Source organism: Triturus cristatus, chromosome 7 (genome assembly GCF_964204655.1).
Source record: "Triturus cristatus chromosome 7, aTriCri1.1, whole genome shotgun sequence".
In the NCBI taxonomy this organism is placed as follows: Eukaryota; Metazoa; Chordata; class Amphibia; order Caudata; family Salamandridae; genus Triturus; species Triturus cristatus.
The window spans coordinates 1,091,125,561-1,091,197,649 of NC_140590.1; the positions used below are offsets into that span (position 1 = coordinate 1,091,125,561).

The window sequence follows — 72,089 nt, forward strand, 5'->3', positions numbered from 1 at the left end:
CACCATTCCTGAGAGTATACTGAGTCGCTTGTTCTGGGTTGTCTTTTCATTGGGACCACCGAGCTAAATCTCGGATAACGAATGGGACACTTATGCTAGCCGGATACTGGGTTCTGGGTTCTGAGGTGAGTTTCTGGTACACCACAATTCACTGAGGTCCCGGGGTTCTACGCATAGTTCTGTGTATAAGCAGAATCCCTGCAACAGGACATTCTGTCATTCGGCTATATTTGGGCTACATCTGGGTGATATTTATGCTACATTTGGGCTCTTTTGTCTCTGGTGGCCATCTTGGGAGACTTATTTGTTATGAAGTTTCCTAATTTCCTCATTTACTACAGTCTCCTCAGTAGGAATACTTTCAGTTTTTTACTTTGATTCCATCAAGAAGGCATTCACATGTGTCACACATTTGCAATAAATTCAGAATGTTAGCACTCTAGTTGCTCATTAGATCACTGCAGTAAAGGTACTGCTCACCAGGGAAGTCTGCTGCTGATATTGAAAGTGCATGTTTCAGTCTGCATGTCAGAATTGTTTAATGAAATAGAAGAGGATTTGAGAAGTCACTCAAAATGTGCCCTAATTTTTCTTTAGGCAGCACTAATCATACTGTCTATGGCAAAATGAACCCCCTCATTTTGTTCCTTTTCAAATTAAATGTTTTCGGAGTTACCACTTTATTCCAATCAAGATGGCTTCAGGTGTGCCACACGTTTATCGTAAGTAGGACTGTTAGCTCTCTAGTTGTTCTTTGGAACACTCTGGGAAGCGGCAGTAGAACACAAAGGAATCAACTGACAGTCTCTGCCCTTGTTGGATGTACATGTTTTACTGAGAATTTCAGACTTCATTCTCACATGACTGAGAAAGATAATATGAATTTACAGAAAATATGCTCTCAGTTTAGCTTATAGATCACCTTGCAAACCTCTGTGGGAAAAGCATGAAAAAATAGGTTTCTCTCAAACATGATTCAGGATTTCCCAGCAGAAGGGTTTTTTCACATGGTAAAATCACCTTAGAACATACCACAATTCCTAAAATGAGTATGGTACCATCAACAAATGATCTATAATGTAACTAAAGTCTTAAAACCTTCTATTAACTGCAATGCTTTTTAATGAGGTGCTATCATGTATATTGGTCCCAAGATGGCTGCCAACACTTCTTGGATGAAGTGCTGACAGCCAATCAGATCTCACGATGAGATGTGTGGTTAGGCTCCACCCAGATATATATGTGATTTTACTTTTAATTTTCTCAGGAACTAATGAACGGATTTACACCATTTAAGCAAAAGGCATGACTCTGAACCAAGGTCTACCTTTATGCCAAATTTTGTTTAATTCCGTTCAGCAGTTCGGGCTGTAGCTGCGGTTATAGGTCCTATGGGAAATTGCATGGGGAAAACACGTTTTGGGAGCCCCCTTTTTTCTCAGCCTCTACTACACGAATCATCCCGAGACTTTTAGGATAGGAGGGGACCGGACCTGGCATAAAGTTTTGAAATTTTCGCGAAGATTCGTCAACGGGCGCCAAAGTTATTCCAAATAGAATGTTGTGAATTTCCTATGGATAATAGGTCCTAACTATAACTACCTACTGGCAACCGCCAGTAGGTAATAGATATATATATATATAAATATATATATTACCTACTGGCGGTCTCCAGTAGGTAGTTATAGTTAGGACCTATTTTCTATAGGAAATCCGCAACATTCTATTCCCAATAAGTCTGGAGCCTGTTGACGAATCTTCGCGAAGTTTTCAAAACTTTTGGCCAGCTCCGGTCCGCTCCTATCCTGAAAGTTTCGTGGTGATTCGTCAAGTGGGAACCGAGAAAAAAGGGGGTCCCAAAACACATTTTCCCCATGCAATTTCCCATAGGACCTGTTAACGCTGCTACAGCCCGAACTGCTGAACGGAATTACACCAAATTTGGCAAGGAGTTACTCCTCAGTTCAGACTCATGCCTTTTGCATAAATGGTGTAAATCTGTTTAGTAGTTCCTAAGAAAATTAGACTAAAAAAGATAGATATATCTATGGCCTCGGAGGATCCGCGCACCCTAAGCGCACCCTAAGCGCACCTTCCCCTAAACCGAGCGCGCACCCTCCCGATCACGCGCTGAATGTTAATTGGCTGTCATGTGTCTGTCTACATTCGAAACCAGGAACTGTTGGCAGCCATTTTGTTCCTCGGTAGAAGCGAGGCTGAAGAAGTAAGGGGAATAAGCGTTTAAAACATATAAAGGGGGCAGGGTAGAAATACTCTGACCCTCTAGTGTTGTTTAGGGGGTCCCAGAAGGACCCCCTTTTTAAAAAAAAATAAAAAAGCGAAATGCGCGTAGGGTGCGTGGATCTGGGCGGAAAAAAATAAAACACGAAGCGCGGGCGTCCGCGCTTCGTTAATAATTTTGAAAGAGAGAGCAGGTAAACCTGCTCTCTCTTTCAAAATCCAAACGATATTGCTTTTCCACATGGGGAGCTGCATGTCAGCAGCTCCCCATGTGGAAAAGCAATGCCGGTTCCCGAAGGACGCGGGGAGCCGGCTGGGACCGTGGGGGCGTTGGGGCTCCCCCCACGGTCTACAACATTTTTTTATAAGCCCCAGGGGATGGGGTCCCCGGGGATAATAAAAATTAGTTATAGGGGCTATTTTTTTTTTACGGTAAAATTAGGAGACGCGCATCCTAACGCGTTGGGTGCGCGGTTCCTAGCATGTTGGGTGGGCGGATCCAAGGAAAAAAAAACTGACATTTTTGGGAGATAAACATGAAGCTTAAGTGTTTTGTTCTTGAGTGGCTCTAAAAAGAGCCGTTGTGTTCATTGAGAGTTTTTGGTACTTATAAGTAAGTACCTATGCAGAGTCTAAAGTTGTTGAGGAAGACTCTGTTTCCTTCATCAGTAAAGTGTACTCCATCTCTCCTATACATCTCTTGCATATGAAAGCGCAGATTGTTATTGTAAATGGACCCCATTCTGTAGTCTCGGAGAAAAGCAGAAACAGATTTATTCACATGTTTCCTAGCTTTCTCAATTTGTGGACAAAAATAATTGGACCTGTTCCATTTCTGCCTTTGGCATATGTTGGAATACACAAAGGGAGTTTTGGCAAAAAGTGAAAACAATTCTGCAAAGGTGTCCTTCATAAGCATTTCCAGACCTACCCCAGTCAAAGTGCCTAGGTCATTGCCACCTCAGTGCACTATTATGAGGTCAGGGTGTTGGATATGCATAAAGGTTTTTACCAACGGCATCAATTGGTGCCACTTTAACTAGGGTTGGGCGGAATTTGCAAAATTCACTTTTGCAAATTATCGCGAAAATGTTAAAAATCTCCGCAAACACGTGGAAATATCACAAAGATGCGGAAGTTTTTTTCCTGCCCGTTCGCGGTATTTTCTGCATGGTCCCGGCTTGCCAACTTACCCATGCGGTTACTCACGGGCGCGGCCATCTTGATTTCACTTGTCTTGCGGTGCATGATCGCGAGAAGAAAGACGTGATCGCGCGACGAATGACATTACTGCGGGCGTGAACTGTCGCGAGACAGCGCAAATGGCTACCAACAATCCAACATCTCGTGGAGAACGCGACCGGAAAAACTTGTCGGCGAACGCGGGGATTCAGGTAAGGCGATCGCGCGCACGCGAGAATGTAATATTTTACAGCGCCACCAAGCTAAAAATTTCCGGTAAAATGATGATTGCGGAAATTTTGACATTTTCGCGCTCTCCGCGGAACGCGAAAATGTCAAATTATCGCAATTTCCGCGAGCGGAATGGAATTTTAGCCCAGGCCTAACTTTAACCCTCTCTGTCCAATCCATTTAATGTCTACATTTGGCAAACCTAGGACTTTGTGAATGCCTTTGTTTTCTGCATACCTTTGGTTCCAGAAAATATAGCTGTGTCCCACAATCCACACTCTAAGCATCTTGAAGGGAGGTCTGGATGCACTCATATGGTCTCTGTAAATGAAATGGCAGTTACCATCTACACTGAACGGTAGGGTGTATGTTTCTGTTTTATAAACGCATGACTCTTATTGGTTAACAAAAAGTGCGTGAAAGGAACATTATATATGATAAGCTGATATGTTGAAAACTCATGCACACTTGCTGTTTTGATTAGCAACATTGTGTGCTGAACCTGTGACCTGTGTGCTCAGTTCAGTGTTCCATGATCTGTTCCTATGGTAACAGGCAGAAGGCAGATTGGGGGTAGGGTTCAAATTTATGTCATTTGGAAAGGGTTGAAATGTTTAACCAATAGAAATTCTTTTGAATTTATGTGGGAAGGAATGTGATTTGATGTTTACATGTATATGTGTGGAAAATAACCATTCTTTGGTTTTGCTGACAGGTGCACAGTGCAGAGATTCTGTGTAAGAAAATCTGGTGTGTGACTGATATACTTCTTAATCTACAAATCATCTTGAAAGGTGAGTTATTTAATTGTGAGGGGATGCATGTGGTCTATTTTGATTTTAATCAGATTAATGTATTTCTCCTGCTAAAGTGCAGGGAGTACTTTTTTTGTCTACAATCTTATTGACAGTGTGTGTGCATGTAGAAACCATTCTGTGATAAGCATTTGTGTTTTTCATGTGTTTGCAGACAGATGACTGTGCTGTTTTTATATTTTGGTAGAATTAGAGACCAGTCATTGTTTATGAATTTGCAAAAATGAGTCATGTTTCTACACTAAAATGTAGTACTCGTAGATTAAGAAATGTGTTTTGGTAAACTCCTAGGGACAGTGTTGTTTGTCTAGAATCACACTGTGAGTCTGTGTGCATTTGGGTAACCATTGTGAGAGAAGCATTTGGTAATATCATGTATTTGCTGACAGATGACTGTTTTAAAACCTGTCATGTTGTCATGTTTTAGTAGCATTAGAAGCCAGTCTTTGCTTATGCATTGATAAAATGAGTCAGGCATTGACAGTAAAGTGCAGTACTGAAATATGTAGATTGTGTGCAGTACCCTTATCCCTTCCAGAGTAGTGAATGAGTTTTGGTAAACTCCTAGGGATAGTGTTGCTTGTCAAGAATCACACTGTGAGTCAGTGTGCATTTGGGAACCACTGTGAGAGAAGCATTTGGTAACATTATGTATTTGCTGACAGATAAGTGTTTTAAAACCTGTCATGTTGTCAAGTTTTAGTAGCCTTAGAAGTCAGTCTTTGCTAATGCATTGATAAAATGAGTCAGGCTTTGACACTGTGAGGTGGATTACGACCAGAGGGGAAAGTATTCGAATACCGATCTGCATAATTGGAAGCCGATACTACGATCCACATCATAACAGATGCCTTTTCCCCGCCCCACAGTACGACAGACTTGACCCGAAAGTCGTTTCTACCGGAAGCGAAAGAACACAACAGCCTAACCAATCAGGAAGCGGTCAAAGAGGTCAGGAGCAGCAGAAAAAGGCGGAAGGAGAAACAACCAGCACGCCTGCTGGAAGGAAGTCGATAACGACGGAAGAAGATGCCGATAAAGCCGAGGACGCCGCTATCTTCCGAGGGACCGCCGAGGACTCCGCAAGCGAAGATCTGAAGGATTCCGACGTCGGCGCTGAAGACTGGTGGATCCCGGGGAATACGCACGAGCTGCCACAACACAGGAGAGTTGTGGAAGACAGTGGTAAGTAACGGGTACCGCGGGAAGAGTGCGGGAGTGGGGAGGGACAATCTAGAAAGTGCGTTTATTATTTGTTTTCTTTGCCTTCAAATTGCCCTGTAACCCCCCACCCTTTTGTTCTGCATAGTCAACGCTCATAAAAGACGACACCCCAAAGGCTCGTACTTGTCAAGAATCTGGGGAGCAGTGCTATTTATTTCCCTCTTGCAGTAAGCCCCCCTCTTCCGCATATTTTAGAATTAATAAAAGAAGAGACTCCCAAATAACCAATAGATAATAAAAGAAAGGAGACCCGCACCTGCCAGCAGCGTAGAAGCATCCACCCTGGTTAAATCAGTGACCCTCCCTCATGCTCTTGTCTCAAACTTCACACGTGGTGTGGTGATGGACTATTTAATAATAAGCGCAGGATAAGGTCAGTGACCGTTGTTTCTTTTGTTTTCTTTGAGTGATTCCACTACCCCGGGGGACACCGTACCAAAGATGCATTATGGTAAATGTTCACGATTTCAAAATCATCATATGTCCAAATGGACATCCAAGAGGCACATATCTGATGTCATTAAAAAACCCAGTCCATATTATTAAACCCTTCAATGGGTGCTCTTTGGTCATGTTTCATTAATTACAAGCCATGCAGTCCCATATCTCGCCCAAATCACAAGCAAATCATAGGTCCTTTACGCAGAAATCTGTGGCAACACGGGCCATCCGTGAATGTCCTGGCGGCACCGTGCTGACATTGACAAGGTGGTGCAGTCCTGTACCAGCATCGGGCTATACCGTCAAATATAAATCCAATTCCCCCAATGCCCATGAAGAAAGAAGGCTGCACTCAGCTGCAGGCATATTTCATCAAATTTATTCGGCTAGAGCATGACAACATGTGGTTCAGTGCACATCGTGAGCGAGGCAAGCCATGACCCATAGCGTTTCTATTGCTCCGTAGTGAGTGAGGGGGAGACGCAATGCCCAGCAGCAGCAGCAGAGGCACAAGCCCAGCCCAGATGGAAGAGTCTGGTCGTAGGCTTCTTAGCGTGAGCTTCCGCGGTTAGTGGAAAGCGTGGCCGCCATTAGTAGGTGGCCGCAGTGAGAGTGAGCCCTTGGCGGTATTGCAGGGGCGGCCCGATTAGATCGGACGCAGCCTGTGATCCCACCCTGTGTGCACTGCTAGCCTTTGCCTCTCCTTTCGCCTGCTCCCACGCTGGTGCTCTGGCCTTTAATTCCTGCACACTTCGTATCCTCAGCACCCTCTGCCTAATGTAAAGTAAAGTAAAGATCATTCAGGGTGCCTGGAGGAGCTCAAAGCCTAAAACCAGGAGCGCCTAAAGGACACCAACGCAAATACCCCAAGACCACCTCACCCTCTCAGGACACGGAGGTGCAAGGCAGCAGGGAGTAAGCAAACATACAACCGCTAGGACAATCATGCCTAATCAAGTCGTAGTGCTCTAACTATAACGTCCCTGATACGTATGGTTTTTTCAGTAAATTTCTAAGGTTTTTTTAAATGCTAATTCCTAACTATAACGTCCCTGAGATCTATGGTTTTTTCAGTGAAAATATATATATAAATCCAATTCCTCCAATGCCCATGGTGATAGAAGGCTCCACTCAGCTGCAGGCATATTTTATCAAATGTATTCGGCCAGAACGTGACAACAAGGAGTGCCACCTCCGACGCATTTCGGCAAATCCTTACTCATGGGGTATGGCCAGCAAACCGTTAATCACATGACTGTTTCCTTTTAATTATGCGGAAGGCACTTTTGATGGGCCAACCACTCGGACTAAAACATGATGCATTATGGTAAATGTTCACGATTTCAAAATCATCATATGTCCAAATTGACATCCAAGAGGCACATATCTGATGTCATTAAAAAACCCAGTCCATATTATTAAACCCTTCAATGGGTGCTCTTTGGTCATGTTTCATTAATTACAAGCCATGCAGTCCCATATCTCGCCCAAATCACAAGCAAATCATAGGTCCTTTACGCAGAAATCTGTGGCAACACGGGCCATCCGTGAATGTCCTGGCGGCACCGTGCTGACATTGACAAGGTGGTGCAGTCCTGTACCAGCATCGGGCTATACCGTCAAATATAAATCCAATTCCCCCAATGCCCATGAAGAAAGAAGGCTGCACTCAGCTGCAGGCATATTTCATCAAATTTATTCGGCTAGAACATGACAACATGTGGTTCAGTGCACATCGTGAGCGAGGCAAGCCATGACCCGTAGCGTTTCTATTGCTCCGTAGTGAGTGAGGGGGAGACGCAACGCCCAGCAGCAGCAGCAGAGGCACAAGCCCAGCCCAGATGGAAGAGTCTGGTCGTAGGCTTCTTAGCGGGAGCTTCCGCGGTAAGTGGAAAGCGTGGCCGCCATTAGTAGGTGGCCCCAGTGAGAGTGAGCCCTTGGCGGTATTGCAGGGGCGGCCCGATTAGATCGGACGCAGCCTGTGATCCCGCCCTCTTTGCACTGCTAGCCTTTGCCTCTCCTTTCGCCTGCTCCCACGCTGGTGCTCTGGCCTTTAATTCCTGCACACTTCGTATCCTCAGCACCCTCTGCCTAATGTAAAGTAAAGTAAAGATCATTCAGGGTGCCTGGAGGAGCTCAAAGCCTAAAACCAGGAGCGCCTAAAGGACACCAACGCAAATACCCCAAGACCACCTCACCCTCTCAGGACACGGAGGTGCAAGGCGGCAGGGAGTAAGCAAACATACAATCGCTAGGACAATCATGCCTAATCAAGTCGTAGTGCTCTCGGTCGCAACAATTTCCATGCTTTATAGACGGAGCAAAAAACTGCACCAGTAACCCACCATGAGATCAGAAAAAGTTAGGGGCACAGCAGGTAACCCACAACATAAATCCTAAAGGGAGGGAGAAGACCAACAAGGGGACCAACAAGCAATGGAAGACTTCAGCAGGCTCCAGGAATTGCAATTGGAATTGGAATTTGATCAAGGTCAAGATCCAGATCAAGAAAAAGATAAGGAGAGGTAAAATAGATGACATCAAAAAAGTGAACCATATTCTTACTATCGCCACTGCTCCCCTATTAAAACCAGCACCAAACCCAGTAAGCGGGCTCTCATAACAGACTTCTTAAAAGTATCCCGCAGTCTATTTCCGGAGAAGCAAAAGGCCCATAAAACAGTCAAGGAAGCCAAGGAAGCTAAGGAATACAATCGCTAGGACAATCATGCCTAATCAAGTCGTAGTGCTCTCTGTCGCAACAATATCCATGCTTTATAGACGGAGCAAAAAACTGCACCAGTAACCCACCATGAGATCAGAAAAAGTTAGGGGCACAGCAGGTAACCCACAACATAAATCCTAAAGGGAGGGAGAAGACAAACAAGGGGACCAACAAGCAATGGAAGACTTCAGCAGGCTCCAGGAATTGCAATTGGAATTGGAATTTGATCAAGGTCAAGATCCAGATCAAGAAAAAGATAAGGAGAGTAAAATAGATAACATCAAAGAAGTGAACCATATTCTTACTATCGCCACTGCTCCCCTATTAAAACCAGCACCAAACCCAGTAAGCGGGCTTTCATAACAGACTTCTTAAAAGTATCCCGCAGTCTATTTCTGGAGAAGCAAAAGGCCCATAAAGCAGTCAAGGAAGCCAAGGAAGCTAAGGAAATCAAGGGGGACAGGCCAGGCAATAACGTTAATGAGACACATAGAGATAATCATAGCAAAAACAACATCAAAATAGCAAACAAGGTTGGTACAGAACAAGCCTACCACAACAGAAGGTGTACGCTGTGCCAGTCCTACACAGGGATGTTTGAGCTCATTTATTGTCCACCAAGGACCCTATCATCAGGCCGTAGAGGCTGTAGTCCATAATGCCACAGGATTAACCTGGGAGTCCATGTCCAAACAATGGATCTGCCAGGCTCAATCAAGCCAACTAAGCAAACAATACCAGCAACAACAAATTGCTCTGCAGTGCCCTGAAGTGCAGTGCCCTGAAGACAACCTGGTGCTCTGGCAGGACAGCATCGATAGCTCCTGCGCATTACTATACTCATCGGTCGACCCACAACCTCTCTATCAACTTGGGGGTCTAATAGCCTGTGGGCAAGAACAAGTCCCCGCCAATTTAGAGATATCAATTAACCGATCTCAAATTGCACAGCAGTTGGAACAGGGACTAGCTCAACAAAAGAAAAAGGGGGCAGTGGCGCATGAGTCCCACGAGGCTGAAGTACTCAAGCCAGTCAGCCTCTTAGAAGCACAAAACTTATGTGAATCTGAGCAACCAAGAAACACCAAGGAACAAGGGGGACAATTTTCAATGGAACCACAAGAAGGCCCACCAACAGGACCATTTTGATACAACTACTAGGCACCATGAAAACGATCAGATCAGCTATGACCTATCATGCCGACAAGCTGGATACCCAAGTCGAGCTACTAAATGTCTTAGCATTATACATTCAGGGGATAGAACAAAAGTTGCATGACCTAAACACCATGATAATAAAGGTACACCAAGCGCAGGACATCACATACCATATTTTCCACTGTTACCAAATAATCGATAAGCTCGCAAGTGTCCCAACTATAATGTCAGAGTTGTTTAGGGCAGTCAGGGAAACACAAACTAACTCCATAACACCTATGGAAAGAGACCCCAAGGAAACAGACAGAGTCAGTGGGGACACCTCCAGCATTAACATCAAAAGATCGAAAGAGGAAATCAAGTCTCAAGAAGGCAAAAGTAGAATTCTACCTGATGCCGAGATAGGGTCCGAACAACCAGATGAACAACCACATTTAGAAGGTTCATCACCAGCTCCTAATCAAAGTAATTTATCAAAGGAAGCTGTAAAAAGCAAGGAGCAAATAAGCTTGAAAACACCCCTCACAAAGAATGGAAACGCCTGAGGAAAGCAAGGAAAAGTAAACTAAACAAAGCCATTCCACAATTATCATTGACATCCACTCGGAAAAGTCAAGATAAAGGTGATGAAAGCAACAGCAGTGCAGATAGCACGCCGGATCATAACAACCCGGCAATAAAAGAGCCTGCCGCTCCAAGAAACCACAATGCACAAAAAAACGAAACTTTTTCAAAAAGTAAAATATAAAACATATTCAAATCACAACAAGGAAAGAAAGAATAAAAACAGGTACAAACCAAATCTCACAGGAATTAGAGATAAAAACAAGCAAAATCTGTATGCAGGACGTGGCATTTAGAGGGAAAGGAGTCATACTGGCGCGTATCGTTAATATCAAAATCAAAACTAACCCACAGTCCCAGAGGGTTAGAGAGCTCATTGAATGCACAAAACAAGATCAAGCCGAACATACCCATCCCGTTGAAACATATCACCAAGGCTCAATAGAAGCATCAAAAGGGACCCCGATCAACCATACAAAACCACAATTGCTCACTGCTCAAGGCCAGATAGAATTGGTCCCACATTATAAGTCGAGGGGAGCCCACGATATATTGAATCGAAGCGCTATAATAAGGCTACTCAAATCTCTTCCAGCCCTGAGACATATTACATCTAGGGACCTGGAAAGAATTGAATTCAAACCTAACCCAAACCAAATAGGGCCTGAAATAACAATAGCCACTTGGATAGATCACTCGATCATTGAACAGCTCTTGAAGCACAAGGAGGCGTTTGCATCATGGGGTATAGAATTAAAAAAGGCGGAACCACCTTGTTATCCAAGCCCACTACAACAGCCCTACTGCACAGAGGGCATATTAAAAGGAGCAAAAGGTCCTGATAATCTGGGCCAAGCGAAGGACGAAACCCAATCAATAAGACAAATCACAATCACAATATCACTTTCAGAAACATCCAATAAAGAGGATAACCAGCATTGGAGACCCCCTAAACATACAACAAGGAGCTGCATGAACAAAAATCCACAAAAACTCAAATACATTACAGGGCTGTATAATCTGCTCCTGGAACGTGAATGATTTGGACTCCAAAATAGAGGAAATTTACTTTGCTGACTTCATTCTACAGTATGACATACTACTATTGCAAGAAACATGGCAGACAACAAATACCCCAATCGTAGGTTACAAAGAACATCTTATCCCAGCTAAAAAGGAGGCAGTACACGGAAGAGCCAAAGGTGGCCTATCAATCTATATCTCAACAGATATTATATGATAAGAAGAAAATATCGACTTAGACTCCCCTCTGGATGCAATGTATTAAACTTACAGTCTCCACCACCTGTACCTTGCTAATTCTAAACATCTACATGCACCCTGCATATAAGCACAAGGGGAGAGACATCCAACAATTGGTTGTCGCCCTCAAAACCCTAAAGCTTACCTACCCATATGTCACCATAATACTGTCCGGGGATTTCAATATGAACCTGATGCAAGGCCAGGAAAAAATCTACCAACACACATGAAGGCCAGGAATGACAATACAACTAGACGTGACACTTCGGGTAAGAAATGTGCTGCACTACTGGATAACCAATCATTGTACACCTTAAATGGTCGAGGTTCACAAGATAGACCGGCAGCTTTTACAAGAGTGACAGCAAAATCAGGAGCAACCATCAATTTCACTCTAGTAGATCCCGATCTATTTCCTTTCATCACGAAATTTCAAGTAATAGAAAGAGTAGACAGCGACCACTATCCTCAATCTTTTATATTAACCAACATTCAAGTAAAGTCCCGGCCAACCTGTGCTCTCACACAAGTCACCCAACTGTACAATCTAAAACGATTAACATGGAATAATAACACCCTAGATGCAATTATGAAGTCCTGCTTTTCTCTATTGCCCTATACTGCCGCAAAACCATTAGAGATAGAGGCCTGGGAGTCTCATGTCAACAGCCTAAACAGAAAGTTCTCAAACAGTTCTAAAAAACAAAATCTGCTAGGATTGGTGGGTCAGCCTGGTACACTCACACCCTAAGGATAAAAAAAGACAACTAAATAAAGCTCTCAGACAAATGCGAACTCATGGCCTACAACCCTCTCGGCAGGCCCCGACCATAATCAAACAAATGAAAAGTGACCTAAAAAAGAGATTTGTGCAGCAAAGTGCACATGCAACAAGCAATTCTGGACGAAAATGCTTTAAGTCAGCCGACAACAAAATTCAGAAGAGTTTTGAGCTCAAATCAATGTCCTACTAAACGCAAAAAATCAGCATTATAATTCTGACATAACCGAACAGGCATGGATAGCTCATATAGTAGCTATATTTAACACACAGATAGTCCCTGGCACAACCATTAACATGACACATTGAAGGCGAGACGGTTTAGCGCCATCACTTCTAGAGACACTCCAATCAAAGAGCTCTGGATGGCTGTGACACCGAGACTAACCTTCCAGGCCCCAGATTCCACGACCTGTATATTGAACCTGATAGACCACAGCAACCCCCAAGTCAAACAACCAGAAGGCAAACGTCAGCGAGGTCCATTTGAAACATCAGGGTCAGACCCACCAATCCCCTATCTACAGGTTACACACAAACAAGTATTGAACGCAATAAAAAAACAGAGGTCCAACGGGGTGCCGGGACCAAGCGGCTTGCCTAAAGCCCTATATATTACGGGACTCTCCAAAATTGGGGAAAGGGAGAATATCAAGACTGCAATACGCTGACGACATCATGTTGTTATCTCAAACGCCTGCGGCCTCCAACGACTGATAAACCAACTAGCAGAATACACAGCTGCAACTCAATTAGACATAAACTTAAAAAAACAAGGTTATGTGTTTCTCAAGCCCACACAAAAAGATACTGAATGCTGACTGGCCTTCGTGAGGCATGGGTTGCCGATGGATTGGAGCTGGATGACGAGGACTGGGTGTCTGCGGTGGCCTCCCCGAAAGAGGTGGCCATACCGGCCCGCCTTCGTTTCGTCCAGCTCAAAATACTCCACAGGGTCTACGTTACGGGGCCGGTTCTGATGCGTATGGGATATGCCGTGGATGGGCTGTGTAAGTGTGGGTGTGGTTCGTTAGGGACCTTCTTCCATACTTTGTGGGAATGCCTGGAGGTGGCGCGATTCTGGCGTGGTGTACATGCGGTGTTGCAATCGGTCACGCATGTGACGCTGTTTCCCGAGGCTAGGAGATGTCTGCTAAATGTGTGGGAGCCGACTGATTACACGGTGCCGCAGACGTGGTGGGTGACTCTGGGATATATGGTGGCCAAGCGTGACATAGCCCAATTGTGGGGCTCCCAGAGGTCACCAACGGTCTCGGTGTGGAAGGACAACATGGATTGGTGTATGTTTCGGGAGCCGGTAGTGTATGTGGCGAGAGGTAAGCCTGGGAAATGGGTGAAAGTGTGGGGCCCCTGGAACTCCTATCATGGCGGGATTTGTACCCCGCCGCTGACGCCTGATTTGGCAGTGGCCCAGTCTCCCTAGTCTGCTTGTTACCTTGGTTCTGGGTATCGTTTTCACTTTGTTTCTGTCCTGGCCCGTCCCCCCCCCCTATTCCTGTGGATCAGTAGGGTCCTCCCCAGGGGAGCTCATAATGCTGCTTTGACGTTTGCTGCCTTGTGGATTTGTTTGTAGTTTCTTATAAAAAATGGAACCGCCATTTGGGGGCTCCGGACGGTGTGGCCACCAACGCTTCCTTCGACTTCTGGGACCTTTATCACTTGCCGCTTGTGTTTAATAATTGTGTTTATGCTTCCACTGTTTGCTAGCGGCCGGCCTGAAGGTTGTAGGCCCATCCTTCTATATCTTTTGCATTCTGTAATAAAGGTTTAAAAAAAAAAAAAAAAAAAGATACTGAAATTTACTTGGACAATCAACAGTAACTGCCTGGATCAGGAGGGAACATACAAATATCTGTGAGTAACATTAGATGGCCACCTTAACGACAAGCAATATATAGAACAGTGGAAAATAAAAACAAAACAGCTACTATTTGCATTTAAAACCTTGCAAAAAAAACTTAGCGACTGTTCGACGACTCACTTATTAAAGGTTGTGGCAGCAAAATTTTTGCCATCAATCATGTATGGTTTGGAACTCCTAAACACAAAGGACGCAATAATTCTGAACATCGCCCAAACCATCCTCTTCAAAAACCTATTCACAATTCCGCACCACAATCCTCAAGCCTGGATTAGATTAGATTAGAATTCGGGTTTAAAAAACAGATCCCGTCAAGACAAGGAGCGCTGGTAAAATACTATTGGAGAATGCGGGCAGCGGAGGAATAGTCTCTGCCACACTACTGCTGGCTAGAGGTTGAAAGGCAATCCAGATTGAGTAACTTGGTTTATCCATCTCTGAAGCAATCGATTGTAGCTCTAAAGTTAGAGGAAGCTTGGCACATAATACCATCCTATCCGGAGTTCAAATGAATAGTCAATAAAACGATCCAGCAAATATCTCAGGAAAAAGATAAAGCCTCATTGACTACAAAAATCAATGCATGGATGGTGTTGCCAACATATGAAATGTTAAAGCCTCAACCATACCTGTCGGAACATTTTGCAAATCGCACAAAGCAGAAACTGATTTTACTGATACTGGGAGTTTATTCATCAAAAGTCCTAATCCCAAAAAGGAAACGGACCTGGCCCTCAATGGACTGCCGCCTTTGTGGACAAAGAGATTAATCATTGCTCCACCTACTTTGCATTTGTCCGGCATTATTAGCCATACGGAAAGAACTCTTGCGGCCCATAATAAAAAGAGAACAAATAAGGACTTGTAGATCCGCCGTAATAAAATGCTTAGGAGGCTCGACAGTACAACTGGCAGGTAAAGCAATAACGTTTTTGAGCTTAGCTGCAAACGAACTAGAAAAGAGAGCTAGAAAACTTGAACCGGCAAGGCATGCACGGTGATGAAGTGCAATTAATCAGTCTTCAGTCTTTTTGCTTACAGCACGATGCACTTTACCTTGGAGAAATAGTAGGGATTCATCAATGGCACTAGCACTTTATCTCAGATGACCAAGCTGAACCTAAAAGATCGCTTATTGGAAAAATACACACAAAGACTTGGGGACATATTTACAACGAGGCGATAAAAAGTTATCGCCGCTTTTGCGGCCGTTTTCGGCCGAAAAGCGGCGATAATTTTATCGCTATATTAGCAAGGTCACGCTAACGCGTGAAACCTTGCTTTAGCATTGGGGTTCCTGACCTGACATGACAGGAGAAATGTCGCTAAGCGACATTTCTCCTATCATCAAGCCCCACGCTATGAAGCATAGCGACAGGAAAAGTAGCGATAACCCCTGTTATCGCTACTTTACTTACGCCTGCTTCAGGACTGACTTAGCCATGATAGCCTATGGAAGGTGGATATCATGGCTAAGTTTGTGAGTCCCTATCAACAAGCTAACCTGAGATTATCGCTGGGTTTCCAGCGATGATCTCTTGTAAGCCAGTTAGCGTGAGGATTTTTATTGCTATTAAGATAAGCGTTGCTAATAGCACGCTATCTCAGCGATAAAAATCCACGCTAGCCGGTGAAAATTATCCTAGCGCTAAGTGCGCTTTGCGATAACTATTGCCGATTGTTGTTGCTATGCCCCATAGTGTTTAAGAAACATACATTTCCTTTTAAATGAATATCGCCATTTTATCCGCTAATCGCCCCAGGGCAACTCTGAGAGATTACTTAACTAACCTAGCCAGACACAGCTGAAGTATAACCACCTAAGAACTACGGGGCAGATTTATGTTTCCTGGCGCATCCCTGCAAATCAGCAGGGATGGGCCAGGAAAGATGCGTCACACAAGTTACCCTTGAGCCACCACAGATGCGCCGCATTTACAATGCAGTGCATCGTGGCGCAAGGATAAACAGATGCGTGATGCATCTGATGTCATAAGGGCTGCGCATTGCTGGAGTCGTGTTGCAAGCACGATGCAACCCCAGCAATGCTCAGGGGCTGCCCATAGCTAACATGCTGTGTCATGCCTTACGCCTGCTTCAAGCAGGCACAGGGTTTTGACGCAGCAGCGTCGGAAAAGTGACTCAGTGAAATCTTGTAGATTTCACTGCGTCACTTTTCCGAGGCTTTTTCCGACGGAACGCCCACCCTGCATACATTAAACCTGACGCAGGTTTAATGTAGCGCAGGGCTTTACAACTTGACGCATCTCCCTAGATGCGTCACGTTGTAAATAAGGCGCAACATGGCGCATGGTTTACGCCGCCACTGCGTCACAGAAGTAACGCAACGGCGGTGTAGATGTCTCGCAAAGGGCTTGTAAATCTCCCCCAATGTATTTTATAGCATGACTGACTATCACAAGAAATTTTAATGAGAATTTATCAATTAATCTGTACCTTGCTCATGAATTTTACGTGTATCAGCGGTCATGCCGTTCTTTTTATGATTTAAATAAAGTAATTTCTCTCACAAATCCATGTATTTATGAGTTTTACTGTGGAATATGTAGTCTTTAGACAATATGGGTGATAGGTTTATTACAATGGTACTTTCTACGTAATTACATGAGTAGAGCCTAAGTGTTTCATTAGTGCATGTGTGTCTCAATATTTCATTGACTGCATGTTTTGTAAGTGGGTATTTAGATGGCTGCTTAGGTTCTGCACAAATGTTATAATTGTTGCATTTTTAAAAAGTGTTGAAGAAGGAGAGATGTAGTGAAACAGAAAAAACGAGTTGGGAGAGTAGTTGAGAAGGCCTTTGCTTTGAAGAGGAAGCTTTTCATTTTGATTCTAAATAGAATGAAGACTCTTGACAAAATAGTGTTGTACATGAGGTGTCAAAACCAGAAGGGAAGATTAGTGAATAAAACTAACTGTTGTACAGTTTTAGTGGAGAATAAATACATACTTCTTGTACAGAGACTATCTTTAACCCCTTCCATGCTCATAAGCACAAGTGCAAGTGAACTCATGACGGAACCATTCCATCATGAGCACACTTGCAAAAAATCCCTTTGCTGTAAAAAGCAGAGGGATTTCACATTTTTATTTTTTTGATTTGGGAGGTGGGGAAGAGCTTCTCAAACCTTCCAAAGCAAGGTTTATGTTATCATTGTAAGGACGATCTCGCACATTACAATGAAAACGAAACTGAAACTTAGTTTCAGCTTCACAGTTTTGGGGCTTGTGGGATTATTAGGCCTGGGCGGTAAATTCCGTTCCTCTTGCGGAATTTGCAGAATTTGGGTAATTGCGCATTCTGCGGAGAACGAGGAATTGCAAAAACTTCCACAATCCATGCCTTCTCTGAATTGTTTGCTTGTTTGCGCTTTCAAAATGAATGTTTGCAAGATATTTCCCCCCGAGCACGCAAACAGCGTTCTCGAACAGGAAAAAGGCCTCTCAAAGAGGCGGAACAAGCAATTCCGCATGTTCGCAGGACTCTGCGTGCTCGCAAAGATATTTTACCATTTCGCTGAACTTTGTGTAGCGCGACTACGCAAATTCTGCCCACCCTTAGGGGCTATCTCAGTCCCCTGAGCACCGAAACACATGGGTGAGGTATCGTTGAAAAGGGGAGAATCTCCCCTTTCCAATGGTACCAGTTGTTAGTGGATCCCTGCTTGTGGATCACCCCAGGAGGGCGATCACCAAGCAGGGATCCACCCACTAGCCACCAGGGAGGGCAGAGCGGCCCCTTGGGAAGGGGACTTTGCTACCCCCATAAAATATTGCCGCAGACAGTCTTTTTGCCTTCCCTGGGGGGCAGATGGGGTAGTAGCCCTCAATCTGCCCGCAAAAGGGTAGAAAGCACCCTTGACACGAGGGATAACTTTTTAAACCAGAATGGGCATCCCAATGCACCCCCTACACCCCAAAGAAGGAAAAATACTTTCTGCCCGCCAAGGGGCAGATGGGGGCAATAGCCCCTGATCTGCCCCCAGGAGGCAGAAAGCCCACAATGCACTAGGGATTGTTTATTTTATATACGTAGGGGTAGGGGCTTCCCGAAAAAGGCCACTGTGTTTCTGCTCCACAGGAGGCAGATGGGGGCAGTAGCCCCTGATCTGCTCCCCCGGGGGGGCAGAAAGCCCACAAGGCATCAGGAATTTCTTATATATATACATTGGGGTGGGGGCTGCCCAGAATGGGCATGCCAATGCCCTCACCCCCCCCCTAAAAAAAATACACCCACATTCCTCAAAGGCTTCCAAGGAAAATAGTACCTCACTTGTGTGCAAAGTGCCTAGTTGTAAATCTTGAACCGTAGCTCTGCTGGCACCTAGGGAAACCTAGAAAATCTATACATTTTTGAAAACTAGACACCCAGAGGGTCCAGGATGGGGTGACTTGTCTGGCTCTCATCAGGTTCTGTTACCCAGAATAACTTGCAAACCTCAAGCGTGTTAAAAAAGCACATTTTCCTCAAGTTTCTGTTTTGCAAAGTTCTGGAATCTGCGTTGATCCACAAAATTCCACCCACCCCACATTCCCAAAAGTCTTCAGAGAAAAATGGTACCTCACTTGTTTGGGTAGGCCTACTGCCCGTGACATGAAACAGCCCAAAATGAAAAGTGGAAACGCCACATTTTCACAGTGAAAACGGACACTTTTTTTGCAAAGTGCCTAGTTGGAGATTTTGATCCCTAGCTCTGCCAGAACCTAGGGAAACCTAGGAAAACTATACATTTTGGAAAAATAGACACCCTTGGGAATCCAGAATGGGGTGACTTGTCTGGCTCTCACCAGGTTCTGTTACCCAGAAAACCTTGCAAACCTCAAACTTTGCACAAAAAAAAACATTTTTTTCTCAAATTTCTGTGGTGCATAGTTCTGGAATCTGCATGGAACTACAAAATTCCACCCACCCTGCATTCCCAATAGTCTTCAGACAAAAATGGTGCCTCACTTGTGTGGGTAGGCCTAGTGCCTGTGACAGAAAACGGGCCAAAAATCAACGTGGAGTGGATACACCATATTTTCACAGTGAAACTGACCCTATTTTTGCTAAGTGCCTAGCAGAATTTGAACCCTAGCTCTGCCGCCACCTAGGGAAACCTAGCAAACCTGTACATTTTTCAAAACTGAACACTCATGGAAGTCCAGGATGGGGTGACTTGACTGGCTCTCACTAGGTTCTGCTACCCAGGATGCCTTTCAACCTCAAACTTTGTCAAGAAAAATACATTTTCCTCACAGTTCTGTGTTGGAAAGTTCTAGGATCTGTGTGGATCCACCATATTCCACTCACCCCAGTTTCCTCAAAGTTTTCCAACAAAAATGGTACTTCACTTGTGTGGGTAGGCTTAGTGCCCGCCACAGGAAACGGCCCAAAATGCAATGTGGAAACACCACATTTTCAAAGTGAAAACTGACACTTTTTTTGCAAAGTGACTGGGTGTAGATTTTGAACCATAGCTCTGCCAGCACATAGAGAAAACTAGAAAAACTATACATTTTTAAACAACAAGTCACCGAGGGGAATCCAGGATGGGGTGACTTGTTGAGATCTCACCATTGCAAACCTCAAACTTTGCAAAAAGAAAAACACATTTTTCTCACATTTCTGTGTTGCAAAGTTCTTTAATCATCGTGGATCCACAAAATTCCACCCACCACACATTCCCAAAAGTCTTCAGAGAAAAATGGTACCCCACTTGTGTGGGTAGGCCTAGTGCCCGCAACATGAAACGGCCCAAAATGCAAAGTGGAAACACCACATTTTCACAGTGAAAACAGACACTTTTTTGCAAAGTGCCTAGCTTGAGATTTTGAACCATAGCTTTGCCAGAACCTAGGGAAACCTAGGAAAACTATACATTTTGGAAATTAGACACCCACAGGAATCCAGAATGGGGTGACTTGTCTGGCTCTCACCAGGTTATGCTACCCAGAATCCCTTGCAAACCTCAAACTTTGGAAAAACAACACATTTTTCTCAAATTTCTGTGGTGCAAAATTCTGGAATCTGAGTGGATACACAAAATTCAACCCACCCCGTATTCCCAAAAGTCTTCAGACAAAAATGGTACCTCACTTGTGTGGGTAGGCCTAGTGCACGTGACAGGAAACGGCCCAAAAATCAGCGTGGATACTCCCCATTTTCACAGTGCAAAGTGCCTAGCAGAATTTGAACATAAGCTCTGCCGCCACCTAGGGAAACCGAACAAACCTATACATTTTTCAAAACTGGACACCCATGGGAGTCCAGGATGGGGTGACTTGTCTGGCTCTCTCCAGGATCTGCTACCCAGATCCCTTGCAAATCTCAAACTTTGTCAAGAAAAATACATTTTCCTCACATTTCTGTTTTGGAAAGTTCTAGGATCTGCGTGGATCCACAAAATTCCACTCACCCCGGATTCCACAAAGGCTTCTGAGAAAAATGGTACCTCACTTGTGTCGGTAGGCCTAGTGCCCGCAACAGGAAACTGCCAAAAACGCAATGTGGAAACACCACATTTTCAAACTGAAAACGGACACTTTTTTTTTGTTGTTATTTTACACACTAAAGAGGCAATATCAAACCACCCTGGACCGACCCCCCACCCCACCCCCCTGTTCAAACAGAGAAAATAAACAGATTAAGTGTTGGATGGACCAACGAGAGTCACTTAAAGCAAAAAACTCATTCACGATAATAAAATCACTAGCAGCCATAATGGAATAGGCGTAATCCAGGAAAAAGGACCCTTAAGTTGGATAGTAGCTTGTGGGTCCTGCCTCTGGTGCTAAAGACATTAATATATTTTAAGACCAAAAAAAAGGGAAAAGAAAGAAAGAATAGAGGAGGGTAAGGGGCCCAACTTGAACTAGCCCTATGGTCCTGTCTGATCAAGCCAAACAATTAACCCCTTCAGCGCTGCGCGGATTCCCCCGCGGTGCTGAAGGGTTCGAGCGCGGGCGGGGCCATGACGGAACGGTTCCGTCATGAGCACAGCTCAACCGATGCTCATGACGGAATCGTTCCGTCATGAGCATGGAAGGGGTTAAAGGTTCCCAAATAGTTATGCCCCTCCTTTGCCCCTTGTGACCTTTTTTGGCATAGATAGCCTTCTCAAGATGACAAGTCGCGACTAATCGAGCCTGCCACTGAGAAAACATGCAGAGGTTATACAGATCCTCTAAACCATCATTGCTACAAAGATAAGTGCCCCGCCGTTCTTTCTGCTCTCCTCGTCTTGGATCCCTAACAGGATAGTCGTTGGGGTCAACTCAATGTCCTGAGAGATAACCCTCCCAAGAAAATCCTGTATTTTTACAAGGAGTGGAGCAAGTTTCGGACATGTGGCAAAAATTTGTACTGAGTCTACGCTAAACTCTGAACATCTAGCACACAACGTCCCCTTGTCTGTGCCCCATTTGGCGACTCTGCTAGGAGTATTATATAAAAAGAATACATTTTTAGAATATTGTGCCTGTAGTTTAGCCGACAGCAGATCTCTCTGGGCAGATTTCAAAGCATTATAGAACGTACTGTGTGGAAACTCCAACTTTGATTGCCATTTGTCTTCTATTCTGGGCAGGTCGTCAGGGGTTTGGCTATTCAATGCAGAATAGATAGAGCCAATACGAGATGGAACTGGGCCCATTAAGTTGTCGATAAGATCTATTTTCGCAAACCCTGAGAGACCGACAGCCTTTCGAGACAGAAAATTGCTGATCTTGCAGTCCATATTTGTTTTAAGATCAGCAAATAGATTAATTCCTTTGGTGGTGATTAAATTACCCAGTTTAATATAGCGGCTTTGTACCAGTCTTGAAGATAAGACTTTCCACGAATAGCAGGCAAATTAGAATTCTTGTTAATAGGGCAGTAGTAGTTCAAACTCCCCAGCCCATAAATCCTGCGCACATTGGGAAAATGCTCATCAGAGTCTTAAATCTTACTTGTTTATAGTACCCAAAGGACATTTGTCGCCAAAGACAACCACGAGCCTCCACTCCTAATAATAGTTTGAAGGGCTGGAGTAAAAGAATCCTCCCCCAGTAGTTACGTGCTATACTGTAGGACTGAAGCCCAATAATCGAGTGTTATATTAGGAAAAGCCCATCCCCCCCTCTCCCTAGGAAGAGAAATTTGCTTGAGCTCCCATCTGGGATGAGAGTATGCCCGTACGAATTGTGTGAAGAGGTGTTGAAATTTCTGTAGCATGGTTTTATTGAACTCTAGTGGGATAGACCGGAAGAGGTAGAGTAACTTGAGAAAGTAAGTCATCTTAATGTCGTTGCCTCTACCCACTATGGTCAGATACAGATTGTTAATTCGATTGAGCGGTCTCTTAGTATCAGCTGCCAATGTGGTTAGGTTTTCTGCCACAATCTCGTCTGTGTTTGCAGTCACAGTCCCCCCCAAATATTTTGTCTCAGGAACAAACTGTCTGTCCACCCAATTAATTTTGTTGTTAAGAATAATCTGCGTTTTATTTTTGTTAAGTTTGTACCCCGAGATTTTCCCAAATTCTTGGGCATCCAATTCCAGAGCTACAATAGCACTCTCAGACTCCGGGGTGACTACAGCCAGGTCATCGGCATTAGACATAATTTTTGTGTCCCACCCGAATATGCTCACTGCCTGAATAGCTGAGTTGTTCTCTAATTTTTTTGATCAGGGGGTCTCTATATAGTGCGAAAAGCAAAGGGGAGCAAGGGCACCCCTGCCTGGTACCCCGTGAAATTTCGAATTGTTCAATTAGCCTCCCATTTATTGATACACTGGCTGTCGGGTTGAGGTAAAGGGCTTGAATAACTTGTGTTATCTTCAGCCCGAAGCCCATCTTTCTCATAACACCCCAAAGAAACTGCCAGCAGACCAGGTCGAATGCTTTTTCAGCATCTAGTAAAATTAGCGACATCGGGTCTCCTGTTACCTGGGCTGCATCAAACAACGTAATGGTCCGCCGAATGTGTTCGGTAGTGCCTTTCTTGGGAATAAACCTGTGTTCCATTTTGACACTAGAGGTTCAATTACTGAGGATAGTCTAATTGAAAGGATTTTAGAAAATATCTTCGAGTCGCAATTAATGAGAATAATCATCCTGTACGATCCCATTTCTAATGGTGATTTATCTTTTTTAGGAAATTTAGAGATTTTAGCATTGGACCAGGAAGCAGGCGGGGAAGCCCCGTTGAAGATGGATATTACCAAAGAAGTAAAAATAGTCTTTATTTGGGGGGCAAAAAGTTTATAAAACTCGACAGGGATACAGTCAACCCCTGCGGCCTTTCCTTCCGGTAAGCTAACTAAGGCTTGGGCGACATCCTCCCCAGTCGGGGGATCCTCAAGCTGGTCACGATTTTCCATGCTAAGTTGAGATAAATTATCTTCTACTAGATATTTAGTGATCTCTTCCTCTCTTGCGTCTGCTGGGCTACTGTTCTCCTCCGAATAAAGATTCAAGTAAAACTCTAGGAATCCCCTTTGGATTTCACTCGGATCATTAGTCTCCTCTCCGGTTGCAAGTTGGATCGAAAGTATTTCACTAGCTGTGACCTGCTGTAAGCCTAGTGATGCCGATGAGTTCACTACACTCATATTTTTTTTCCCTTGTCGAGGCCCATTTAGCTGCAACCTTCTTCGCAAACACAGACCCAATTTCTGCTTTAATGATTGTCACTTCAATTTGGGCAGATTCTGTTTCCACCCCTGTTTGAACTGTTTGAATGAGTTTTTCCTCAGCCTTTTTTAGCTTTTCCTGGTGTTCAGAGATCAATGCTTTTTCTTTTTTGTTTTTCTTTATTGAAAAAAAACCTAAGGGTCTCTCCCCGGATGCCCGCCTTTAATGTGTCATAATTGAAGCTGACCCCACGTTTAGCTCAAGAAATTCTTGGATCCATGCTTGCATGCATATTCGATATCCTACGTCTTGTAATAATGCTTTCTCAAAGCTCCATTTCGGGACTTCCCTCCAATTTCCAAGCCCCCCAATATTTAAAACAAGCGGTTTGTAGTCCGACATAAAACACGGGGCAATATCTATGGCACAGTCACGGAGTAGAGAGGAGGAGATCAAAAAATAATCTAACCTAGCTAATGAGCCATGCAGGGCAGAGAAATAGATATAGCCAGGCAGAGTGGAATTTAGGCTAGTCCAAACATCACTGAGCCCATGGGTTTGAATTAGGTTTAATATTGCTTGGTATACTCGTGGCTTCCTACCAACATAAGTCCATTTTTCTTCAGTTTTCCAGTTGCAAGGTAGATTAATATTAAGGTCGCCACAGATAACGATTGGGGAGGGCCAGTGGGCAAGTTCTCCTGTAATCCAGTTAATGATCCCGGGGTCATCTGTGTTACTTCCGTAGATAGAGCATAAAGTGAAGGAAAAATTGGGGGGAAACAGCACTCTGCTATTACCCATCTGCCAGAGAGTCGGATTTCACACGGGTAGATCTTAAGGGTAATCTATTTTCGTCCATGACCCCTACGCCTTTTATTTTAGCACCCTGTGTAGTTCCCCAATGATTTTATATCCCAGTGAGTTCAATAAGTGTTTTTGTGAGCCTTCTATGTGTGTTTCTTGGAGGCTGACAATATCAGCTCCCAGAGAGCGTAAGCCCTGCGCTACGTTTTGTCTCTTCATAGCTTCATTCAATCCGCATATGATGACTGAAACAATTCTGAGGAGGTTTATCTCATTTATTTGAGCCTTTTTAGACATTTGGACCATTGTAGACAGTACCCTGATTGTGTTCTCCACATAAACAGTTTTCCAACCAAAAACCTTGAAATTGTCCTCATCCTAGTAAACATTTTTTTTGCGTTTTTTTTTCCTTTTTCAACGTTTTTTAATCCTTTCAAGGCGCTCAACTTTATGTGATTATTTACTTTAACAAGTGTTTTAACAAGTGACTGTGTACAAAAAAAGTGTCCTTAGTCCATCGAACTCAAAGCAATTTCCCACCCTACCCTCCACCCACCATAGAGCATTCAGGAAAACCCTGAGTGATGGTAGTCAGAAGTGAGTCTCTGCCACTAAACCACACATTAGAACAGTTTGTAGAGTTTCAGCTATATCTGTTCATACCGTGCAAAAAATAGAATATAAAGTAAGAAAAAAAGCAAATACAGGAAGATAAGAAATATAAATTCAAGAACATACCCTGCTTCATATACCTTTTACCCAAGTCTATTATAAAAATGCTCGGTGAGACAGATGATAGCTGTGCAATAGATTCTTGAGAAGGCTAGTCAGAGCAAGAGAATGCATAGGGAGAGAAGAAAAAGAAAAAAAAGATCAAGGTGAATGAACAAAGATGTTAGACATTTCCCCCCCCTGAAAAAATATAAAACAGGTGGGTGATCGCCTTTAGTTTTAACTTGAGCCCTTTTTTGACCTGCTTTCTCCCAGGTATCCCCCAGCCTTAATCTCGGACAAAAAAATTCTGGAAGCCCCATTAAATTTAACTTTCAGTCTGGCAGGGTTCATTAAGTATACTTGAGCTCCGAGCTGCTGGAAAGGGGGGATTAACTGAAGCAGGCGCTATCTTCACTCTACTGTCTGATGGCAAAAGTGAGGTTTGGCAAAGAATATTACACCATTGGACCCCTTCAGAGAATTAGGACGGGCTTGATCATAAACCAACAGCATGAGGAGAAAGTTTCCAAAGTACACCAGGAATGCCCTTGGTTTTCCTCTGGAGAAACTGCTGCCATCGCGTTGTTGCTTTAAGATAAAAGGGAAGCGATGTGCCCTCTGCACTTCGTGGTCCCAGTTCCAGCTAGGTTGATCAGGAAAAGATTATTGTAAGAGCTTCACTATGTAGCGCCTTGGATCTTCTCCCTCCATCCCTTCTGGAATTCCAAGTAAACGGAGATTATTTCTGCGTTGTCGATTTTCCTGTTCCTCCATTTTTGTCATTAGATCGAATAGGCAAGCCGCGTTGGAGGAACCTTGGTCTTTTACAGAGGAGACTTCTGTTTCCAAACTCTCTGTAAGACCTTCAACCATGGTTACACGGTCACTTATGTCAGTGCAGATTTTATTGTCTGATGGCAAAAGTCAGGTTTGGCAAAGAATATTACACCATTGGACCCCTTCCGAGAATTAGGACAGGCTTGATCATAAACCAACTGCATGAGGAGAAAGTTTCCAAAGTACACCAGGAACGCCCTTGGTTTTCCTCTGGAGAAACTGCTGCCATCGCGTTGTTGCTTTAAGATAAAGGGAAGCGATGTGCCCTCTGCACTTCGTGGTCCCAGTTCCAGCTAGGTTGATCAGGAAAAGATTATTATAAGAGCTTCACTATGTAGCGCCTTGGATCTTCTCCCTCCATCCCTTCTGGGATTCCAAGTAAACGGAGATTATTCCTGCGTTGCCGATTTTCCTGTTCCACCATTTTTGTCATTAGATCGAATAGGCAAGCCGCGTTGGAGGAACCTTGGTCTTTTACAGAGGAGACTTCTGTTTCCAAACTCTCTGTAGGACCTTCAACCATGGTTACACGGTCACTTATGTCAGTGCAGATTTTATTCAATTTTCGAATGCCCCCTTCTAGTTTTTTTGCAGCCTCTTTAGCTGAACGGTTATCATCATGAACCTCCTCTGAGGATTCTTTTATAGAGGTTAAAATGGAAGCTAAAGAGGGTTCAGCCTTGTCTTCTGGAGCATTTTCTACGTTCTCCCAAAGTGGCACATGTGTAACATCCTCATCAAGGGGGTAGGACATCTGTGATTCTGGATAGTCCCACTTAACTGGCTACGCCTTTTAGCCTTGCTTCTTGCCTTCCTAGGGTGTTGCACTGTTCCAGTGTCTGTAGGTGATTCCTCACTGTTATCTTCACTTGTATTAGACCCACCCTCATCTGTGGTAGTATCAGAGCCATCCAATACCAAGTAAAACTTTTCACCCCCTTGCTCCGGGGTCCAAGGGACTTGATGGCCAGAACTGGCTTCCAATTTCCGGATGTAGTTATTGGTGCCAGCTGCAGGGGGTTTGAGGGCTTCTTCTGAGAGACCAGATGTGGGGTCAGAAGATGCCATGATTCCCTGTACAGCTGGACCCCTGGTATCTTCTTCTGTGGGCGGACAAAAGGCACTATCAGATCTTCCGTGGCTTCATGTTGTCTGGTTAAAGTTCCCATCTCTGCTAATTGCATCGCTGCATGAGTTTCCTTTAGTGAAGTTATTTCTTGCTGGGAAGCTGGGTCAATTAGTTTCATTGGCAACGAGCCTTCAGGCGCGTTTTCAGGGGGAAATATGAGGATTGTGGGGTTGACCGTGGGATTTGTTGTGGAAGGTGGTGCCTTAAATTCAGAAAACAACTTGGCTTCCGAGAGCTGAGATCCCACTGCTTCCTTTTGTGCTCCACCCCCCCACACCCCCCCCCAAGCCTCCCTGTCAACTTCTTGTTGTAACTATCCTTCTGTTTGCCTTTGGGCTGGTTCTCCGCCAGTCCAACATCTCGGAGTTGGTGCTGGCTTGGGCTGCTCTCGATTTGTTGATTTTGCCTGTTTTAGCGCCCCTGGTCGTCATGACTTAGATCCGGCACCGCTGAGTTCTTTTGTGCAGCCGAATCACCAAGTTGAAGGAGGCTAACGCGGATACAAGTGACACAATGTAGCGCACCAGCAAGCAAATAAACAGAGTCCGAAGCCTCGGGTGCACTCGCAGTTACCGACACCCCGCGTACGTTTCCAAATTGTTCGGCATCCTTGATATGCATATCAAATGCAACCAGCTGAAGGTATAGACCGGTCACCGGCAGTCCACTTGCTCTCTGAGTCGGCATCAGCATCGCAGGGCACATAGCTGTTGATTGATGTGCCTGGCATGAGCGGCTGAGTGGCGTGAGTTCAAGCTAACTCCATCTTGCTCCCCTCCTACACTTTTTCTGCAAAGTGCCTATGTGTAGATTTTGAACCATAGATCTGCCGCATTATAGGGAAAACTAGCAACACTATACATTTTTAAATAAGAAGACACACAGGGGAATCCAGGATGGGGTGACTTGTTGGGATCTCAACCTTGCAAACCTCAAACTTTGTAAAAAGAAAAACACATTTTCCTCACATTTCTGTGTTGCAAAGTTCTGGAATCTGCGTGGATTCACAAAATACAACCCACCCTGTATTTCCCAAAGTCTTCTGAGAAACATGGAGCCTCACTTGAGTGGGTAGTCCTAGTGCTGCCAACAGGAAACGGCCCAAAATGCAGCATGGACACACAACATTTTCACACTGAAAAAATATACTTTTTTTGCAAAGTGCCTAACACATCTTGAACCCTAGCTCTGCCGGCACCTATGAAAACCTAGCAAACCTATACCTTTTTGAAAACTAGACTCCTAGGGGAATCCAGGATGGGGTGATTTGTCTGGCTCTCACTAAGTTATGTTACCCAGACTCCTTGCAAACCTCAAACTGGTTAATGCAAAAAACACATAATCCTCACATTTCTGTTTTGCAAAGTTCTGGAATCTTCGTGGAGCCACAAAATTCCACCCACCACATATTCCCAAATGTCTTCTGAGAAAAATGGTACCTCAGTTTTTTGGGTAGGCCTAGTGTACGCGACATGAAACGGCCCAAAACGCAATGTGGAAACACCACATTTTCACAGTGAAAACTGACACTTTTTTTGCAAAGTGCCTACCTGGAGATTTTGAACTCTAGCTCTGCCAGAACCTAGTGAAACCTAGGCACAGTATACATTCTTGAAAGTTATACACCCTCAGAAATCCATAATGGGGTGATTTTTTTTTCTCTTACCGTGTTCTGTTACCCAGAATCCCTTGTAAACCTCAAACTGGGTAATATATTAAACACATTTTACTTACATTTCTGTTTTGCAAAGTTCTGGAATCTGTGTAGATCCACAAAATTCCACCCACCCCACATTCCCAGAAGTCTTCAGAGAAAAATTATACCTCAGTTGTGTGGGTAGGCCTAGTGCCCGCAACATGAAATGGCCCAAAACACAACATGGACTCACCACATTTTCACACCCTTTTTTGCAAAATGCCCAGATGATTTTGAACCCCAGCTCTTCTAGCACCTAGGGAAACTGAGCTAGCCTATACATTTGTAAAAACTAGACATGCTGGAAAATCTAGGATATGATGACTTGTCTGGCTCTCACCAGGTTCTGTTACCCAAAATCCCTTGCAAACCTCTAACTTAGTAAAAAAAAAAAAAAAAATCTATATATTTCTATGGTGCAGTTTTGGAATATCCATGGACCTACAAAATTCCACCCATCCTGCATTCCCAAAAGTCTTCTGAGAAAGATTGTATCTCATTTGTGTGGGTAGGCCTAGTGCCCGTGACAGGAAACGGCCCAAAACATCACGTGGACACATCACATTTCACAGTGAAAACTGACACTTTTTTTGCAAATTGCCTAGCTGTAGATTTTGAACCCTAGCTCTGCCGGCACATAGGGAAACCTAGCAAACCTATACATTTTTAAAAATTAGACATGTGGGGAAATCTAGGCTCTCACCAGGTTCTGTTACCCAGAATCACTTGCAAACCTCAAACTTTGTAAAAATAGAAAATATTTTCCTCACAGTTCTGTGTTGACCAGTTCTGGAATCTGTGTGGATCCACAAAATTCCACCCACCTCGCATTCCACAAAGTCTTCCAAGAAAAATGGTACCCTACTTGTGTGGGTAGGCCTAGTGCCCACAACAGGAAATGGTGCAAAACGCAACGCGGACACACCACATTTACATAGTGAAAACAGACCCTTTATTGCAAAGTGCCTAGCTGTAAATTTTGAACCCTAGCTCTGCCGGCACTTAGGTAAACCTATCAAACCTATACATTTTTGAAAACTACACCCAGCGGAATCCAGGACAGGATAACTTGTCTGGCTCTCACCAGGTTTGCTTACCCACAATCCCTTGCAAACCTCAAACTTTGTAAAAAAATACCATGTCACATTTGTCCTTCACTGGGAACCAAACACCCTAGTGTAGCGCTTGACTCTCAGTGGGTAGCGTTGCAGAGCAGTCTAAGGCTTACTCATTGTAGGTGGTTTGGGCTAGTAATTGCCATTACAGGTGTGCAGAAATAAAACCCAATAATTGGTTGCCCAGTCTATACTTTGCTTTATAAAAGTAAGAGTACATTTATTAGACACACACACACTACTCAATACTATGCACCAATTTACAAATATACATAAGCTGTTGGAAGTACTTTGTTACATTGCATAACATCTCCACCCCTGCTGCAAGGGGGGGTCTATTACCACCAATCCCATGTATGTACATCATCTTGCCCCCTACTGCACTGGGTTGACAGAAACTGGAGCGAGGGCCTTACCAGCTGGCACCATCCCAGTGGCGACTCAACCCATCATCTCAACAAGAATTAAAAATAGGTACACCTGCCCTGGGGACACATAACCCTGACTGAGCATCTTATACTGACACTAAAATATACACCTCTACATCTTAGTGGCTAACATTCTGGGTTGTTCTTCCCCTAACGCAGTAGCAAGAATACATGTTTGGGCATCACTTTAAATGAGGTTCTTCTCATATCTATAACATTTGGAATGCATTGCAATCACATCCTCTAAAAGGCATCACAGGTAAAATCACAGGATTAAGCATATACAGCCAGTCACCCTAGCAGGAATGTCTGGCAACATATCTCCACTTTGCTTATGACTCCACCATACACAAGTACTTCACATTACACATTTGACTTATAGTTCCTCTATAAGAAATACCATTGGTAAATGCAAAAGTTACGCAGCGGCGGTGTAAATGAGGTGCAAGGGGCTTGTAAATCGGCCCCATAATGTCTAAGAATGGACTTAGACAAGGTAGGGGTATAGGGCTCATGCACCTGTATACTCACCATTGTTATAGTGTACCCAGATAGAGGGGTGACTGATCTATGCCAGGGCAGTGGGTTGTAGGGATGGCACACAGGGATGTGTGCCATGTCGACTCTTCACTTTGTTCTGCATTAAAACACGCTACCTGCAAAGGCAGTGTGTGAGTCTAAAGGTACAGGACCTCTAAGGGTGGCACAATAAATGATGCAGGCCTTCTCTGGTCACAGTGCCCTTGGTACCTATGGTACCATTTACCAGGGTCTGACCTTTGGCCTGAGATGCCAATTGGGTTAAGGCTTCAATGCAGTTTTAGGGAAAGAACATAGGCCCTGTGTACGTGATTAGCAGCAGCCCAGGGCACCCTCAGTCAAAGCACATTAGCAATTCAGCATAAAGTGGGAGCAACCATGCAGAAGGAGGGCACCTTCTCACATTTCCCAAGATGGTTGCCGAAATCTAGAGAACATGGGGGCATATTAACAAGCCAGGGGATAAAATTATCGCCGCTTTAGAGACAGAAAACTGCCGCTAAAACTGCGATAATGGGCTTGATAATATGCTCTATGGAATTCCAATTGAAGCCCATGTTAGACGTCCTTCACATTCAACATGGGCATCAATTGGAATGCCATAGAGCATTTTATCAAGCCCATTATCTCCGTTTTAGCGGCAGTTTTCTGCCGCTAAAGCGGCGATAATTTTATCGCCTGGCTTGTTAATATGCCCCCAGGTGAGTCCAGGGAGGTATGGCATGCATGGATCCTCCAACATTTCCCTACCCAAAATCCCCTGAAAACCTCAAATTTATCTTAAAAAAACACTTTTTTCAATGTTTTTTTGCAAGGGATCACTGTGCCAGCACAAATGTCCTACCAACAATCATTCCCCTTGTTCTCCCAAGTAAAATGATACCTCACTTGTGTGGATGGGCCAAAGGCCTGTGACTGGGAAGATCCAAAAATATAGGGATGAAAGGTATAGCAACACAAGTGCTAAGCGCTACATTTAAAAAAAAAAGTTTTTAGCTAATTCTGCATTGGACAGCCACACAAGTGAGGTATCATTTTACTCGGGAGATCAAGGGGTCACTCCCCCTCCCTGGTGGCTAGTGGGTGGATCCCTGCTTGCATATCACCCTCCTGGGGCGAACCCAAAGCAGGGATCCACTAGGGAAGGGTACCATTGGAAAGGTGATATTCTCCCATTTCCCACAATACCTCTCCAATGTTTTCAGTGCTCAGAGGGCTGAGATAGCCCCACAAGCACCGAAACTGTGAAACTGAAACAACGTTTCAGTTTCTTTTTTCATTGTAATAATTACAGCACTCCATGCTCGGGATCATTCATTAGAATGAAAACCCTAACCATGCTTTGGGAGGTTGTTGAATCTCTTCCTCACCTCCCAAAGCAAAAAACAAAATATGGGAAATCCCTCTGCTGTTTACAGCAGAGGGATTTTTTGGAAGTGTGCTCATGACGGTATGGTTCCGTCATGAGCACACTTACACTTGTGCTCATGAGCATGGAAGGGGTTAAGGAGCGATGCTCTAGGTGCTCGTGGCCACACCAAATTTCCAAGCTCAGGACCAAAAACTTCTCTCCACAGAAAAAGATTCGAGTACACACGGGTTGTGGAACTATCAGCTTTTAATGATCCAGCATGACGCGTTTGAAGTGTTGCAGGTCCTATTGTTTTTAAACTGAACTTGCGTTGCTGTGATAGGTGAAGATCCAAAAGTGGGCGTGGAGGAATACCCCGATCCTGGCACTCCGAGTTTGTAGGTGCATGCGCTCCAGTTAAGTACCTCTTCCACAGTGGACAATGCTTGCCGCTTCCCCTCGCTCACATCAATGTCCCAAGTGCTGTGTTGCAAGCTCTACACCACCCTCCTCCAGCCGCTTTCATCCCATCCAATTTTATAACTGAAGTCAGTTTCAACAAGTGTTGATACTCTGTAATTATCTATATCTATATCTATATATATATCTATATCTATATTCACTGAAAAAACCATAGGTTTCACACACGTTATAGTTAGGAATTAGCATTTAAAAAACCTTAGAAATTCAGTGAAAAAACCATAGGTTTCACACATGTTATAGTTAGCTGGACATTTTACTCGTAAAAAACCAATGAAATTGCCCCGTTATAGTTAGTTCAGCTAACTATAACTCGCGCGCCCGCAATGCACTGCTGATGACGTCACATATTACATCACTCATGACATGGTCAGTGACATCACTCATGACATCACTGATGACATCTCAAATGACATCACTGATGACATCACTGATGACATCATCCTTGTGATAGAGTGGCAGACCTCCTCTCACCTTAATATAAGCTTTGATACACACATTCAAAAATAGAGACTAAAAATTTCAAAACAATGGACATACCAATACCAGTTACAACAACCTCTTCAGTAATTCTAAGATCCACATACACATCCACTCATTCACCAACAGTCCTATACAGTCACTCATACATGTACTCACTCATCATATGTACTCATACATCTATACATCCTGTTACACAATGCCACTCATCCATAGAGTTACTCACACACATAGTCACTCATGCTAATAAAGAATCAAACATACATTTACTTGCATATACAGTTATACACACACCACCACACTTACTTCTACGGAAACTTACACATACTTAGTCTTTTAAACAATCACTTATAGAAACACATACTTATTCATACAGGAACTCTTTCAATCTCTCACTTTCACATATACTCACATATATACACCAATAGTCACATATACTAGTTTAAAACGTATGTAGTTACTCCTGAAGACACTATTGAGACAGTCATTCACTCACTAACACACCCATACACACACTCATCCACCCATACAGTCCTGCACACATGCTGTGTTCAACACATACAAACAGTGAGTCACTCATTCATGCACCGATGCACTACGTAATACCCCCCACCGAACCATGCAGACACTCAGACTGATACTCAAAAAAACAACTAATAACCTAAATAGGCACCCATGTAGCTACTCACCAACCCATGCAGCCACTTATACACAAAGTGAGAGACTGATACAGATATTTACATATTTAAACATTATTCACTAAGCCATGTATTCACTATGATACACTTAATCAGTCAGTTACACAATCAATTTTTCAAAAACAAATCATCCATTTAGACACTTATATACCCATTTATTCTTCCATCGACCATGAGATATACATATATAAAACATATTTAATTTTCAGAATAACACACATTCACTAGATGATGTCATCAGTGATGTCATCAGTGATGTCATTTGAGATGTCATCAGTGATGTCATGAGTGATGTCACTGACCATGTCATGAGTGATGTAATATGTGACGTCATCAGCAGTGCATTGCGGGCGCGCGAGTTATAGTTAGCTGAACTAACTATAACGGGGCAATTTCATTGGTTTTTTACGAGTAAAATGTCCAGCTAACTATAACATGTGTGAAACCTATGGTTTTTTCACTGAATTTCTAAGGTTTTTTAAATGCTAATTCCTAACTATAACGTGTGTGAAACCTATGGTTTTTTCAGTGAATTTCTAAGGTTTTTTAAATGCTAATTCCTAACTATAACGTGTGTGAAACCCATGGTTTTTTCATTGAATTTGCAAGGTTTTTTAAATGCTAATTCCTAACTATAACGTGTGTGAAACCCATGGTTTTTTCAGTGAATTTGCAAGGTTTTTTAAATGCTATTTTTTTTTTATATTCTTCATTTTTTTCAAACATATTTTTATTTTAATTTTCTTATCTTTTATAAAGACTATGCTTTAATTTTTAAAATCCTTAAATATTTTTTTTATATATATTTTTTAAAATAAACATGTAAAATTTATTTCCAGATTTTTTTTTTTTTTTTTTTATAGTACGCGTACCGTAAGCTCACGGTAAGCGTACGGTTTACGCAACGTCCGTAATCTATCTACGCTGCTTGCGTATAGTTACGCACTTTGCGTAGCCGCGCGTACTGCGCGTGGGACGCGTGCGCGCTTACGCAACACGCGCACGTTACGCGGAAGTGCCGGGAAATGACTGTTATGCGCATGTGCGCAAGCGCGTGTCTTTTTTACGCGCACGCGTACTTTTTGCCGTAAGCGCACCGTAAGCGTACCGTAAGCGTACGGTAGGTCATGTGATCTTGAAACACAACTTTTGATTGGTTGAAACTACTTTCAGTTCTAGAACTCTCCTACACCACACCCATTCCCCTCATTTCTGCTTGTGATCCCTTGGGAGAAGGAGCTGGTTTGTCTTTGGGATACGATGGCAGAACAGCAGAGCTCTTCTGAGAGTGAGGCTAGCACCAGCAGCACTGTCTTGAGGCAGAGAGCGAGGAAAGTAAAACCTTCTTATGTTTGGGATTATTTTACTTTTCCAGAAGGCCAGCAAAAGGTGAATGCACCCTTAGTTACTTGCAAGCTGTGTCAGCGTGTACTTTCTAGAGGTAATCCTGACAGGAAGTATTCCTTTGGGAATCACACCATGATGAGGCACCTCAAGGATGTACACAAAAGGACACATGCTCAACTTTTTGGAGGTAACTCTTCAGAAAGACGAGCCAGTACATCCACAGCAGCTCAGCCTGGACCATCACCTGCAGAGCTTACTCCTTCTTCTGCAGCTCAGGTGAGCCCTTCATCTGTGGGGGGAGAATCTCCTTTTGCTGGCCCTCTGGAAATGAACCCTCGATTTCGGAAGGTTGATATTCATTGCACATTTTGTAAAGCTCTAATTTGTTATAGGGAGACCAGTGTTTCCCTAGTGAATAACAAAATAGATCAGCACATTTGTAGCTTTGAATGATTTTCCCATGGTTCCTTTCCTCTGTCCCTGCATGAACACAACGGTTCTTTTAAGAGCCAACCTTATCTTTCATCTTTTTTTTACATTTTTTTTAAAAAACTTTTTTTTTTTACCGTACGCGTACGGTAAGCGTACCTTTTTTTTTATTTTTTAAAAAAAACACTAAAAATCATTTTTCACATTACAAGGTCCTTGAAAGACTACAATTATTACTATTGACTTACCATACTCACTGAAAAAAATATTTATTCATTTGTTTTTTTAAAAAATAGTTTTTAAAATGGTTGTAGTTTACGAAAATTTTCTATATCGATCTGAAAAAAAAGAAAAAAGTATTAATATTTTTAAAACATTTTATAATACAGTACACATATTTACATTTTTTCCCAAAAAATATTTTTGCCTTATTTTTGCTGTTTTCAGAATATATTGCATTTCACTATAAATTGTGAAAGCAATTGCATTCATCATTTTACAGCGGGCAAAAAAAAATAACAATCTCAAAGATTGTATTAAAAAAGCCCAGAATCTCTTCTCACTTAAACTTATCATTACAGAAATGCATATTATTCTTAAAAAATGTCATCTAAAAACAATACTTTTTTCTTTAAAATACCGTCTGATATTTTTGTTTCAGAAGTACATTCACAATAATATATCTCAAATAACTCCAAAATACATCTGATTTTATTTCCTTTAGGCCAAATAGTATTTTTTATTCTTTCCCTGGAATAAATTTCCAAGGGAAAACCATTAAAATTCTAAAGTTTAATCTGTCCAGATCTCACCGATTCTCTGTAACATTTTGGTTCACGAAAATTTTTCGAATAATTTATTTAGTCCACAATAGAATTGCTTACTTTTCCACATGGCCAAATAGTAATTTTTGAAATTATTTTTGAAAAAATTTCCAGTGGCAGTCCAATAACATTCCAAAATTTAAAATGTGCAGAAGTTACCGATAATCTCTAAATTATTGGTTTTTCAAAATTGCATTAAAAATTTAAAAAGTCCACATTACAATTGGTTATCTTTCCTTTAGGCCAAATGATAATTTTAAAAATCTTTTTTCTACAAAATTGCAATGGTAATCCTGTAAAATGGTAAAATTATTTTGTCCAGATCTTGCCAAGTCTCTCTAAAATTTAGGTTTCAGGAAGATTAGATAGGAATTTGCTAAATCAAAAGGCAAACGTTGTTTGAAAATCAATTGGGAATCATTACACAGTGTCCATCCTTTTTCACATTTTAGATAAACTGTGTAATGTCCAGAAGTAACAGTAGGTCCATCATGGAAAATTATTGCAACAGTTACAAAAGTTTTTCCTGAAATTGATAATTGCTGTCCTGTAAACTTCTTTATTAAAGTATCCAATTTTGATCCATCAGCTCTACATCGTTGCATCATTAAAATTACATACTGTCCGTATTCCCTTAAAATTAATGTTGATAACATGTCAGAATTACACTCACCACATTTCATGCTATGATTAGCATCTTTAACTAAGTTTGCAAAAGTGACTGTTTTACTCTCTGGCAATGTCAAATAAATAAACCTTTCATTATCAACAATAGAACCACTTATATTATAACAATTATCACAACTATGTTCCCATTTATAAGAGAGACCAAAAAAAATGTCAATGGGAACTCCTTCTTCTTCCACTACCTGAAGAAAATACATCAAAAATTCGTGAGCATCTTGCTGTTCATTTTGAGAAAACTGTGTTCGTCCTGAACATACATCTAAAAGTTTTCTAATATCAGTAGCACTTTCTATTTGAGTTTTATCTTTACTCAGCTTTTGAAAAAGGAGACTGAGCTCTGAACAGAATCTTTTTCCCTGATTTATTATTATCTGCTCTTGCAAACTTTCCAGATAAAAAGCAACATTCAGCACTACATTTGCGTAGCAGTTGACACCAGAGCTATTTTCAAAATGACATCCTACAACCTGTTCTTCATTTTCCTTATTCTTTTTGCTTGCAATTACATCACTCCTCTTTTTTTTCCTCTTCTCTACATCTTCATTACAGATATTCTCATTTCTCCTTTTACGAGAAACTACACGTTTCTCCAACACAGGATACTGACCTAAATGAGGAGCATAGCTTCTTCTTAATCTATTATACTCCTTTACACAGTTTGTATCAGCACTAACTTTTGAGTCATCGAAGTCTATCATGAATAAACCTGATAATGTTTTGACTCGTGACAAAGCAACATATGCCATACCTTCTTTGAACACACTAGATCCAATGTTCACAAATGCACAATCTACAGTCAATCCTTGAGACTTGTGAATAGTTACAGCATATGCTAGAGAAAACGGAAACTGCTTCCTACGTACATATAAGTCTTTCACAAGCATGAAACGAACTGAACAACGACAAATGTCTTTAACTTCCTCTATCTGATCAAATTTTATTTTTAACCATTCAATTCCATCTTTTTTCTGATAATTAATAAAACCCACAACTCTTCCCATCGCTCCATTTACTAAGCCTTTTTCAACATCCAAATTTCTCCTTAAAAACACTCTACAGTTCATGCAAACATATAGATTTTTTTCTAATCCTGCTGTTTTGGAGATGTTCTTCTCTAGTGAGTCCAATTTATTTTTCAGTTTGCCTGTTACTGTGACAGTAATTCTTCCATCCTCAATTTTGTCCACTGCTTCCAATTTCATGATCTCTTCCTTTTCCAATTTCAAAAGCTCCTCATTGAATATTGAGCATTCACGTAGAGTTGGCATTAAGCAGATGACACTTTTGTTTTCTGCAATGTTCTTGTATATCTTCTCTGCAACTATTTCTTCCTTTGGAAATAAATTATGTAGCAGCCGAGTCTGTAATGCTTTTTTGCCAGCTTCTGTGAGTAGTCCAATCCTGATATCTTTCAGAATACTTCCATATTCTTCATCGTTTGCTTGCCTCATATTAGTTGTAAGTTCCTTGTACTCAAAGAAGGACCAAATATTTGTATTACCGATGCTTCCCAATGACTTCTTCGTGTCTTCATGTGTCACAGTATTAAACACTGGTTGTCCTTTAACCGGAGTAAGTTGCAAAAGATCCCCAAAAACGATGACGTGTTTTCCACCAAATAACACGTCATAGTCTGTCTTCAAAATTTGCTGCATTCTTAAATGCACAAAGGCAAGCATTAAGTTTGATACCATGCTCACCTCATCAATAATGAGAACTTGCATCTTCTTCAATACTCTTGAAACTTCCAAGCATGCTTCTCCAGTTAGCTTGTTGAATTGTATTTTGTTCTCATGCTCCACTGGTAACATTAGCAAACGATGTAAGGTGATTCCTTTTATGTTATATGCTGCTAACCCAGTTGGAGCAGTAACCACACAAGACAAAGTAGAATCTGTTTTTTGCTTTAGGTAGCTTCTGATGACTTTAATTAGGAAACTTTTTCCAGTGCCAGCTTGTCCGCTTACATACATCCTGATTGGATGAAATGATGTGCATGAGCACTCTTTTTTTTCATGTAGAAATCCGTGTTCAATTTTGTTTTTGATCTCTTCATAAATTTGTTGCTGCTCTTGATTCAGTTGTCTTTCCAAATTTTCTAAGTCTATAAATTCTTCTTGAGCTTGATTCATAGCCGTTTCCACTTCATTCATGGCTATTGATGCTTCATTTTCAACGATTGGTTGTCCTAGGGGATCTTGACTGTATGTTCCTGAACTTTGGCTGTCCTGAGAACTGTCTCTAGCAATTTCTGCTGCAATTGTAGTTTCCTGTTCAATTTCTTCATTTAACATTTGCAGATAAGTTGAGAATGTACTGCATTGTATGCTGTCTTTGCAAGCATTAAAAGAATCTTCATAGCTCTGGAATTCTCCCAGTAGTTCATCCTCTGAACGCCATGGTTTAAACAACTGTAAAAGAGCCAAGTAGTAAAATTCTTTCTTGTCGGTAGTGTCGCAACTCAGCTTCCGGTGATTTATCAAACTTCCTTTGGTTTGCTTCACCAAACATCCTTCTTCACCAACGACTTTATATTTTCCATTATTGATGTCTTCTGCAGCTTTCCGTGAATAAATGTAGTTCTGCAGCACTTCATAGAGACACATGTTCTCCAGATGATGACTTCTCTTGGGATAATATGTGTCCAACATGTTTGTTTTCAATATATCTGTACTTTCAGGTTCGAACTGTGCCAAATATTCAATTTCTCCAACAGATTTCAGTACCCGATTTCTCATTGCTGCAAGGCCTAAACTTGCCCAAATTATTCTTCTTGACTTCGAGTAGAGACTTGCAGAAGATAATCTATCTGAACATTCGTAGGATCCAATTTCTCGATGCGATAACATCTTCAAACTGAAACTGTACAGCTTCTTACTGACAGTCTTCTCGTGAGAAATCTCTTCCCACATTTCCTTCAATTCTGTTTTTTCTGATTTCGTAATGTAAGACGTTACATATCGAGCAACAGCAATGGAATTGTCAGCAACATACTGTATATCCATGTTAGCGTTCCACATGGATAAAATGACTGGGTTGTAGTCATTTATATTTTTTGATTCTTCTTTTCTTTTAAGGTTGTAGGTATTCTTAGGTGATTTTCTTGTGATAGTATGTCTCACAGCTGACATAAAACTGTTGACTCTTCCATTTGTAAGAACAGGTCTAGGAAATCCAAATCGGCATTTAGTGTAGTATTTTTCTTTGCTCTTGTATTTCCGTCGACAGTATTTTCCACACCGATGACTTTGGAAACGTAGAACTTGCTCCTTTAACTTGTACTCTTCTGTGCTTTTAGGTATAGCACATGTTGCATATTCTTCAATGTAAGATAACACTGCTTCATCAGTATCTGTTCCAAACTTTGGGGCATCCTTGATCCACAGCAGCATATGAATATGAGGAGCACCTCTTGCCTGGTACTCTTTTCTCCAAAAGAAATCCACTACTTCTCCAAGGGGTGGATTTTTTTTATTGCAGATGAAGGACATCATAGCCTCAAATCTATGATTGAAATATCTGCAAACATTAACCGGATCCAATGAGCACAGTTCTCCTGCTGTCTTGTATTCGATGTTTTCAATGTTTGAATTGGCCTCTCGTAGAAAATCCAGTAAATCATCCCAAGCGTACTCGGCGCAGCTTAGGGTAAGGAACCATGTTGGTGTTCCTAAATTGCGTAACATGCATTTTAGTTCACCATGGCGTCGGTACCAATATTCATTTGTCCCACGCTGACAAGCCATCAGATTGATCAGTTGTGTTTCCAAATGATCATCTCGGTGCTGCACTTTCTCCATAAAATCCTTAGCAGACACATTTTGTAAATGTACTCCACTTTTTAAAATGTGATTTACTGCATAAGACAGTGCAGACAAGTCGCTTTCAAATAAAAGATGGAACAAATAAGGGATACTTTGTCGAAATCTGGGATCTTCAGCATATAGTCTTGTAGTCCGATACTCAGAAGCTGGAATCTGTTCCGGACGTTCATCGTATCGTCCTCCTTTTCCTTTAGGAAACAGCTGGGGAAAACATCGAGCTTCCAAGCTCTCCTCCCATACACTCACGGGATTTCCTTTTGCTTTCTTCATCTGAAAGAGATCAATATTGTCTCCCATAACTTCTTTCGAATGGAGAGGATGTATGCTAAAATGTTCATAAATTTCTTCTTCCTTTGACTTGTCCACTTTTTCAATTTGTCCACTTGGTGTTTCTGTATCTCCTTGTAAATCTTCTTCTTCTTCTTCTTCTACTATATAAATTGATTCATACCATTTGTTATTTTTTTTCAAATACAAATTTGCTCTTTGTACTTTCCGCACATCTACCAGCTCCTGCCAAATCTTCTTATTCTTTGTAGGTACACCATTAACCAGAATAATTAATGGTTCAGTTTCCAAAGTATCCGCATCAATAGTTTCCATATTTTTTTTCAAATCCAAGGGCAAATACACCACTCTACCTTTTAAACCTCTCACTAAATCTGAAGGAGGTAATTTACCAGTTTTGGGCTCCATACGTACTATGGTCTGGAACGGATGAACACATTGAATGAGTATAGACTCATATGTATTTAATTCAGAAAGTTCAGCAGGAATAGCATCCAATTCTAAATTATTATGTACAGCTCTGGTCGGCATTCTATTTTCCTCTAACTTGTTGTAGCAGTATTTACAAATACGCTGATCTTCACCCAATTCAAAACAATTTTCAAGAAATATATATGTTGCAAAATCCATCCACTTATAATTATCTTCATTTTCACTCTTTCTGTAGAGATCAACATTCCTAGTTTGTTTTCTATAATGAGTTCTGCGGCAACAAATACAAGTAACATTTGGTCTTTCATTAGAGACTATTGCAAATTTTGTTATGTGATCATTAAATGTCTTACTTACACAAGGTTCTACATTCTCTTCCACTTCTGCCTCATTTACTGTGTCCTTCTCTGCACTGTTTTGTTCAGGACCAAAGTAACAAAACTGAATTTCATCAACAACCTTCTCTACATCTGATACCGTTCCTCGGAACAGAGCCCTATTCAATTCATTTAACTTTATTGCTGGACTTTTGGCAAAATACAACCGTCTCACAAACTTTCTCATTTCAGTATGATGAACAGCCAGCATCCTAAAATGATGGAAAACACTATTGCACACTTTTCTAGATAGACAAGCAAGAGAATGACCCTGCAAACCAGTATTCTCTCTCACTCTGCATGGATCCAGACTTTGAAGCACCTTAATCTTTTGTTTTACACTTTTTTTACTATATTCTCTTAGAAACTCTCGAAATCTGTCAATAGATTCCTGACGCACAGTGCAAATACTACTACAATTCCAAGTGTACACTGGGGCTTTAGGACGTCTCCCCATTGCCTCATCTGCCATCACTTGTACCTCATCTCTTGGAACCATTATCTCCTTCTCCATTATGCAACCATTTTTTACTTCGTATGAACGACCTCTGGTGTCAACTGCATGCAGCAAACTATTACTTTGAAAATAGCTCTCTTCATTAAAAAAAGGTTCACTACTTGAGCTATGCATCCACTTTCCTAAAAACACTTTACAAAAATTTGTTCTGTTCACTACTCTTTTGCTTTTGCTTTGTGATTTCAGTACATTAACCATTTTATCTAATGTACGCATCCTATTCAAAATTAATATGAATAGTTTCCTTTTTAATTCTAATGCCTTTGCTGCAATGGCTTCAATTTCTTTTTTTCTCTTATAATATTTAGCCTTTTGCTTATATTTCTTTATATCCTTTATCAAATTGGACATAACTCTTCTCTGAAACATTTTTCTACGTATCTCTTTAAATGCTGTTTTTCTGTTTATGTTAAACTTTTCAATTGCAGAAGGTATATTTGCATTAACTAAATCCTCAATTTTTTGCTGTTCTGTAGGTTTTGTTACATTTTTCCGAGAACAGACATTTTGTACATTTTTGTTTGTTTTCAATATTTTGTTTAGGAATTGTCTTTTTTGCTTACCAGAAGATTTTTTCTTTTTCCCAACATCAGCATCTTCTACTAACTTTGGTCCTCCAGTTGTCCTCAAATATAGTTTTTTTTTTAGCGTTTTTTGAACTCGAGATTTTGTAGGCATCTTAAATTTTGTTCACTGTTCTTCAGCAATACCTGCAAAAAAACTAAAAAAAAAATTCTTTATTGAATTTAAATATATTACTACATTTCTTTTCACAATAGTCACAAAACGAAATTTCTTTGCCAATTTGAATGCACACAAACTCCTCTTTTTTTTTGGGCAAGTGAAAATCTGTATAACAAACTGTCACATTATGAAACCAAGCTGTTTTTTTTTCAGACCACCACCGTGTGTATTCTCTGTGACTGCCTACACTCCAGCAGGGGCAACCAGCCTTAGTGATGCTGAATGTATTTGCATTACAGACTTAAACCTGAAAACCCCACTCGCTTCTAATTACTGTGCATGACTATACATGGCAAGCACATGGGTGTGTGCTAAACCTCTGCTTCTTCCCCCAAAAATTCGCTCCTCTTTTCCATCTACTGCAACTGTGAAATCACCAGAGCAAGACGCAATACATTTCTGCCTATAATTCTTCTATGCACACAGAGTCATGTTTTCACATTAGTGCCAAAACGAAATTTCTTTGCCAATTTGAAAGCACACTTACTGCTCTTTTTTTTTCGGGCCAAGTGAAAATCTCTTTTTACACTTTGAAATCACTTTTACAGACTGACACATTCTGAAACCTTTTTTTTTAAATTTATTTAAATGCACATGTCCAAGCTGTTTTTTTTTCAGACCACCACCGTGTGTATTCTCTGTGACTGCCTACACTCCAGCAGGGGCAACCAGCCTTAGTGATGCTGAATGTATTTGCATTACAGACTTAAACCTGAAAACCCCACTCGCTTCTAATTACTGTGCATGACTATACATGGCAAGCACATGGGTGTGTGCTAAACCTCTGCTTCTTCCCCCAAAAATTCGCTCCTCTTTTCCATCTACTGCAACTGTGAAATCACCAGAGCAAGACGCAATACATTTCTGCCTATAATTCTTCTATGCACACAGAGTCATGTTTTCACATTAGTGCCAAAACGAAATTTCTTTGCCAATTTGAAAGCACACTTACTGCTCTTTTTTTTTCGGGGGCAAGTGTATATCTCTTTTTTCAATTTGAAATCACTTTTACAGACTGACACATTCTGAAACCTTTTTTTTTAATTTATTTAAATGCACATGTCCAAGCAGTTTTTTTTTCAGACCACCACCGTGTGCATTCTCTGTGACTGCCTACACTCCAGCAGGGGCAACCAGCCTTAGTGATGCTGAATGTATTTGCATTACAGACTTAAACCTGAAAACCCCACTCGCTTCTAATTACTGTGCATGACTATACATGGCAAGCACATGGGTGTGTGCTAAACCTCTGCTTCTTCCCCCAAAAATTCGCTCCTCTTTTCCATCTACTGCAACTGTGAAATCACCAGAGCAAGACGCAATACATTTCTGCCTATAATTCTTCTATGCACACAGAGTCATGTTTTCACATTAGTGCCAAAACGAAATTTCTTTGCCAATTTGAAAGCACACTTACTGCTCTTTTTTTTTCGGGGCCAAGTGAAAATCTCTTTTTACACTTTGAAATCACTTTTACAGACTGACACATTCTGAAACCTTTTTTTTTAATTTATTTAAATGCACATGTCCAAGCAGTTTTTTTTTCAGACCACCACCGTGTGCATTCTCTGTGACTGCCTACACTCCAGCAGGGGCAAACAGCCTTAGTGATGCTGAATGTATTTGCATTACAGACTTAAACCTGAAAACCCCACTCGCTTCTAATTACTGTGCATGACTATACATGGCAAGCACATGGGTGTGTGCTAAACCTCTGCTTCTTCCCCCAAAAATTCGCTCCTCTTTTCCATCTACTGCAACTGTGAAATCACCAGAGCAAGACGCAATACATTTCTGCCTATAATTCTTCTATGCACACAGAGTCATGTTTTCACATTAGTCCCAAAACGAAATTTCTTTGCCAATTTGAAAGCACACTTACTGCTCTTTTTTTTTCGGGGGCAAGTGTATATCTCTTTTTTCAATTTGAAATCACTTTTACAGACTGACACATTCTGAAACCTTTTTTTTTAATTTATTTAAATGCACATGTCCAAGCTGTTTTTTTTTCAGACCACCACCGTGTGCATTCTCTGTGACTGCCTACACTCCAGCAGGGGCAACCAGCCTTAGTGATGCTGAATGTATTTGCATTACAGACTTAAACCTGAAAACCCCACTCGCTTCTAATTACTGTGCATGACTATACATGGCAAGCACATGGGTGTGTGCTAAACCTCTGCTTCTTCCCCCAAAAATTCGCTCCTCTTTTCCATCTACTGCAACTGTGAAATCACCAGAGCAAGACGCAATACATTTCTGCCTATAATTCTTCTATGCACACAGAGTCATGTTTTCACATTAGTGCCAAAACGAAATTTCTTTGCCAATTTGAAAGCACACTTACTGCTCTTTTTTTTTCGGGGCCAAGTGAAAATCTCTTTTTACACTTTGAAATCACTTTTACAGACTGACACATTCTGAAACCTTTTTTTTTAATTTATTTAAATGCACATGTCCAAGCAGTTTTTTTTTCAGACCACCACCGTGTGCATTCTCTGTGACTGCCTACACTCCAGCAGGGGCAAACAGCCTTAGTGATGCTGAATGTATTTGCATTACAGACTTAAACCTGAAAACCCCACTCGCTTCTAATTACTGTGCATGACTATACATGGCAAGCACATGGGTGTGTGCTAAACCTCTGCTTCTTCCCCCAAAAATTCGCTCCTCTTTTCCATCTACTGCAACTGTGAAATCACCAGAGCAAGACGCAATACATTTCTGCCTATAATTCTTCTATGCACACAGAGTCATGTTTTCACATTAGTCCCAAAACGAAATTTCTTTGCCAATTTGAAAGCACACTTACTGCTCTTTTTTTTTCGGGGGCAAGTGTATATCTCTTTTTTCAATTTGAAATCACTTTTACAGACTGACACATTCTGAAACCTTTTTTTTTAAATTTATTTAAATGCACATGTCCAAGCTGTTTTTTTTTCAGACCACCACCGTGTGTATTCTCTGTGACTGCCTACACTCCAGCAGGGGCAACCAGCCTTAGTGATGCTGAATGTATTTGCATTACAGACTTAAACCTGAAAACCCCACTCGCTTCTAATTACTGTGCATGACTATACATGGCAAGCACATGGGTGTGTGCTAAACCTCTGCTTCTTCCCCCAAAAATTCGCTCCTCTTTTCCATCTACTGCAACTGTGAAATCACCAGAGCAAGACGCAATACATTTCTGCCTATAATTCTTCTATGCACACAGAGTCATGTTTTCACATTAGTGCCAAAACGAAATTTCTTTGCCAATTTGAAAGCACACTTACTGCTCTTTTTTTTTCGGGCCAAGTGAAAATCTCTTTTTACACTTTGAAATCACTTTTACAGACTGACACATTCTGAAACCTTTTTTTTAAATTTATTTAAATGCACATGTCCAAGCTGTTTTTTTTTCAGACCACCACCGTGTGTATTCTCTGTGACTGCCTACACTCCAGCAGGGGCAACCAGCCTTAGTGATGCTGAATGTATTTGCATTACAGACTTAAACCTGAAAACCCCACTCGCTTCTAATTACTGTGCATGACTATACATGGCAAGCACATGGGTGTGTGCTAAACCTCTGCTTCTTCCCCCAAAAATTCGCTCCTCTTTTCCATCTACTGCAACTGTGAAATCACCAGAGCAAGACGCAATACATTTCTGCCTATAATTCTTCTATGCACACAGAGTCATGTTTTCACATTAGTGCCAAAACGAAATTTCTTTGCCAATTTGAAAGCACACTTACTGCTCTTTTTTTTTCGGGCCAAGTGAAAATCTCTTTTTACACTTTGAAATCACTTTTACAGACTGACACATTCTGAAACCTTTTTTTTAAATTTATTTAAATGCACATGTCCAAGCTGTTTTTTTTTCAGACCACCACCGTGTGTATTCTCTGTGACTGCCTACACTCCAGCAGGGGCAACCAGCCTTAGTGATGCTGAATGTATTTGCATTACAGACTTAAACCTGAAAACCCCACTCGCTTCTAATTACTGTGCATGACTATACATGGCAAGCACATGGGTGTGTGCTAAACCTCTGCTTCTTCCCCCAAAAATTCGCTCCACTTTTCCATCTACTGCAACTGTGAAATCACCAGAGCAAGACGCAATACATTTCTGCCTATAATTCTTCTATGCACACAGAGTCATGTTTTCACATTAGTGCCAAAACGAAATTTCTTTGCCAATTTGAAAGCACACTTACTGCTCTTTTTTTTTCGGGCCAAGTGAAAATCTCTTTTTACACTTTGAAATCACTTTTACAGACTGACACATTCTGAAACCTTTTTTTTTAAATTTATTTAAATGCACATGTCCAAGCTGTTTTTTTTTCAGACCACCACCGTGTGTATTCTCTGTGACTGCCTACACTCCAGCAGGGGCAACCAGCCTTAGTGATGCTGAATGTATTTGCATTACAGACTTAAACCTGAAAACCCCACTCGCTTCTAATTACTGTGCATGACTATACATGGCAAGCACATGGGTGTGTGCTAAACCTCTGCTTCTTCCCCCAAAAATTCGCTCCTCTTTTCCATCTACTGCAACTGTGAAATCACCAGAGCAAGACGCAATACATTTCTGCCTATAATTCTTCTATGCACACAGAGTCATGTTTTCACATTAGTGCCAAAACGAAATTTCTTTGCCAATTTGAAAGCACACTTACTGCTCTTTTTTTTTCGGGCCAAGTGAAAATCTCTTTTTACACTTTGAAATCACTTTTACAGACTGACACATTCTGAAACCTTTTTTTTTAAATTTATTTAAATGCACATGTCCAAGCTGTTTTTTTTTCAGACCACCACCGTGTGCATTCTCTGTGACTGCCTACACTCCAGCAGGGGCAACCAGCCTTAGTGATGCTGAATGTATTTGCATTACAGACTTAAACCTGAAAACCCCACTCGCTTCTAATTACTGTGCATGACTATACATGGCAAGCACATGGGTGTGTGCTAAACCTCTGCTTCTTCCCCCAAAAATTCGCTCCTCTTTTCCATCTACTGCAACTGTGAAATCACCAGAGCAAGACGCAATACATTTCTGCCTATAATTCTTCTATGCACACACAGTCATGTTTTCACATTAGTGCCAAAACGAAATTTCTTTGCCAATTTGAAAGCACACTTACTGCTCTTTTTTTTTCGGGCCAAGTGAAAATCTCTTTTACAGACTGACACATTATGAATCCACCATGTGTAACTACAACAAAAACAATTCCCATTTCTATTATTCATTTCTTAAGTTACCACATACATCCCCTCTCAAACTGTAAACTCACCTTTAAAATTAGTTAGTTGTGAAAGAAATGTGTCACTCAAACAGCAGATTATCAGAGCCAGGATCTCTGTTCTGTACACCTCTCTCCTCTCAGCAGAACCAGATAATGGCAAACTTTCCCTCTATTTTTCCACACATATACATGTAAGTTTCAAATCTCAGTGCTTCCCCCTTTTTTTCAAATGTAATGACACATTTCTATTGGTTGAAAACCAACCCTTTTCCAAAAGTACCCTGCCCCCAACTTGACTTCTGCCTAGTACCCTTCCCCCAACTTGACTTCTGCCTGCTACCATAGCAACAGCTCATGGAACACTGCTGTGTGCAGTTAGGTCAGAAGTTCGACACACAATGTTTCAATTCCACAGAGCAAGAGTGCTTGACTTTTCAAACCTAACTGCAAATCCATAGTACTGTTCTTTGGTTACACATTTTTTTGTACCAATACAAAACATGCTTCTATTAATTTTCACATACAGCCTAGTTTTTTTTCTAGAATGGTATGAAACAGCCAATCAGTTCTTTTTGTTTTGTAAAAAATATGTATGCCTCCATTTCCAAACTGTCTTTCTTTTCATATTGCCATTCTACTGAAAGACACCTCCTGAGTGCATCCAGTTCTCCTTTGAAGATGTTCACAGTGTGGATTGTAGGGCACAGCTATGTCTTCTGGAGTGAAAAGTTTGCAGAGAAAACAGATATGGTGAGAGACCTTGCTTTGCCAAATGTAGACATTAAATGGATTGGTCAGAGAGGGTTAAAGTGGCACCAATTGATGCCATTGGTGAAATCCTTCATGCAAATCCAACACCCTGACCTCATAATAGTGCACTGTGGTGGCAATGACCTAGGCACTTTGACTGGGGTAGGTCTGGAAATGCTTATGAAGGACACCTTTGCACAACTGTTTACACTTTTCCCTAAAACTGCCTTTGTGTTTTCCAACATATGCCAAAGGCAAAAATGGAACTGGTCCAATCATTTCTGTCCGCAGATTGACAAAGCAAGAAAGCACGTCAACAAATCTGTTTCTGCTTTCCTCCGTGACTATGGTATGGGTGCCATTTACCACAACAACTTGCGTTACGACATGCAAGACATTTATAGAGGAGATGGTGTGCACTTCAATGATGAAGGGAACAGAGTCTTCCTCTTGAACCTTAGACTCTGCATCGGTACTTACTTGTAGGTACCACTAAAAAAATGACTCCATAAACACAACAGCTCTTTTTAGAGCTCCCTAATTTCTAAACTCTTAAATCTGATTTTCATTTATTTATTTTTATTTTTTTTACCGTACGCTTACCGTGAGCTTACCGTACGCGTACCCCGTGATTTTTTTTAAAATCAATAAATGTTTTTTTTGTACTTTTCTGTCCTTCTTTGACCCCCTTACAATTGTTAGGGGGTCTGTAACTCTCCTCATTGCCCCCTTTCCTTGTTTTCACTCTTTTTTTTCAGAGTGAAATACACAAAATGGCGGCCGCCGCTTCCTGGTTTCGGCCGATTCGAATGTTTACTAAGATCTAAGAGCCAATCAGAATCGCGCTCGCGCACGCCACCGTACGCTTACCGTAAGCGTACGGTAAGCGTACCGTAAGCTGGCTCAGATATATATATTGATTTAAAGGCTATTTTCTCAAAATCAACTGAACTGATTTACACCAAACCTACAAAAGGCACTTCCTTGACCTACGGACTACCTCTCTGCCAAATTTCTAGTAATTCTGTTCAGCCGTTCGGGCTGTAGCCCTGTCTAAAGGTCCTATGGAAAAATGCATGGGAAAAACGCGTTTTGGGACCCCCCTTTTATCTCAGCCCCCGCTTGACGGATCCCCCCGAGACTTTCAGGGTAGGAGCGGAGCGTAGCGCCCCACCTATTTTGAGAAATTCGCGAGGATTCGTCGACCGGCGCCAAAGTTATTCAAAATAGAATGTTGAGGTTTTCCTATGGAAACGTGGTCCTAACTATAACTACCTACTGGCGACCGCCAGTAGGTAATCTATATTTATATCTATATCTATATATATATATATATATATATATATATATATATATATATATATATATATATATATATATATATATATATATATATATTACCTACTGGCGGTCGCCAGTAGGTAGTTATAGTTAGGACCCCTTTTCCATAGGAAATCCGCAACATTCTATTTTGAATAACTTTGGCGCCGGTCGATGAATCCTCGCGAATTTCTCAAAATAGGTGGGGCGCTCCGCTCCGCTCCTACCCTGAAAGTCTCGGGGGGATTCGTCAAGCGGGGGCTGAGATAAAAGGGGGGTCCCAAAACGCGTTTTTCCCATGCATTTTTCCATAGGACCTTTAGAACGAGCTACAGCCCGAACGGCTGAACAGAATTACTAGAAATTTGGCAGAGAGGTAGTCCCTAGGTCAAGGAAGTGCCTTTTGTAGGTTTGGTGTAAATCTGTTCAGTAGATTCTGAGAAAATAGCCTTTAAATCAATATATATATCTGAGCCCGCTTACGGTACGCTTACCGTACGCTTACCGTAAGCGTACGGTGGCGTGCGCGAGCGCGATTCTGATTGGCTCTTAGATCTTAGTAAACATTCGAATCGGCCGAAACCAGGAAGCGGCGTCCGCCATTTTGTCTCTCGCACTGAGTGTTATTTATCAAACATGATGGCCAAAAACATGTTACGGGGCTGTTTTGACAACTCCCTCCCACATAGTCATGTTGAGGGAGTCCACAAACATCCCCCAAGAGCAAAAACGGTTTTATTTTTTTTTCGGCAATTTCGCGGAGTACGCTTACCGTACGCTTACCGTACGCTTACCGTAAGCGTACGGTAAAAAAATAAAAATAAAAAAACACTATCCACACTTACCCCACCCCCTGTGCTTTTGGTGGCCGCAGGCCACCAAATGTGCAGGGCTTAGTATTAGAGAAAAAAAACGTAATTTTGGCAACATGAAATTATAAAATCGAAATAAAAAAAACACTATCCACATTGACCCCACCCCCTGTGCTTTTGGTGGCCGAAGGCCACCAAATGTACAGGGCTTATTAAAGTTGATAAAAACCGTGCACGGAACGAACTGCGTTAAGTGGGCGCGCACGCCTCGAATGGCGTAAAGTAACTTAGCATTTAAAAAACCGTACAAATTCACTGAAAAAACCATAGGTTTCACACACGTTATAGTTAGGAATTAGCATTTAACAAACCTTGCAAATTCACTGAAAAAACCATGGGTTTCACACATGTTATAGTTAGCGGAAATTTTACTGATAAAAAACCTGTGAAATTGCCCCGTTATAGTTAGTGCTGGCAACTATAACTCACGCGACCGCAATCTTCTGCTGATGACATATGTGTCTTTATGAAAAAAAAATATTTGTAATATATGTATAGCTAAAAATGTATGGAAGAAGACATGGGCAAATAAGTGTCTAAATACAGTATTAGCATCAGCAGAGGATTGCGGTCGCGTGAGTTATAGTTGCCAGCACTAACTATAACGGGGCAATTTCACAGGTTTTTTATCAGTAAAATTTCCGCTAACTATAACATGTGTCAAACCTATGGTTTTTTCAGTGAATATATATATATATATATATATATATTCACTTAAAAAACCATAGGTTTCACACATGTTATAGTTAGCTGGACATTTCACTGTATTTAGACACTTATTTACCCATGTCTTCTTCCACTAATCTTTAGCTATACATATATTACAAATATTTATTTTTCAGAAAGACACATATACGACTACTAACTTTACGTCCGCACTCGGGCCGGAAATTCAGGCCTGGAGGTGGAGCTTCCAGCCCAGAGGCGGAGCTTCCGGCCCAGAGGCGTAGCTTCCAGACGTAAAGTTATTAGTCGTAAATCCATTCTGTGAATACCAAAAGTAGTAAGTGCATTCTTTGAATACCAAAAGTAGTAAGTAGTAAGTTTAGGATTTTGTCTTAAGTTAATTCTGTGAATCGGGTCCCTTAAGTGCAGGACCCACTCAGCTCATTTCCTTACTGTCTTGAGTAGAAGGAGGGTGTTTATTCCTTCGCTCTTTGAATGTTCATCAGGCATCACTGACTGTTTTTTAAAGCTAGTGGTTGCTGTCTTTGGGGATTTTCTTGATGATGATTTGGTTATCCAGTATTCTCTTTCTGTGCGTCCACCAGTTGCAAGCAAGCTTTAATTCTTTAGGTCAGCAGTTCTTTAGCAGATGTATTCTAAAAAAGAAAACAATGTTTTCAGTGAATCGTTTGCAAAAAACAGATTTCTGAATTTTTTTTACATCACTCATGAAAATTGCATAAGCCCTTGATGTCTTTTTTAAATGAAATAGAGGCTGCTCATCCTGGTCTCGTTTGCCCTAAAGCAAAACCCAGTCATACATTATGTTTTTTTACCGCTGGCAAAAGATGACCCATGGCATCAACAACGGTTGTGTGTCCTTTGAAAATGATGACGCCCTTAACTTCAGTCATAAGAGCCATCCAATGTATATATTTACACATGAAGGAGAGGAGCACTAAGTAAATGTCAGATAATTAAATTGTCAAACCCAATCTGATTAATGAGACTTGTTTTGGCTTCCTAAGCACAAAGTGTTTGTTTTCATGACATCAGTGTTCCTCTGAGACAGCAAACAGAAACATCTCATCTATTCCACGCGCATTACTCCGAATTTTATTATTGACATCAATAATTTTTCTAAATTCTGCTAATATGAAAAGTATCAAAATAATGTTGAAAATTACTCTGTTGGAGATGATATCCTAATTATTAAGTAAGGCTGTGTCTGACAAAAGAGGTCACCAGTGAGTCCTTGATTCATATTCCAGTGTTAAACAAACAAGGCCTCACTTTAGAGCAAGTGGTGGAAACTGATTCCACCCTGGTCTGAGCCCCACCACTAATCCTACTCTACCACCGGGGCTCGCACAGTGGAGGCGTGGAATCAATTGGAAAATAGAAAAACGAGATGGACAACTTTATGGCAGTTCTTGCCCCACAATTATCTCCATTGGCCCTGATGGAATATGACTTTGGTAGGTAGCACTTAGGTCACTTTACCCCCAAGATAAAAACGATTCTTGAATGTGTCCCTTACAACTACTACTGAGTGTTCACAGCAAAGTGCAATGAAACTGGACATTTTAGGCAGAGGGGACTAAGTAATTCTATTCATTTACTTCACCCTGCTGTGCTGCACTGCATGAGAAGGAAAAGGGCAAGAATGTGCTGTATTTAAATCAATACGACACATTCCTGCTTTTTCCCCTGCACTGACATCCTTTCGCCAGCCTAGCACCAATGCAGACACCCTTTGCAATATGCTTCAAGGGTGCCTGCATTGCATACAGGATAATTGTCATGCAGGAAGGGAATCCTGAGAAGCATAATCCTCTTTCTATCTGTGCTGCATTGTGCAGCACACATAGAAAGAGAAAGAACATAAATTAACGAGGAGAAATAAAGTTATTTCTCCCCATTACTCCTCACCAGAGAAGGTGTATCTTTTTATGCAGATTTCCAGGTTCCAGGTTTACCAGTAAACCATTAAACGAGTAAACCAGTAAAAACCATTGGAGTTGCCAGGGAATAACCATGCAATGCCCATGGACCGCCTTCCCAGGACAGAGTAAGGCAATGCAGTGATTTGTGCTGCATTGCTTTACTCCAGAATTCTGGAGCAACTAAAGGCCATCCAAAGTGGCCTTGCATGGCTTCTTATATCACATGCAAGGTGTGTCTTGCTCTTGCACCGTGTTGCGTGGTGGAAGAGCGACACAAACCAACTCATGAATTGTCCACAATGTTTATTAAAGTGCCTTTGATAAAATATGCACATAATTTATGTCTGGGGCAAACTTGGGGTCCTAATTGCTGGAAACTCACGAAGTGCAAGGCAGCAAGTCACCTTTCTGCATTTCACTGTCTGGCAGGGAAAGGGAAAGAACGTGCCATTTTTAAGGCAATACAGTGCACTCCTGCCTTTTCCACTGTGCTGGCACTCTTTTGAATGCATCGCATCAATGCAGATACCCTTGCACCATGGTGTAAGAGTGCCTGCTTTATAAGCAGGATTATTTTTGTGCAGGTGGGGGCACCTTACTGCACAAAAACAATCACCTGAGGCCTTTTCCTCCTTCTAAGTATGCTGCAGAATGCAGCACACATAGGAAGATGACACAACAAGGAGAAATAAAGATATTTCCTCTTGTTACACCTCACCTGGTGGTTTTCAGCGCATTCCCAAGTCTACCACTTCTGGTAAATTTGTAGGTGTGTCCAAAATACAACAAGCACGGAAATGGTCTCTGGTGCAGAGTAATGCGACGCAGTGATTTGCATTCCTCTAGATCTATGAAGCCACTCAGTTTCATGGAAGGTGGCTTTACATGGCTTCATAAATCTCATTTAAAAGATATGTCACTCCTGCACCATGGTGCGTGGTGCACAAGTGATGCAAAGGGGCTCATAAATATGCCCCTTGGTATGTTCTTTCAGTATTTGCATCATATTCTCTTATCCTGAAAATTAATTGCATCTTATGTTCTACTCTTTAATCTTATTTGTATTACTATGTTATACTTTATTATTTAATTCTTTTTGAATTGCACAAAATACTTTTTTATGAAAAGCTCAAACCTCCATCCTCAGTTTCATATTTACATCTAAGACCAATCACTACTTAGAATTCAATAATATCCAATGAGTATTTTCAGTTACCCTAGCAACACGTTTCTAGTTTTACCGAAATACAGTCACAAATTGACAGTTTTAGCTTACAGGACAATAACTGAATGAGCAAGGACTAAATACTACGATCTTTTTGACTTAAGAATGTTTGCTGCAGTGTGATAAAGTAGGTCTGGCTTTGCAGGATATCACTTTCGAATGCTCTCAATCTACCGCCTATACAAATACCCACTTCACATTGCTAATTCATGGAAAACACTAGAGGTGATTCAGTTTGAAACTGGTTCTATATAAGAAATATGACACAAGTATTCACTGAGAAGTCAGTCTTAGGGGTTCGGTGAGCAGTGGCTTCCAGTAGTTAATAATGTTAGGAGGGGATATTTTCCAACAAACAACATAGGACCGGGGTAGGCTGGGGCAGCTGGGTGATATCAGGAGCTGTAAGGTTATTATTTTTGAGTTATTTGTAAAACTGAGGGTGTTCTTTGTATTATAAATGTATACATAAAGTCACAAGCCAAAGCTCAATTTAACCCAGTATTTAGATTTCCTTCTGTTTGTTTACAAAGTGTAGTACACTAGAGCATGATGGTGTCAGGAGTTTGTGATTTGTGTTTTAAAGTGTACTTTTTTATGAGGGAATGTGTGAATATAGCCTGATCTGAATGTGCTGTTTAGGCAGCGACAAGTACTCCAGCTGGGTGGCTTGACATATTTTTGTATGAATGATGTTGCCAGGGGTTGTGTTTAAAGTACACCGTTGCTGCAAGTCTACTGCCCATGAATAACTGCAGGATATTTGCTTATCCTGTGGTAGAGCACTTTGGAAAGTGGGGTATTATGGAGTGAGGCTGGTTAAGCTTAACTGTGTAATACCTTCACGTTACTCCTAAATAGGTCTTTTGGATTAACATTAATAAATCCATAGCTCAGTCCTGGTAGTGTGGCACAGAGCGGTCATGCTTTACTAGAGGAAATGTGTTAAGCATGTACAAACATGGACGACAAGTAATTGACACCACTTGAAAGAATTCCAACACCAAATAGATGACCTCTAATACCCTGAAGCTAAACACCGACAAATCCGAGGTACTTTTTTTTAACCAAAAATCTCCTTTACTACCATCCTTGTGGTGGCCGTCTGAATTAAACCCTCCCCCATCACCTGTTAAAACTGCTCGTAATTTGGCCTTTCAAATTGATAACGAGTTGTTGGGTAAGACCCAAATTCATAAAGTCACTTCTGCCTGCTTTGGCAAACTGCGCATGATAAAAAAGATGTCCCCCTATTTGCCCACGGATTCTTTGAAGACTATCGTGCATGCTCTTATTACTTTCCACCTGGACTATTGTAATAGCCTATACGTGGGTGCACCAGCATATCTCCTACACCAACTGCAGATGGTTCAAAACGCGGCGGCCAGGTTGATCTGTAATATCCCTTCCCACCATTCGATCTCCCCTCACCTAAAGAACCTTCACTGGCTTCCGATTTCTTCCCGCATTAAGTTTAAAGCCCTGGTCCTGACGTTCAGGGCCTTGAATGGTAAGGGGCCAGGGTATCTCAAACATAGGCTGAAACTAGTCCACTCATCTCGAGCTCTCAGATCCAATCACCTCCGTCTTCTGCTCCCCCCCAGGTTCTACAGATCAAGGAAAGGTGGCAGAGCTTTTGCAGTGATTACTGCAAGGCTATGGAATGCCCTCCCACTTAACATCCGAATGATCGATTCAGAATCTCAGTTCAGATGTAAACTGAAGACATGGCTGTTTGCCAGCTATTAGCATTCATGTTCTCTGCAGCTACTGTCCTCAGCACCGGGACACCCCCGTTGGGGGTAGCCGCGCGCTTAACAAATTTCATAATAATAATAAAAATATATAATTTAAAATACCAAAATAAAGACAGTCAGATGAGTATAACTGGATAACATTGTGGTCAATGGGAAAATGCACCAGTGACACTGCATCACTTGCAAGTCGAGTCCAGTGGAATCCACTGGAGGTTAAGGTGATTCAGGTCCCAGGACCAGGCTCTGACAGTGAGTTTAATTTCATGCTTGCATGGTGATCTCAAACAGAAATGTGAGGAAATTTTTTTTTTTTAGCAAATGATGAGGTTTGTAGGGGATTCTGGGAAAGAAACTTCGGTGGATCCATGCTAGTCAAACTTCCCTGGACTCATCCGGCAGTCTAGTTTTCAGAAATGTCTAGGTTTGGAAGGTATGCCTATATGCCTATATAGCCGCCGAGCCCAGCAAGAAAAACGTAGGTACCCCCATTTCAAACGCAGGTTATTTTGTGATAGATACATTTGATATCTCCACAATACGTTTTGGGCCCCTCCCTGTTATGGGCACTTGACCCACCCATACAAGTGAGGAACTATTTTTATCGGAGACCTAGGGGAATGCTGGGTGGTAGGAAATTTGTGTCTGGCCAGTGACACAACTTTTCAACACAGAAATTTGAGGAAAAAGTATTAATATTATTTTTAGGAAAATTTGGGGTTTGCAGGGGATTCTAGGTAAGAAACCTTTTGGAGATCCACGCAAGCCAGACCTCCCTAAATCCCCCCAGGTCTCTAGTTTTCAGAACTGTTTGGTTTTGGTAGGCTTCCCTAGATGGTTGCCAAGCCCTGGGCCAAAGGAGCAGGTGATTACCTCACAAAACCATGTCTTTTTGTGATCGAATTTTTAAGTCCCCACAGTACATTTTGGGCAAATTCCTGTTGAGGACACTAGGTCGACCCACACAAAGAAAATGAGAGGGGCCCCTTTACCACCAAAGGAGTAGGGCACCAAATAGACCATAGTCAAAAAGAGAATCCCCTTTGGGCTCTCCGCACAACAAATCACCAGAACCAAACACCCCCACCATCAAAGGCCAAGTGCTCACAATATAAACATATTTTTATTACAAATTAACCAGACACTTGGTCAGATACAGTGAATTATCGAACAATATTAAAATAGGTTAAAAACATTCTGACATTCTGTACACAAATTTAATATTAAGGAGAACCTGCACGAAAAACAGTTTCTTGTCAACAATGAAGGTACATACATTAGATCCAGATAATTTGTTCTACATAAAATTATTATATAGAAAACTTAATCAGTAAGAGTAACAACTGTCTTAACAATCTACAATATGCCTTCACTCTCTTGCGTTTACGCGTTTCGGTGGGTATCCTGTTTAAAACACCACCTTCCTCAGGTCACCCACACAAGTGAGATACCATTTTTATTGGGAAACTTGGCTGAATGCTGGGTTGTTAGAATTGTGTTGCTCCCTGCAGATTCCATAACTTTCCATCACAGAATATTAGAAAAATGTGTTTTTTTTACAAAGTTTGGGGTTTGCAGGAGATTCTGTGTAATAGAACTAGGTGAGAGCCACACAAGTCACCCCATCCTGAATTACTGTGGGTGGCTAGTGTTAAAGAATGTACAACGCACAATGCCACAAACAGCTCAATATACTGCAGCAGCGAATCCACTCACGCGGAGACGGAGCTGGCAGGTGGGGGTGTAGAAGCTGAGTCGTCTGTTGAGGTAAGCTGGTCTGGTGTTGTGGAGTGCCTTGTGTTCGTGGGTGAGGAGCTTGAAGGTTATCCTCTATTTGATGGGGAGCCAGCGCAGGTCTCTCGGGTGGGGTGTGATGTGGCTGTGGTGAGGGATGTTGAGGATCAGGTGTTCAGAGGCATTCTGGATGCGTTGAAGCCGCTTCAGGAGTTTGCCCGAGGCTCCTGCGTAGAGGGCTTTCCGTAGTCCAACCTGCTGCTGACGGGGGCCTGGGTGACCATTCTTCTCGATTTGGTGGGGATCCACTTGTAGATCTTGCAGAGCATGCGGAGTGTGTTGAAGCAGGAGGAAGAGACGGCATTGAACTTCTTAGTCATGGAGAGGGTGGAGTCGAGGATGACCCCTAGGTAGCGTGTGTGGTCAGTGGGTGTTGGAGCTGTTCCCAGTGCAGTCGGCCACCTGGAGTCATCCCAGGGACTGGATCCAAGGATGAAAACCTCCGTCTTGTCTGAGTTCAGCTTCAGTCGGCTATACCTCATCCATTCAGCGACAGCCTTCATTCCTTTGTGGAGGTTGGTTTTGGCAGTGTGGGGGTCCTTGGTGAGGGAGAGGATCAGCTGGGTGTCATCGGCATAAGAGATGATGTTGAGGTCGTGCAGTCGGGCGACGTGGGCGAGTGGTGCCATTTAGATGTTAAACAGCATTGGGCTAAGGGATGAGCCCTGGGGTACGCCGCAGATGATCTCGGTGGCTTTGGAGCAGAAGGGGGGGAGGCGGATGCTCTGGGTTCTGCCAGAGAGGAAGGAGGTGGTCCAGTCCAGGGCCTTCTCTTGGATCCCGGTGCCGTGGATGTGTGTGTGTAGTTTGCGTTGGCAGACCGTGTTGAAGGCGACTGCCAGGTCCAGGAGGATGAGGGCATCTGTTTCTCTGTTGTCTAGCAGGGTCCTGATGTCATCGGTGGCGGCAATGAGGGCAGTTTCGGTGCTGTGGTTGCTTCAGAACCCGGACTGGGACGGGCCTAGGAGTTTGTTCTCCTCGAGGTAGCGGGACCGTTGTTTGTTGATGGTCTTCTCGATGACCTTCGCCGGGAAAGGGAGCAGGGAGAAGGGCCGGAAGTTCTTGAGATCCTTGGGGTCCGCCTTGGGTTTCTTGAGTAAGGCGTTGATGTCGGTGTGCTTCCAGCTCTCCGGGAAGGTTGCTGTCTCAAAGGAAATCTTGATGGCTTTCCGGAGATGGGGTGCGATGGCGGTGCTGGCTTTGTTGAAGATGTGATGTGGACATGGGTCTGACGGGAATCTGGAGTGGACGATGTTAATGATCTTGATGGTGCCGTCGTCGTTTATGTTGGTCCAGTAGAGCAGGCAGTCAGTGCGGATGGTGGTCATAGGGGCGGAGGTCTCAGTGGTTGTAGGGGCGATCCTGGCATTGAAGCTGTCGTGTATGTCTGCGATCTTGCGATGGAAGAAAGTGGCCAGCGAGTCGCACATGTCTTGGGAAGGTGGGATGTCGTTGGTGTTGGAGCTGGGGCTGGAGAGTTCCTTTAGAATGTTAAATAGCTCTTTGCTGTTGTGTGCATTGTTGTCTAGGCGGTCTTTGAAGGCAGCAGTTTTGGCGGATCTGATGAGGTGATGATGTCTGCGGGTGACATTCTTGTGGGCTGCGTAGCTGTCCGGTGTTCGTTCAAGTTTCCAGGTCTTCTCTAGCTTTTGGCAGGTTTGCTTGGAGGTCTGGAGGTCTTCAGTGAACCAGCTGGTTTTCTTGCTGGTGTGGCTGTTGAAGGGTTTCTTGAACGGGGCGAGGGTTTTGGCGCAGTCGTTGATCCACTGTCTAAGGTTGCGGGCGGCGGAGTCGGGGTCAGTGGGGTCAGCAGGTGGACTCTGGGTGAGGGTGGGGGTTAGCTGGTTTTTGGTGACTTTGCTCCTGCAGTGGCAAGGCATCTGTTGGGTGCGGTGGTGCGTGGTGGGTTTCCGGAAGGTGAAGTGGATGCAGTGATGGTCAATCGAGTGGAGTTTGGTGGTGTGGTTGAAGGAGATGTGGGGGCTTGCGGAGAAGATGAGGTCAAACGTGTGGCTGGCGGAGCGGGTGGGTGTTGTGATGAGTTGTCTGAGTCCGAGGTTGGCAAGGTTGTCGATCAGGGTGGTGGAGTTGGTGTCGTTGTTGTTCTAGAGGTGGAAGTTCAGGTCCCTGAGGAGGATGTAGTCCATGGAGGCAAGGGCATGAGTGCTGACGAAGTCGGAGATTGAGTCGCTGAACTGTGGTCGGGGTCTGGGGGGTATGTAGATGAGGGTTCCTCTGAGGGTGGTATTGAGGTTGGCGTGGATCTGGAAGTGCAGGTGTTTGGCATGCTGAGGGTGTCATTGGTGTTGGTTGAGACTCTGAAAGTTTTCCTGTGGACCATGGCGATTCCTCCTCCTACTCCGTTGGTGCGGTCACTGCGGGTGATCTTGTAGCCTTCTGGGATGGCTATGGCGATGTCTGGTGCCAGATCGCCGTCAGGAAGGCGATGTCTGGGGAGGTTGAGTCGAGTAGGTCCCAGAGTTCAACGGCGTGTTTGCGGAAGGAGCGGGTGTTGAGAAGAATGCATCTGAGGTAGTTGGGTTCTTTCCTGGTCGGTGGGTTGGCGGGCCGGATGCTGGTGAAGCTGCAGTTCCAGCAGTAGTAGGGTCCTTGGGTGTGCTTTGGGGTGGCCAGGCAGCAGGGGCATGATCGTCTGGCGTTGAGTGCGTGGATGGTGCTGGAGTCGTATCAGTGTCGGGTGTCATGGCATTCGCGGGGGCCAGGGGTTCTGGCGCTGAGCGCGGTCCAGGCACAGACGGGCGCAGACGGACTTGCCTTCGGCGCACAAGCGGCGCGCCCACTGCGCGCGGCCGCCATAAGAAGGGGAGAAACAATAGCCAAACACAAAGCTCATAACAACATACACAGAAGTCTAACAAGCCCACACATGTGCAGTCAAACAGTGGAAAGGCAATGTGACCCTAGACAGAACAGGAGTACACAACATTGTCACTGAGGGCCAATGCACAGACACCATACCTCAACACAAACAAGAAGTGCATCCTCAAAAATCAATCATGAACACTAACTGGGATCAATGGGACAATCAGCTAACACAGCCAGAGATACCACGCCACTTATAAAGTGAACAAGGTGCCATAGTGTACGAAAAGCATGGACAATCCTGAAAAATATAGGAGGACAAACGACCAATGTTCACTCAAAACAAGCCCAGTAATAAGAATCCACCTTGCTGCTTGTGACAGACACACAAGTAATGCACACAGCACCTGCAACACACATCTGATTGTATCAAACAGCAACAACTACTCACACACAATGTCATGCAAATAGAACATCACACACACATAGCATCTGTGAAATGAAATGAAATCAAATTTATAAAGCGCTACTAAGCCCAATGGGCGTCAAGGCGCCTAACCAAAAAGAATGCTAGTTAAATCAGATGAACCTGCTTACTGGTAGGCCTTAATGAAACACCACGTTTTGAGCGCTTTTTTAAAAAGGGCTAGTGAAGGTTGGGCCTTAATCTCCGAGGGGAGAGCATTCCATAATCGAGGGGCCACATTGGAAAAGGCCCTGCTGCCCCATCTGACTTTCTTAAAATGGGGAACTACAAGAAGATTCATCTCAGAGGAGCGAAGACATCTGCTAGGGGTATAGCAGGTTAGCAGGGAACCTAAGGCATCCGAGGAACCAGCCAATAGGGCTCCAAACGCGAGGCACAGAAGTTTAAAATAAATCCTCTCCTGGATTGGAAGCCAATGCAGACTCTTCCTGGCTAAGGTAGCCGAGGAAGCGTTAGGTGCGGCTAGAACAAATCTTGCTGCAGCATTCTGCACAACCTGGAGGCGATGAATGAGACCCTTGTTGATATCTACATAGAGTGCATTACAATAGTCCAATCTTAAACCAACTAGAGCAACTACCGTCTGCTTACGGGCCTGTCAGTAGAAAGAGCCAACACAGGCCAAACACTGCATACATCCACAACAAAAACACAACAAATGCAAAATACCAGTCCATCACATTGCAAACTCAGATGGAGATCAGGGCGATGCACAACAAGCAAGTACAAGGCAACATACACTGACAACACTGGATGCACACCAAGCAGTGTGTGCACACCAACCAAATCAGTAGCACACACATTTGAGTGTCACACCATGAACTCCCACAACACAAATCATCACAGCACACAGAGAATGTCACACTCAGGAAGAGTAGCAGTGCCTCAGCAAACACACATACAGCTTACCCACACACACAGATGCACAACTAAGAGAAACCTGGGGGCAAACAACCAGACTAGAGGACTGTGCTGCCCAAACATATGCACTGCACATGAGCAACCATGACAGCAAATCAGTAGAAGAAAATACAACATAACTAATTGGAAAACTGTCCTGAGTGGCACATTGGTCCTGTACACAGTTCAGCATCACAAAGCATAGTGTCACGCTATGAAGTGGTGGTGAGGCTCACACACTGGCAAGCTATGGGGTGGAAGACATGAGATTGAAGTGGTGTGTAAATCAGTATTGGACAGGTGAGGAGCGCACAGTGCACAAACACATAGAGTAGTCACTCACAATGTGTAGGCATCAGAAACACCTATAGGGAGTGGCATGACTCCACATATCACTCGAATGAATAATCAACACGGGTGGAGCGCCTTGCTGCTCCTATCGAACGCACAGCCTCAGTCCTTAAAGAAGAGGTAACTCCGTTTTTCTGTTAGTTAACTTCTTTTAATGTCCAATTAATCCATAGATCAGAACAATTTCCATCCAGTTTTTCACAATCACATGCATGACAGTTAATATATTTGGAACACTTCAAATATTGCAGATTGCCCATCCAGGCCTTTCTACTGCAACATGACGAATACATTTAAAATCATCCTCATTGATGTATCCAATGGATTTCGGGCATAATCTTCGCCCTTCATCAGGGATTCACTACAAATTTAAAAAAAAATCTGCGTTAACGGAAAGACTCAGTACCTTGGTTATGACGCTCATTGGAAAATACATCCCAGTTTTTATTCATGTTCTGTTTTATAATCGCTCATATTAACGTGTTTCATCTAATTGCTTAACTCTGCATCAAAACCTAAACCACAACAAACTTTTACAACCCACAAAACTTTTCCCCTTTTGATATCACTATGAATTTCAACACATCTTTCACTCCAGCGGCTTCACTTTACAACCAACGTTTTTCTCCCTACTTACTTCAAACATCTTCCCATTGCACTTCCCGCCTTCATTGCAACGATGTGCAAACCGATATGTAAAACCGCCCACTTATTACCTCCCGCTTTTTTCACAGTGTCCGCCAGCTCTCCACCTCTTACAACTACCAATCACCTTAATTACGATGTTTTAAACTACTAATCCCAGAATACCTTCCGGCCCTTTATTTGATGCATGGATGTTTCAAACACGTCTGTCAGTATGCTATGTGGTAAAATGCCATATTTAATGTGTCAAGTAATACTCTACAGTGGGCGGGGAATTAGATTAATTTCAACTTTGACAACGTGTAGACGTGTTTGAAACATTCATGCATTAAAAGAAGTTAACTAACAGAAAAACTGAGTTACCTTTACTGTAAGGACTAAGGTTGTGCGTTCGATAGGAGCAGCAAGGCGCTCCACCCGTGTTGATGACTCCACATACCACATACCATACTGAAGCAAAGAATGTGTCAAGTGACAGAAATGCATGAGAAAACTCACAAATAATGTCAATGTGGCTGAGAAGGTCTGCACAGTGAGCACAGACAGAAACAAGACACATGGCTGACCAATAAAACACAACACAGACTTGGCAGTCACCCACTTTGCATACTCACAACTGGCAGTAACAACATGTAGGTATCTCCCAGGGGTGCAAGGACCCACCAACTTACTGCACAGTGCCCAACCTACCAACTCCTACATGTGCCCACAATCTGAAGTACATTGCAGACAGTTTAAACTAACAGGCACACATTACATGTATCACACATGTGTGCAGTTGGAATTGCAGGGGCACACACACATCAACACTACTCACAACGACAGCCCATTCACACAGTATGACCACTCAAGTTCACATATACTAATGTACCCATGTGACTAGGAAGACAGGCCTACACAAGATGAGCACACATAAACACTGCTGTACACACATGAAGAAAGATCACACAGATATGATGGACCCTGGCCACCACACAAGTAATCAGGTGGATAGAATTCACCTCTGTTGTGGTATTGCATCATAACATGACGTGTACAATTTAGCAAACATGACCATAGGATGATTAGGATAACAGTAGATCATCACAAACAATCATTATTGCACTCTCACGCCTCAGAGTCAAGAAGAACTAAAGTGCCTGTCACCTCTGGCAAACTCTGAAAAAGTAAAACAAGCAATTGGCAATACTAAAGTGGCACACAGAGCATTTGTCACATGCAACCATACCAATACAGAAAGCATTTTATTTAGCAAGGACACTGACAAAGCAGACAATAGGAGTAAATGTCTTTATTACATATCACCCAGATAGGCATCCAAAGTGACAAATGGCAATGTCATAGGCCAGTCCATAGTTCAAAGTATGCACATGTGTGCATGAGAACCTGAACCGAGAATGTGCATCCAAAGTGACAAACAGCATGGCCATTGGCCAGTCCATAGTTCAAAGTATGTACATGTGTGCATGAGAACCTGCCAGGGAATGGGCATCCAAAGTGACAAACAACAAGGCTAATGGCCAGTCCATAGTTCAAAGTATGTACATGTGTGCATGAGAATATGCACAGGGAATGGGCATCCAAAGTGACAAACAGCAAGGCCATTGGCCACTCCATATTTAACAGTATGTACATGTGTGCATGAGAACCTGCACAGGGAATGGGCATCCAAAGTGACAAACAGCAAGGCCATTGGCCACTACATAGTTCAAAGTATGTACATATGTGCATGAGAACCTGCACAGGGAATGGGTAACACCACACACTGTCATGGGAATCACCACAGCTCTGGGGATACAAATGGGCAGTCCAGGTACTGCTGTGGGAGAGATGGGTTGGGGGGACTTTGCCTCAGACTTGGCTGTTAGTTGAACTGGGAGGTGGCTTATTGTCGGGCCCATTGGAGGACTGGACCTGGGAGAGAGAGGACCAGCTGAGGTAGAGTCATCAGTGGCTTTGGGAGCTGGAGGGCTCCTTGGACCGGGTGGCATGGTGACACGGGGAGGCAAAAACATGCTGCAGTGAGACAAAGTGTGTGAGGGTGAATGTGGAGGGCTGCCTCTCCACTTTTTGGGGATTTGATAGCCAAGAATTGTCTTGGTAGGAGTGGGAAGTGGGGTGGGCACAACAGCTTCACTCTCCACCAAAGGTGCAGCCGGTACAGATGGTGACCTTCCCTGTGGGGATTTGCTGGATCTGGCGGTAATTGTGGCCTGGCCTTGCCTTTCCCCTCCATTCCCTGTTGACCAGGTGAACCCCCCACATTGCTCTCCTGTCCCAGCTTCACAGGGGTGTGGGTGGGAGTTGAGCTTGTGGGTGAATCTGCCATAGAGAGTTGTTTCTGCAGACTCTTTGAAGGCACCAGCTTCATAGCAGACAGGGCAACTGTGTGTTTGTCTTTGGGAACAGGTTTGAGGATGGGAGTGTCCTTTGATGGGGATGATTTGGATGCATGGGAGCCTGAGGCCTTCCTCTTGGCCTGATGTCCCTGAAGGTCACCTGAATGGCTTTTGCCTTTGCGCTCCTGTTTACCTGTATTTTGTTTTGGGGATGGTGTCTGTGCTCGATGCCACCCATAGTGCTGGTGTTGTGTGCTGCATGTTGAGTACTTGGAGCTTGAGGGCTGTGGTGTGTGTTCACTGTCGTCAGATGTTGCCACTAGCAGGGTGGTTGCTGAAGAACTGGAGTTGGACTCTGAGCCTGTGACAGCTGAATGGTTGGAATCACTGTGGAGGACAAAGACTGGACAGTTCTCTGTAGCCCACACATGTCAGAATGAATCTGCTCCATGAAGGCAACTACCTGTGCCAACTTCTTGTCATGATCCTGGAAGGCATTCAGGAGAGCAGTCTGACCCACACACAGCTGGCACAAAAGGTTGATCGCCTCAACACTGAGGGCAACAGGGGAGAAAGGGACAGCAGTGCCTGGGGGAAGGACACTCTACCCTTCTTACTGCTGCAGGCACGGGCAGCACTAGTGGTAGTAGCTGGGAGGGTGAGCACAGGACAATGTGTGGTGGAACAAGAGGCAGATTTCCCACTCCCTGTGCCCGCAAACATCGAGGAGTCGCCGCTGGAGTCAGATGATGATGATGTTGAGGTTGGTGTTTCTAGGTGTGATTATTTAAGGGCACTCCTGTCCCCCTCCGAGGCGTTGGTCACATCAGTGTCAGTGAGCTCATGTGTAGCAGTCATGCCAGATTCCTCCCCACTGATGCCTGTCACCTGTCCTTCCATGCCCTTGGTAGATGCTGCAATAGACAGAGACATGGGGTTGGTGTAGTGCCATACTCGCAAACACCATATGCAAGCAAAGCACACAACAGGAATATGATACCCTGTGCAGTCTGCATGTGCAACCTTAATTCAGGAAGATGCATGTAAACATGCATATTTGGCATTAATGACCCATGTGATGTTCCCACAGCCAAATAGCTGGCTTGTGCCTCGTTGTAACCTGACATACTGCTTTCTGTAAACATACCTGCATGCCTGTAGGTGAGATAGATGTACATCTCAATATGTTGTCACGGTCACATATGGAGTCACTGTAAGGGGACAACACAGACACTGGCTCCAGAATGTCCTTATTCTATGGCCATGAGCTACTGTTGTCCACCATGTTGTGCTTTGAAGCACAACGACCCTTGCACATTGGTGTCAGATGTATAGTTCTCACAATTTCGAAGTCAGGCACTGCACACATCGACACAAGAACACAAATATGAAGCACAGTGCTGTTCACTTTCCAGTGATGTCTATGACACCCATAATGCAGCAAATGTCATAAAGCCACATCCCATCTTGCAATGTCAAGTGCCATTATATTGAAAACATGAGAAAGTATATGTAGTGAAAATGCATGACAGCTGCACTCAACACTGAGGCCACTTACAAGCCATTGCATCACACTAGAAAGATCATAGAGCTCCGCACTGGCTCAGGGTTAGGATACATGTAGTCACTCATACCCAAGTCATCCTTCGCAGAATACTCATCCCCAACTTGCTGGTGATGGGCCCTCAAATGTCCATCCAGCTCTGGCTGTGTCACAGCCAAGATTCAGGCCATTAGTGGTGTCATGCTTCTGCCCGCCAACCTTCCAGTCCATGGGAGCAGCCCCAGCATCATCTCTGTCACATTTTTGCTCAGCCGGCAGATGTCTTCCCACCTCTTGTGACAGTGTGTGTGCCGTCGGTTGGAGAAACCCAGAGCCCACACCTTGTGTGCACTGGCCCTCCATAACGCCTTACACTGGTGGACTTTAAGCTGCAGGCATGGGAGACAAGAAGAGGAAGTTTCAGTGACACTGGGTTATGCATCACTGTTTCTCAGTACAGGAGCATGCACAATCTTAGCACAGCTATACAGATATGTTTAGAAGAGGCGATACAACATGACACGTAGTACATTAGCATCAGATAATCGTATAAAAATGCATGCAGGTATGAGGATGGACACAGTACCCTGCCACCTCATACACATGCAGAATGCCAGCACAGAAATAAAGTGAAGAAGGCCCTCATCTGTGATGCACTATGTGAGGGAGCAAGCCATACATTACATTAGAAATGATGTGTCGGGGCAAACTCACTGTGACTAACACTACACACCCCTCAATGTCATTGGCCTGTGAATGTCTCACTGTGTCATGGAGGTCACATTTAGGGACATGATCTTACATTCTCACACCCTTGTCACAAGGTTTGTCTCATGCAATCCACAGGCCTAAGATAGATGATTGATGAATAGGGTGGTAGACAACACATATGTCTCACTCTGTCCATTTACTGATGGGTCCCTGTCAAATTGGGCAGTATCTGTGCAGGCCAGGGGAACTCACACTGAGGTTAAACATGGGCCTTCAGAACATTTACATGCATGTACAATATGACTGGGCAAACAGTGCCTACACATGCAAGTCAATACACATAATGAAAACAAGGGACAGAGAATGTTTCAGAAGTACATTAATACGATGTGTCATAGGTGCATTTCCACCAAGAGTGTCACCCTCAAGCATTTCAAGTGTGTTCATAATGCTTACATATCAATGGTGGCAAAATGAAAAATGGTCTCACATCCTTCAGTACCCTCTGGACGAAACACATTTGTAATATCACAAATGAACATGTGAAAACCTCATGGACTCGGACATCCATTAGCACAGGCAATGTTTGTTCTGACTTCCACTTTCCAAACCAGCAGTGTTACTGTAAGTTTGCAAACACACTGCATGTCCCTCCCATCCTGAAATGCAGACATGGATCTGTGGAATTAGGCTACAAACCCCATTTACCTAAAGTCTGCATGCTAGGCAGTGTATCTCACAAACTTGCACTCACAGGCACATACTACAGCAGAGGAACTTCATGTGTGCACTCTTTGCACTCTACAACTTTCACTCTGATACACTTACCATTACATCAGGAGCACCATATAGCCTCCCATACTGTGAAAGCACCTCGTCCACCAGGACCTCCAGCTCCACTGTGGTGAAGGGACGGGTCCTGATGTTCTCAGTTCTCGCCATCACTGGGTCCAGAAGACAGGAACTGCAGCAGTTGGGGACGACGAATGTCAGGCAGCAGTGTCTGGATGCAGTGAAAATGTGTGGCTCTCTCCCAGAAATAAATATAGCCCTTGGGGCTGTTTCAGTGGTACTCAGTTGCTGCAATTGGTGTTCCAGGTCAGATTTATTCAAATGTGACCAATGACCTGCCCCCCAGTGGCGGTGCACGCCTACCGCGATTTTCAAATGTGTATTTCACTACAGTGATTGCGGTTTCCCATCGGCTGTAAGAGCATGGGCATTGGCGGTGCCACACCGCAGGGCCCATGCGGTTACTACCGTGTTTTGGCATCTTTCAATTGCCCCCAATGACCGGTCCAGCGGTGGCGGTGAACGCCTACTGTGATTTTCAATAGTCCATTTCACTACCGCGATTGCTGTTCCCATTGGCTGAAAGGGGACGGGCATTGGCGGTGTGACACCGCAGGGCCCAGATGGTCGCTACCGTGAATTGACATCTTTCAATTGGTTCCAATGGCTGTGATTGTGGTGGCGGTGCACGTTTGCGGCACCTATGGACACATCATGCTGTGGCCATGGCAATGACCAGTTCTCAGCATTGAACAGTAGACACTTACTATGAATCATGCCACCAGATAGTGTAATTCAATGCTAGTGTGGCATTTAACTCACTGATGACTATGCACAGGATTACATGCATTGGCATGTACTCCCTCACATGCCACTTATGATGTTGTTGTGCATGTACACAGATCTGTTTTGTGATGGACTCTCAAATATGTACACGTGTCAATGTGTGAGATGGCTAAACAACCCACAGTATTGATGGACTGACTACATAATGTGCCTAGTTCACTGTGTAGATTGCTGAACTCATGTTTATACTTGATCCTTATGCACACACTGTGCTCATTGTGTTGGTAATGGGTGCCCTGTCTAAATCATGCAAGAAGGTGTGGCAGATACTGCAGCTATGTTGAAGCCAGCAGCGTTGCTGTTTCAGACATGTGCTGTGTCAACTACTCTAAGGGCTGGTGACACAAGATGTTGGAATGTACCATTAGGCATTCACATAGTTAGAATAGTTTTTGGGGTGCTCACTATGTACATATTGGAAACGTGTACAACTACTTTAGATCAAGGTGCCTCTGTATATGACTTATGCTGTAATTTCATGCCAGTCATTGTTGGTGCTGTGTCAGTCAAAACGTAAGATATTGGGCATATCTCATAGGGGAATTGAATTGACAAGTGTCCCCTTTCATCTCACCTATGAGGCAACCAAATGTGCATCGTCCATTCACATTGCTTGCGGACATGGAGGATGAAGACATCATACGTACATTCCATTTGGATCAACCTTCCCTTCAAGACCTATGTGGTCAGTTGGAGCCCCATCTGAGACCTCGCAGAACCTATCCAACTGCTTTGACACCAAAATGTAAGGTGATTGCGGCCCTGCATTTTTTTTCAACTGGTTCATTCCAGTACACGGTGTCCAGCGCAGGTGGGATGTCTCAACCAATGTTCAGCATGGTGCTACATGATGTTCTGTCTGCTATGATGACCTACAAGGACAGGTACATCCATTTTCCCAGGAGACATAAATTGGCAGCTATGAAGGGTGATTTTTATGACCTTGCCCACATCCCTAATGTTGTTGGTGCCATTGACTGCACACATGTTGGCCTGGTTCCACCACAGGCATGTGAGCACATCTAAAGGAACAGGAAGCATTTCCATTCCATTAATGTGCAAGTGGTATGCCAAGTGGATATGATAATCTCCCATGTCTGTGCCAAATTTCCAGGACTAGCACATGACTCCTACATACTGCGTAACAGCGTCGTACCACAGCTGATGGCAAATCCGCATACGGAGTGTGCATGGATTGTGGGTGAGTACGCAAAGT

At 42.9% G+C, this 72,089-nt stretch overlaps 1 protein-coding gene across 1 annotated transcript; it reads right to left on the minus strand.

Annotated features, from left to right (window-relative positions):
• Positions 1–27,261: 27,261 nt before the first annotated feature.
• LOC146811145 (uncharacterized) lies at positions 27,262–49,267 on the minus strand. Its single transcript, XM_085615040.1, has 3 exons — positions 49,158–49,267; positions 41,547–43,848; positions 27,262–27,816 (listed from the first exon to the last, which is right to left on the minus strand). Exons 2-3 carry the CDS (start codon positions 43,803–43,805, stop codon positions 27,262–27,264), a joined length of 2,814 nt encoding a protein of 937 aa, XP_085471166.1. The 5' UTR covers positions 43,806–43,848; positions 49,158–49,267.
• Between the last annotated feature and the right edge of the window lie 22,822 nt (positions 49,268–72,089).

Bases quoted from the DNA above. Each gene is read 5' to 3' on its own strand.
- LOC146811145 (XM_085615040.1), bottom strand. From the start codon at position 43,805: ATGCCTACAAAATCTCGAGTTCAAAAAACGCTAAAAAAAAAACTATAT. The intron at 27,817-41,546 runs GTAAATCACATT...TCTGAATTTAAG, and splicing joins TGTCTGCACTGTCTTATGCA to GCACCACCTTCCACAACAAA.